General features: G+C 35.4%; 1 protein-coding gene across 3 annotated transcripts; it reads left to right on the forward strand.

The window, feature by feature from the left end:
* Positions 1-12,581: 12,581 nt before the first annotated feature.
* On the forward strand, positions 12,582-46,456 carry SLC6A15 (solute carrier family 6 member 15). Of its 3 annotated transcripts, none has more exons than XM_052668906.1 (12): positions 12,586-12,806; positions 22,439-22,915; positions 30,880-31,037; positions 31,572-31,698; positions 33,716-33,897; positions 35,476-35,586; positions 37,914-38,155; positions 38,257-38,449; positions 39,255-39,447; positions 39,745-39,904; positions 42,542-42,704; positions 43,803-46,456. In XM_052668906.1, exons 2-12 carry the CDS (start codon positions 22,627-22,629, stop codon positions 44,172-44,174), a joined length of 2,190 nt encoding a protein of 729 aa, XP_052524866.1. In that variant the 5' UTR covers positions 12,586-12,806; positions 22,439-22,626; the 3' UTR covers positions 44,175-46,456. The 3 variants fall into 3 exon arrangements, 2 of the variants coding, with proteins under 2 accessions (XP_052524866.1, XP_052524867.1); XM_052668907.1 differs by lacking the exon at positions 12,586-12,806 and adding an exon at positions 13,237-13,555; XR_008202850.1 differs by lacking the exons at positions 37,914-38,155; positions 39,745-39,904; positions 42,542-42,704; positions 43,803-46,456 and having other exon boundaries at positions 12,582-12,806; positions 39,255-39,365.
* Positions 46,457-72,089: the final 25,633 nt, after the last annotated feature.

The following is a 72,089-nucleotide window of genomic DNA, read 5'->3' on the forward strand; positions in this document are numbered from 1 at the left end:
TTAAGAGAAACTCCTTTTCTTCATCTTTATTCATATATGAAAATATTGTATTATGTAGATATGAAACTAATGTATTTTGCTTCTATTCCAGCAACAACTGTCTGGTAATAGAGTCAATTAGCCATCAGTCTGGTAATGACTTTGAGGTGCCAAATATATGAAATTTAAAGAGACAGAAGAAATTCTTATTTACCTGTGCTGTAATGAAACCACTTCCAAATTTGTCTACCCTTTACTATCACCCAACAATTGTTACAAGTCAATGGTAAGCAGACTTAGATGAGGATGACTGCATCCCTGGAAGCATTCAAAGCCAGCTGGATGTGGCTCTGGGCAGCATGGTCTGGTGGTTGGCAATGCTGCACATAGCAGGGGGATTGAAACTAGATGATCATTATGATCCTTTTCAACCCAGGCCATTCTATAATTCTATTATTCTACGACTTACTATCTTGACCCTAGGAATCTTATACTCTTTGGCATTATCTAATGAGTGTAAACTTCCAGAGCACAGGTTTAGAATCCTGAAACTGATATCTGAAAATAAAGTTCTAGGCCTCCTTTCTGATTATCTAATTTCTGAAGGAGGATATATCTAAACTGGTGGTACATATCTACATTCCAAAAAAGAAGACAACTGGGCTCTGGTTCACTGCAGAATAAATGTGGAATAGAAAGGGACACAACCTTCTTTTCCATATCTGTTCTTCCAAGATTGCCTTGTTCTGTGTTGTAGAGTTGTAGCCCTTGTGGTCCATCTTTCAGCATAGATATTAGTAGTTTTTCTACTTCGTAACTCAATACTCATTTTGCAGATGAGAAGGAAAAAAAGAATTAATTATGTATTAGAAAATATATTTTATTTAAGTGGCTATATGAAATTTGTCCTACTCCCTACATCCCAAACGATGAATTGGAATTTATCTTCATAATTAAAAACAAACAGGCAAACAAACAAACAAATACAGACGTTTCTGTGATCAAAAATTTGTGCCCTTTTCAAATAATGAATGCTCAGTCATTTAAATATGTGGTTGAGTAATAATTTTATTTTACTGTCATCACATCTTATTTCAGATGCCACAAGTATGCCTTCCTCTATGGGATACTCTCTATAATATCACCCTAAATTGATATACCATCTAAGAATTCTTTGTTTCTCAAATAATAAAGCAAGGTTATATGTAGTATAAAAAAAAACATGTACTTTCTCATGTAGAAATGGTTCAAAGATAAAAAGTAGTCTGTGTTCATGTATCGGAGAATGTGAGCATACTTGTACTGAAGTGAAAGGAAAGCACTTTTAAAGAATCTCCATAATTTAGAGGCACTGCTCCATTTGCAATTGATAAAAATCGTGCTTTGAAGTAACTTCTTTGCTTTTGGAAATCATAACCAGGAGCAAAAAGCTATTGTCAGGAGAATAGCATTATATCCTAAGGGAAAAGATTCTAATCTATATACCACAACATGCCAGGGTAATGTATAACTTTGCAGCTTGTTTCAGACAATTTTATTTCAGATTTCATTTTGCATAGATCTTCATCTCCTACAGCTTTCTTCTAATACACAAGAAAAGAAATACATGAATATTAAAATAATAAATGGTGAAGATCATACTTAGCCTAACAAAATGCAACAAATAAACAAAAAATGGCTCACAACAGTGAAGCTGGCAGAATATCATTCTTTCTGGTTACATACAACAGACATAATGTGTTCTAATATATGTCCTAGAAACTAGCATTATCTGCTCAATTAAGCCAGATAAATAAAAGCAAGCAAATATATCAGTTAAGTAGATTTTTCCTCATATCATTTTACCATCACACTACTGTGACCTATTTTTATGTCATGCAAGTCTTAGATAGACTGGTAGCATGCAGTAGTTCCACCATGCAAAATGAACAAAATATCACTTTATTCTGATACTTTCTTTAGGAGACATGGTAATTCTGAATATTTTTCCAGAGGAAAATGCTGGGCTCCAAACTGGACACCATCCTCTCTAATGACCATTAGTTCTGACTGCTCTCCTGGTCATGAAATATCATCAAGTGATTCCTGCAGTAAATCCATATTGTACTCAGGTGCATGTTGTCAAAACAGCCAGCCTTACTCCTCACAGCTGTGACATTCAAAGAGTTGTGAGAATTGGTGGATCTGACAGAAGGATACACATCTGTCTGTCCAACTCTTTCTCTCAGTGATGTACAATCTATTTTTAGGTGGCTATATGCCATCTACACATATATATACATTCACGCATACATAAATGTATGCATATAAGTGTACATATATATTTATTCATTTTTACATACATAGAATGTATACTAGCTTCCACTAAAAATTATTTTCTAAGTGTTAGCAGAAAGAAATATGTGCTAGTCCCTTAATTTAATTGCATTTAGCTTACAATTTTCAAATATATTACACTCTTTTCTAGAATGATAAAGCTTTATCTTGTATAGACTCTAACAATTTTTCCAGACCTCATATTATGAATTTACATCTACTATGTTTCTTCTTAATTTTTCCCTTTACTTGCTAATCTGTGTTAAAAAAAATAGAGCTAATTTTTTCATGTTCGGCATTCCACACATAATAGGTATAATTCTTTGGCTGGTGTCTGCTAGTAAGAGCTCTTTTTTTTCTTAGATTATCGACTGTTTTATAACAGTGCATCTAAATTCATTTAGGCAGTAGTACTAAGACTCTAATAGATTCTGCTTGCAGAAATTCTGTGGTTTGCAATCCTTCTACTTCTCACATCAAAGGAGATGACACAGAAAAGATTACAGCATTCTAGTTCAGGTGTGAGAGAAAATTCTAAAGAGACTAAACATAGAATCTTCTCAAGTACTGTAAAAGGAAAATAAAAACATATTTATTATCTACATCGGCTTTCTGAATAAACTAAATCCAAAACGGCTGAAACCCTATTTGTTTTTTCTCTGCCCACATTTTAGCTTTAATTTGAAAAGGCCTAACTAACTGTATGAATTAAGGAACTCACATATTGAACTAATAAAATAGATAACATGCACTTTTAAATACAAGGCTGAGATCTACTGGTACAGAAAGTAATTAGGTAAAAATAATGAGAAAAGATCAAACTATCTATGACTTCTGAAGATTTGTCTTGTGTATGTGTTGTTTTAACAATTTATTTTTTTATTGTTTTTAACAATTTATTAAAGTTTCTAACCTTATTACTTAAAGTCATATTACCATTATGGAAGTAGCTAGAGATAAGGGAAATAATTAAATTCCAGCGACTGGTAGTTTCACTGTTTGCAAAAATCCCCAAGTGAGCACTTAATACTGGTGAATAAAAACTGAAACACAAGACATTACACTTATATAAGAGCGTAAACATGTGCATGCATTTGTGTTTTAAGAACTGCACTTTCTGAACTAAATGTCCTCCTTCAACATAGTACATTCTTGTCTCTTTTGTTAAATGCTGAAACCTGTATGCTGCTGTTTCTCTGTCTGCACTATTCCAGTCAGTACTCTAGTTGTTGTGCATGTACATGTCTGCCAAAATGGCACAAAACTCAAGTTGTTACCATAACTCAGCAGAAACCCTACCTCCTGGCATTTTAATTAGCTTATTTTTATAGCAAGAAGCTCTGTTCTCTCTCCACGTTATTCCAGCTTTTGATAAAATTTGTAAAAAGCTTTCAGAAATACATAGTCCTCTGTAAAAGTCAGAAAAATATTCAGACTAACTTAGTAGCATTTCAATTCAATTTGATAAACATAGCTGTAATCATCTGACCCCAATCTGAATAAACATTTCCCTTAATTAAAAACTAAATATTTGATTGTGTGTAATTTGTTTACATTTATAGGTATAAGAACGATATATTTTTTATTTCTTTATAACAAAATCCATCTTTTTTAAGAATGGTATCAGCATTATGAAGTAGACAAGTCTTTGTTTGCAAGGTCTTATGGTCCCTATTTGTCATGTCCAGGTAAGACTAGTGCATTTTAAAGATAAGAGACCAGGAAAATCAGCTTTGTAACTGAAGCTTTCATGTGAATCCTGCATTAATTATCCCTTTGTAGATATTCACAATAAATTAATTACTTTTTACATGCTATTTCTGTGAACAAAACATATATTTGTAAATAAGCATTCTGTTTGTTAATTTGTATACCTCATCAGAACAAATATATTATGCTTTCCAAACTCTCCCAGCCTGTAACAGATGCTCAGTCCCACAGCTAGATATGTGGTTGTATTTGCATTACTTCCCTGGAGTCTGGAGGTACTTGTTGCTCAAAGCAACTCTGATGCATAAAGCTACAGAACTTCTAAGTACCACAAATGTCTGCCCCGAGGCACACATTCCTGCAGTGCACATTCCTGCCTACTTCTTCTACTCTGGGGAGCTAGCTCCTGCTAGTTTATACCTGCAGTAATTTAGAGATTTTGTTCTCATGTGCTTGCAGACTCATTGCCAAGGGTGGGGTGATTCTAATTGTTATTTACCATGGAAATGTTGCCATTGACTTCACTAAGCACAATATCAATCTCTACTTTCATAGTCTAGAACCCTGTAAGATGGGCAAGATTTTAAGGAAAGGATATTTACAGAGAACTAAAATCACAATCTACTCATTACTTAGTAATTTCATTTCTACAGTCCACACTGCTCTCAGTTTTATTGTAGCATTCAGGATAAATCAACAGCTCTAAGAAAACAAAAAATAACTAAAAACTCAAAACTTGCATATCACCACTTATAAACTGCATTACAACTTTTGAGACAAAAGCCCCGTGTAGATGAACATCTCTTACTTTGAAACTTTGTTCTTAAACCGTGCTGTTAGAAGAACTCTTCAAAGTCCATTTCACAGAAAAGCCTCACTGAAGTTCTATGAATTCTTTGATACATCATTTGTATATCAGTAACAGGAAACCAGAGAGCTCAATAAATAACACACTCTGCAGTAATACTAATGACTGTGTTGCACATTTTCTTTTACATAAAGTGCATAAAGTCAGTTTTAACTGTATTTTCAGGAAAAATACTAATTGCTGATTTCTCACATTTATAAACATTTTCAAAAAAAAAAATAATATGAGCAAGTTTTATGACCACATTGAATCTCCGTGATCATTGTATAATATTCATAAATACAATAAATATAAAGCAAAATAATATGTAGAATCCAGAATAGTTTACACAGCCAATCTTTCTATAGCCTGTTATTTTTAAATCTGCATTTTTACATTGTCTAGCAGTATAAGATGCCATTATTATCTTTTTTTAATCCATGCTCTTTATAAATTCTTTTAATATGGATTTACTCAATGTATACAGTTTATTTTTGATAAATGTACTGATGTTGACATTATTTGTCTCAGAACTAGTAATTCCTATGACATAAATCAGTACTTTATTACTGGGAGTTTCAGCACATACAGCGTGATTAACATTATTAGAATTACAGGCATACTGAAAGACAAGTTCAAGACATTTGTTCAAAAGATAGTTAGAAAAATGATTTAAAAATATAATATAAATGTGTAAATATAAATTTATACCTTATATGTATACTTATATATATATAGGAGGGCAGCTCATCTCAGTAATAAAATCTAAGAAAAGGACAGATAGTCCAGAAGCAGATGAAAAGACAGGATGACATGTTAAGAAACATGAGAATACCTACAAGGCAGAATGATCAGTAGACAGGAATAGACCAGATGGGAAAGAATCACTACATCAAGAGTCAGGTCTTTGTGGTTAGAAATTCCAAATGAAGACATATAAGGAGGCCAGCCCATCAAGTAGATTCAGACACAACAAAGATTTAAGATATCAACTGTAGACTGAAAAGGATTCAAAGAGGGAAATATCACTGTCTCTTCCTCACGTCTGGCCAAACAACTTCCTGAAAAACATGGATAAATAGCAGATTTGGGAAATATTTATGGAAGTGGAAAGTCAATAAACTCAAGAGTTCTGCCAGCCCAGCAGTTCTTAGCGCAGAAATGTGATCACAAGTGGAGTTTTAGCAGATTCTAGCTAGCCTTGCTTTTAGTATTTAAATCAGTATTTGGAGTTATAAAACCTGCAGATGCAGATTTTTGGAAATCCAGATCCAGATTATGAGGCCTGAACAGATTTAAAGGAGATGCCTTTAAATGAGAGGTATTTACAGGGAAAATACTCTTCCCAACAGATGGAGTCAATTCCAAGTCTGCAAGTAAGCCCAGGTATCCAAGAACAAAGCTGATTCCACAGAGAGTGGGGGTGGACGAGTCTCAGATACTTATTCTGCTTACAGATAGTAAAGAAGAGAAATTTTAATAAATGGAGTGTCAAAGGATATAGAAAATAAACAATAGTATTCTAGGAGAAAGAAAATATGAACAGAGATGACAGTAGAACAGTGGCAAGAGCAGAAGTCAGAAAGTTAAGTCAGTTAGAAGATTACTTAATTCAGCTAGGAAACTGGCTGAACATCAGAGAAAATAATATCTTTAAATTAATGCAAAGATCTTTGAAAGTTAAATGAGAGACTCAGAACTGCTGGTGTATGATATGGAGCAGAGACAAAGTTAAAGATGATATGCAGTATTCTAGAAGATGCTGCTGAAATCCTTAATTGAATGAAAAGTGAGCATAAATAAAATATATTTTTGGTTAAAACCACATCTAGGGAAGAATTCAGAAATGTTTAAGGGGCAGTGAAGAGCTTTTTGTGCTTGTTATAATGTCTAATAACTCTAAACATGGGATACGGATATGAAGAAATAAATATTACTGACAAAAAAAATATTACAGAAGCCTATTTTATGGAGACTGAAACTGCAGCTAGTTTAGGGAGCAAATATTACCAGCGATAACAATATTTCCTGAACAGGACACTTCTTTAATTACAGAATTAAAGTAGCAAAAATAATTGATGCTGTATTACCTTGCTCTGGGGAATAGTGAAGTCAAAAAGGAAAAAAATCAGGAAGAGTTACAGAAAATCGGGTTGAGTGATCATTACCTCATGATAATAAATAGAATGGTTAAGTAATTCTGTGACTAACATTCCTGGCTTCAGAGGAGTCAGTGGTAAATTAGGGAAAATTCTAGGAAAACTTGTGGACTTTTACTATGACAAAGTACAGAATCTATTTAAATAAAATATGCAAAAATTCTATATGCTCAGGCTTGCTTGAGCTTTCAAACAATGGATGGTGAAATTCTTGATTCAAAGAGAGCTTTGCGAATGAGCATAAATAAAATGGAGCAAAACTCAACAGTATTACTGTGCAGCTGGAAGAAGCTGAGGGAGGAAAAAGCCACATTATTTCTACCCCAGGCTACCAAAAGTAGTATACATGATTTTAAACAATGCTCACGCAGTGAAGAGTTTTAAGATTTTTCTTAGCAACTAATATAAATTAATATATTTAACTCAAGGGTTGCAAATATAAGGTCTGCATATAGTAGGATAAACAGAAGCCACTCATTTGACTTCAATCACATGCAGATTTATCTTCAAATTTTGGAGATTGTGAAAAGAAAAAAATTAAAAGCAGGAAGTTTCATATAAGTTTACCAAGGATAATTTACACAAATTATCTTCATTTCTTTCTTTGATAAACAAGTGTTTTCCTTTAACTACAGGAAATTTTGTCTGAAATATATTACATATTTGTTATTATATGGAAATCAAACATGTACTGTACTTACATCTTTTTTAAGCCTCTTTTTTAAGTTTTTTAACCTCTTTGATCTACCCATAGTGGACACAGACCCTAGGTTCAGGTGGACCTCTGTCTTGGTCCTGCATATAAGTAGGAACAACATACAGTACATCTGCGTTGTGTTGTGCATTAGATACTTATTACCTTTTAACAGAGATGGAATAAATTTGCTCATGAAGAACACTTTACAGCACTGTAATAAGCCATCATATGCCTGCTGCTTTTAAGACCCAAGATACCATCTCTTCACTCTGTGTATAACCATTGTGTGCATGTAATACATGAGTGCTGTTTCATAATATCTATCATTCCTTTAAAAGATCTCAGTTTCATGCACTCTGCCAGAAAGGGATAGCATTGCTCTCCATATACATTATTTTACATAAAATGCAGAGACTGAAAACTGTTTAAGGAAGTTTGGCACATGAACAAATAACAATGAATAGGCTGTGACTGGATGTTCAAAAAAGGCCTCCAATCAGCACAAGAAAGAAGTTCTGTATCAATTTTCAAGATGTGATGGTGAAACCTAAGTAGTTTTAAGGCTGAACATGATATATTTAGAGATGAGTAATTTCCATCGTTGGCCATAAATAAAAAAATATGAAATGGCATGAGAAAGGCATGAAGAAAATCTAACATGGATTTCCTATTCAGTCCCCAGTTGTTATGCTGCAGTAGAGAATGACAGATTCTGTGGGCAGTAATGACTGGTAGGATCGCTGAGATGAGTGAAGCCTTATGCTTGGCCTTGCCAACTCTAAGATTAAGAAATACATTGGAATTTCTCAGCACAGCAGCTTGTAACCTGAGGTCATATGTTAAAATTCATTTTCAAATTTATTTATCTTGAAGTCTCACTCAGACACCCGACACACAGACACAGACACTCTGTAGATTATTTTTAATCATACTTTTCTTCAAGCAGTGTCCAAATTAATATGGGTTTAGCCCATGCTGTCCTCGATTTTAGAATACACCTTCGTGAGGGTAAGATTTCATTCTGGCTTACCTCATTTTAAAATGAAAAAAACACAGTAAAGCATAGTGAAAGTATATCTTTTAACCAGTCTCAAATGTAAGGAACAATCCCTAGTATCAGGTACTTTTTCATTGCGTTGAGCAAAAATAACATTCAGAACTAAGTCTACAGTATAATATTTAAAATATGGAATATAGTGTGGTTCTACAAGGAAAAAAGAACAACCCTTTCTTTAAAGGGTTATTATGTAATAAACATAAAAAAATAATAAACAAACAAGCAGAAAGCATTCTACCATCTCATCACTTCATTCAAGACTTATCATATATTCATGAATAGAAAAAATGGCACCCGTAGACATAACTGAATGTTTATGGAGATGAAGCAGTGGATGTGAACACAGTGAGTCAATGAGCGGTGCATTTCAGCAGCAATGGCAGTGACAGTTGGCCATCTCTGCTGGTGCAGATTTCTATGAGCATGGCATGCAAGCTCTTCAACTCTGGTGAAAACACATAGCTAAGGGTGGTGACTATGTTGAACAATAGCGTTCTGTTGCTGAAAATGTTATCTATCAAACAGTGTTCAGGATCTATTTCAGTGTTTTGCTACCATGCCTAATGCTTAGTACTGCCTATTTTATTTTTTCACTTGCTGTGCATTTGCTGGGTGATTTATTAACTACTTAACCTAACTTTCAGCCCACTCAACCCCACTGTTTTTGTCTTGAAATTTCATTTGTATACTATGACATACATTCTTACAGCTATTATGTCTGTTGTTATATCTTCAAGAAAAGATGTGGATAAGTGGTTGCTAGCTTTTTACATTGCTACCATCAACTGAGATTTGATGATATATTTTCACATTATCAGAGGAATAGAGAATAGCCCAATTATTGGAATTACATCTTCATTTTCCACATTTTCACAAGTACCATAATCAGCTTTGTTAGATATAGCTGTTAAAATATGATTTTAAATGAGTCTTCTTAGTTTGGATTGTGTATTTTTTACCTGCAATGAATCTTGTGGTATTATGAGCATCTGTGATTTGCACATCTTTCCAGTGTTCTGTTTTATTACTTAATATGATGGTGTTATTTCAGATAATGTTGGGAATTATCTGTGACATTTTATTTCTCCAACAGGGGGCAGAAGGGCACATTTAATCCAGACAGATTTGTATGAGAGCTCACAACTTCTAGGACTTCATTTCTAATGCTATTCCCCACTAAAATGAGATAGGCGGGTGGACTGGGTTGCTTGGACACTGAAGTCACCATCAAATCCAGCTGCCTGTGTTGCATAAATTTATATGTGATACAGACTTCAAATTTAAATTTTATGATGTTCCTCTATCACGTTCCTCTCTCATTTTAAGAATGATAAGTCAAGTTAGGCAAAATACAAGAATCTTCTCTCCTTTGCAGCAGTTAGTTGCTGCAAATGATGCATTCAGAAATGTGCTCACCATCTGTTGGATATGTTTTAATAGGCTGAGAAATTATTCAGTTGTCCCAAACTGGTGTTGCAATACACCAGCCAGTTGAGAGTTACTGACAAACATTAAGAAACAATGCTGTCTAGACCTGACATTGGCATTGACAAAAGGTATTTAAAAACTATACCAACAAAGCTAAGCATATTTTGTTTGATTTCTATCAAAGTTTGAAAGTAGCATAGAATCAATATTCACATAGAACACAGTCCTCAGAACAATCAAGTAGATACGTACAGAACATTAGGATTGTGCATAGCATCTGCATTCCTATTCTGCATCAGGTTATAGTTTAAAATCTGTAAATATAAAGCACTGGTATAAAGCAGTCTGCCAGAGATTTAAGCCATCACAGTATAGCTGGAGCAGATTGGCACAGTGGATAATTACTTATGTATATCAGCTTACAATATGCAATATTCTGAGTGGAATAGCTGAAACTAAATTTCAATATTAACACAGAGATAGAGAGAACATTAAAAATATTGACAGCTTCAAAAGGTGTGAGATGCTGTGTGACTACAATATATCTCAACACTGTAAGGGTTAATCGCAATATTTTTGTCCATCAATGGCTTCTAGTGCTTAAAAGCATGGCCAAAAAATAAAAATTAAAAAAAAAAAATATCAGCAAGTCATATCTTTGTCACTTACACACATTCAACTTCTAGTTTTGAATCTGTAAATATCTGCTTTTCAAGATTAAATCAGTGTGAGATTTGAAGATGGTTGTTTTAAGTTTCAGTAAACTTAATAAGAAGATGACAAAGGTGATGGCAAGATCTGTAGTAAGAATATCCTATTTACAAGAGCTGCAGTAAAAGTGCCCCAGGCCATCTATTCAGAATGTAAGTTGCTGGATTGCAGAAGGTCTGCAGAGGAAAACATTGCTGAATGATTACTCTTGTGTTACTTTGTATTTGCTTATTAAAATGTTATTAGCAGAATTACAATTGCTGAAAGAAAAGCTAAGTAACTGACGATCTGTTTGATGGACATTAGAAATTGAATGATGCCTTTCTCACAGTAAAATTAGTCATCAAATAACTGACAATATGATTACAGATCTGAGCTCATCGTTAACTGTACACAGAATTCAAAAGGATCCAGGAATGACCTTTTTCTGTGGCAATCAGCTATGTGGTCATATGATAAATCATTAGTTAATATAACAAACAAACAAAACAAATGCCTAATTCATATTATGTGGCAGTAGAAAACGTAAATTCTTCTGCTTATTGGTACTTAGTATAAATAAGTGGTTGACATTTAGAACATCTGTAAGGTAAGTTGTTACTGAGTTCCAAGCAGTATCTGATCATAGAACGGTTTGAGTTGGAAGGGACTGTTAAAGATCATCTGGTCCAACTCCCTTGCAATGAACATGGATACCAACAGCTAGATCAGGTTGCTCAGAGCTCCATCCTTGAATTCTCTGTTTATGGGGCCTGTTTCTGCACATAACTGAAACACTGCTTCTGGAAATTCTTATTAAAATCCACTAATGATGAGGAATATGCCACACAGTGACAAACTACTTCTGAAAATATAGTAGAAATATGAACAGAACTTTGCATCACACCTTTCTCAGCAAAATTCAAGTCAGCTAGGGAGACTGTGTAACACTGAAGAAAAATCTCTCTTTGATTTGGGCAGTGTAAGGAAATTCTATTCAGTTTCAGCATGCAATTAATTGTTGCAATTAGTGTTGCCCTAATTTACAGTGAACACTGGGAAGGTTAATTCTCCATTCCATTGTGTCAATCTTCAGCAAAGCAAACCTGCCTTCCTGCTAACCAGAACTGATGAACGTTTTTAGAGAAAAAGCTTGCAAAGAAGCAAAACAGTACAAGGCCAGTGGACAGACAGCGATAGGAAGCTCACGGGAAAATTAAAGAGACATATCCCGATTTCACTCCCATATGGTTTGTGGTAGCGATGAAAGCTAAGGCTACAAGGCTTCTGCACCACCACCGCCAGCACTGGTTGATGCCTTCTGTGCTCCTCACACTGACCCCTTCTGACCCCTTCTGCAGCGTGCATCCCAGCCTCCAGCCCGGAGATGGACCCACCGCGGCTGTTCTGCCGCCGCCCTTTTTTCTGACCGCCCGCTCCTTCCTCAGGTCTGCACCGCTCACTCTTCTGCACAACCTCCCGGGAATCCCCTCCCGGTCCGCGCCCCTCTGCCCTTGCTCATGAATGAGGCACATGCGCTCCGAGCTGCTCGTAGGCCCCGGCGGCGCCGGCAAACGAGCGGGTAGGTGGGGGGCGTCTCCTTTCTCCTCCGCCCCTTCCCGCCGCTGTTTCTGCCCTCCTCCCCGCCCGCCTCCGGCTCACGAGATGCTGCTGCAGGCGGTGGAGGGGGGGCTCCTCCCTGCGTCAGGAGGTGCGGCTCCCCCGGCCCGCCACCACCCTTCCCCCTTCCTCTCCCCCCGCCGCTTTTATGTCTGTCTTTAAACGTCGCCGCCGCAGCCAGGGCTGGGCACGTGTGCGCGCCGTCGCCGTCTGCCCGCCGCTGAGCCCCTCGCTCGCGTAGTCCCTCTCGCTGCCCCGCGCGAGCACCCGGCTCCTTCCCACTGCCGGCGGCGGGCGGAGGAGGTAAGGCGACGGCGCCTGTCGGGCGTTAGGGGCCCCGCGGAGCCGCGCCCGCGGCCGGTGCGGCGGTGGGCGGCGGGATTGTCGGTCGCGCCCGTTCTGAGTCTGTGCCGCCGGGCGGGGAGCGGAGCGGGATGCCCTGCTCTCGAAGCCCGCTTTCCTGTGGCTCCGCGAGCAGAGAGCCGGCCCCTCGGGAGACAATAGCATGCGCCCGCATGTGTTTGAACTCGGCGGTGGGTTGCACGGATGTACGGTGCGCTTTCTCTTCCTTTTTTTTTTTTTTTTTTTTTTTTTTAATTCTTTTTTTCTTTACTCTGGCGGTGGATATACTTTCATTTCCTACCACGAGTGGCAAAAAAAAAGAAAAGAAATTCATTCATTCCTTCATCACCCGCACGTGACGTATACACCACCTCCAGCGCGAGTTTCAGTAGCAGAAGCGGGGCGAGGGTGGATGCATGGCAGGGTCTGTGTTCTGCGAGCGGCTGCCGCCGGGCTCCGACAGATGCGGGGCAGAGATGTGCAGGTCGCATCCATCCCCATCCCCTCCGCAGCCTCTTACGCTGCAGGAGCCGGGCGGAGAGGGCTCGGGCCTGGCTGCGCAGCGCTGTTGTCGCTGAGCATCGGGCGTCGCCCTCAGAGAGCGGCGCGGAACCTCCCAGCGCTACCCGCATCCCGCATCCCTCGGTCGGGGTGGCCAGAGCAGCACGGCAGGCTCAGGACCGGCGCGCCCCGGTGTCAGCCATGTTTGGGTGGGTATGGTAATGAGGACCTTTTTTCAACCTCCATGCGTCTGGCAGGTATATTGTGTTGGGGCTTGTAATGACTGCAGCCCTCTGTAATATCCACAGCGTGACAGATTGATGTCTGCACTTCTCATCCAAGTTTTAAAATCTCGTCTCTTTTCTTATTAAACCTTTCAATTTCCCGTGCCCACATTTGCATTAGGGTAAACTGGAATTTCATTGCAATGCTTTGCTTTTGTTGTGGAAGTAAATGCGATGCCCGTGCTGATTAGCCAGTTGAGAGCTTGCAATGGAATTTACTCCATTTCAGTAATTTGCACTTTGTTTTATTTTTAAAAGATACTGTAGTCAAGACCTCATCCTTATCAGCCATTTTATTTTGTCTGTGTGATATTGCTGTGCGTCAAGCTTGCTGCCGTAGTATTGATTTCTAAGAGAAGCTTAATTATTTTTAAACAGTAAGGCACTGTGAATATGGCACTGTTTCATGCTATAGGATGGAGATCCAAATCTCTGCTCCCCACTCAAAAGAAGAGTATAAATGAAGAAAATAAAATTTTCATGAGTTATCTGATGTAATGTTCATATGCACTGGGTATATTATCTGTCTATTATCCTGCTTTCTCCACTTAATAGAAAATGATAACAATATTCCCTTTTTTTTTTCCAATTTAGCATTGTGTTTCTCAGATATGCATTATCAATATCTTATTAAAAAGGAAGCTTTACCAAATACGTAGGTAGATTATTTTTTTCTTGGATAATAAGATTGTGATTTACACAGAGAACTTATTAAGACAACGTTAGAACTACAGCATGAGTCTGCATTTGCTGCACATAAAAAATTTCATTTGGGTTCAATTAGGCACTTCAGATTCAAGAGGAAAGAATTCAATCGGTTTTTGATCTATGGATGAAAAACCAATCCATTTAATTGCTGTTTGGGTGCTCCACCAATTCAGAAATTGAAGAAGTAAAACTGCTAAAGCACGTTGAAAATGCTTTTGCAGGCTAAGCTGATTCCTGTTGACCTCTAGTGTCTTGTCATTCTTACAGGCTTTTTTTTTTTTCTTTCAGGTGAGCAAGCAAAAAAGTAGTAGTGCAGAGGATCATATAGTCTGAACGATCTGTCAACTCTTTTCTCTGCTGTACATTGCAAAAGCCTGTATGCACAAAATTTTTAAGAAGTTGAATATATCAGTAGAGGAAAAAGAAATCATGGGTTATTCAGAAATATATTTGGGGGATAATAGCAAGAAAACATGCAATCTACTATTAAAGCTAATCCTTTTGGTATAAATTACTTTGCTAATGTGCATTGGGGTATTTGCTCTGGGGGGTGGTATGGAATTAAAACTCTGGGGAAGTGTTTGTGGTGGGAATCTTCTCAGGAAGACAGAATCTCTTCTGCAAACCTCTAGTGCACAACCAAGAGCATCCACAGATTTATGTGTGCACACCTATGTCCCCACTATTTTCCACTGTGCTTTTCCATTTACATCAAGGAATAATGTTCTTGTTCCAAAATATAGGATATCTGCTGATTTTTTTTTTTTTTTTTTTTGGAAGAACAACTTACTGGTAAACTATATATATACAGAAGGTTGTAAAAGAAAACGATGATAATATTAGAAGCAGGTATTCTATGTGACCTTTGAATTTTCCATTGGTTTGCAAAAGAACCCCAAAAAGTCAGAAGGATCATGAGGCCCCGCTTTCACGGTCTGTATTCGTACTGAAAGTCATCACTGACATATCAGCAGGTGGCATCCCAAAACTTTAGCAAATCTCTTTTGCTTGGAGTAGCCATGCCATTATTACTCAGGAAGTGTTCTAGGAGAACATATCAGTGAATAATAATAACTGAACATTATTCTTTCAAACAGCTGGATATTCAAAATCTGGCAAGTCCATACAAAATAGGATGAAGTAACAATAGTGACTGTTAGAAGAGTTTTTAGGGAATGAGAATATTTGGGCTGAGCTTCCCAGAACCCTGAATAGAAACAGAGCTCCTTGTTCTTATTCTTCATTCCATGAAGAATATGGAAAAAAGAAAAGAGCAAGGCTGTATAGTGCTGTGTACAGCAAGGCATTGAATCTAGTTCATGGTGCCAGTGGTCTTTTTTCCCACTTTGGGAAAACTGACTTTTGCTGCTGGCAGATGATATTACTATTTCAAGTGCCAGAAACGTATACTGCAATGCTAATGATTCAGCATACTCATATGCTAAAATGAATAAGGGATGAGAAATTGGAATAGGGACTTTATAGTTTTGGATTTTCTATAATGGAATTGAGATTAAATATTTTATTTTTTAAATTCAGGGATTTACTCTAACTTAATTTGAATGATTTATGTCATTAAATAAAACATTCTGCTTTGAGGACAAGCAGCATTTCTGATAACAGACAGTTTACATGTATATATATATATACATTGCTTATGTATAGAAAGCAGGCAAAGAAGTAAACACAGTTTTTGTTTGTTTTTTTTTTTTTCCCCCAAGGATAGTTTGCTTTACTTATTGATCCATTAGATGCGCAGGAGGCAAAATGTCTAACTTTCAGTATTTGATTTTTGTAACTTAAATAACTTCAGTTATTGAGTTATTTAAGATATTTTCATTTCCTCTCCCATCTCAGAAGTGTGTAAGAAGATTTTATAAAAATCATGGTTGTGTTGTGGCTTATATGGTTAATTTAGAAAATAGAGATTTTGTTTCACATTGCCAACAGTTATGACTATCATACTTTACCAGTCAACAGTTGGTACCTTCAGAATTGCTAGCGCAACTTAAGCTGGAAGAGTGGTAGCTACTACATTTGGTATTTGAATAAACCTATCAGGATAAATGATAGTTTTCTCCATCTGAATAGGAAATTACAGAGAGCGTCCCCTACAATTCTGTTAAGTATTGCAGTGGGGTTGATTTGTGAGAAGAAAATACAGAGAAACCTATGAAAGCTGGTGATAAACTACTGTAGGACCAATAAAGTTCAGAGATTGCAAGCAGTGTAAAGAAAAAAATGATGTTCAAAGATCTAGGTTGTAACGTTCTCTCTCAGATATTTCTCTTCACCCAGTGATGCTGATGAAATTGAACAGTTCTAAGAAGGAAATCTTACTTTTCCTGTTAAGATATTGTATTTTTCTTCAGACTGTAGAAAACATTTTCCAGTAACTGGACGAGACTAGTCTGGAAAAGAAATTGTTGGTGAATTCTCGGTATACAACAGGAAGAACATTTTGTAGGAACTGAGAACAGATTTCCAATGATACTAAGCAGACCCAGTGTCATTGAAGTCTGTAACTACCCATACTTACATCAGGTCTGAATTTAATCTTGTATATTTAAATACTTCTGCTGTAGTCTAAACGATTTAACTTTATGGACACCAGAAACAAACAAAAAAAAAAGTGAAATGTACATTAGCATGCCCCAGAATTACTAAAGAATCCACAGAATATAGTTATCTTTCATTGTGATTGAGTTAGACAGCCTTTGGTTCTGTATCTACTGCTAACGAGCTGCATTAAACCAGCTAGGGCGAAGTGTTAGATCATGTAATTCATACTGAAGAGCAGAATAATGACTCCTGGAGTGGATAGATCAAATGGACTTGACTAGGCAAAAAAGACTGTAGTGCAGAAGTCACAATGCTGCATTGCAACACTGATTCGCTTTGCTAAGTGTGTACTGTAAGCTGGTGTAACTCTGGCTGAAATAATTATCTGTTCACAGATTCTCCAGCAATAACCATTCTTCACGAGTTCAGTACTCCCACAAAACCTGCTTTGTTCTTGCAGTATTCTTTTTCTCTTACTTAAATATTATCCCATCCTGTTGGCACCAGTTACCCGATTCGTTATTGCGGAGTCTTTGGCTCCTAGAATGTAGTTTTTCATTTTCTGTATTGGTTGTAGACTTCATATTTAAGGTGCATTTTATGTGTTTCATCTTCATCGCTTTTGCATGTAGTTCTCATCCGTTAAATTTGATGTGTGTTTCAGTCAAGATCTTTCTGAATTTCTGCTGTGGTGAGAATCCTGACTTTTTGTTCTGTGTCTTCTGCTGAATCATGATGGTCAGGGTGGAGATCTAGTCAAAACAGGCAGTTTTGCTAAGCTTTTGGGACTTAGCTGGTGCACTGTGCTCTCATAATCTACGCTCAAGTCAGAGATTAAAATAACTTCAACTTGTTGCAGCTCTATATTGCATTTTGCTACCCCTAGGGTAGCATGTTAGTACCTTGATTGCTTCATCAGAGAAGATCAACGAGCTTTGAAGAAATGAGCATTAATATTTTTCTCCCTGCCTTTAATGGCAAGCGCTGAACTTAAAAAGGTATCCATTATTTCCCTTTCTCAATTTATGATGTTACAACAGCATATTATAACTTCTAAAAGTTAGTTTGTATGAACTTTCTTGATATCCTTTTGTGAAGTACAGACACTTTTTTTCCTTCTTCTAGCTTAGACAAAGATCGAAACCATTTTTTATCAAAGAAGATTTGAGGATTATTTTGTTATTTGTTAAAATCTGAGTGTAGAAAAATCTACTGAATTGCTATATTTTGATTACAGCTAACCCTAGTACAGTTCCTTTACTAGAGAATACATTTAAGGAAGATTAGGAGAAAATGTTATGAAGCAAAATGTTTCTGAATGGGTGTTTTTGTGCTTTAGCTGACAAACTTGTCTCAAGTCCTAATGGAAATGCGTGCAATTTGGTCAGCTGAGACTGCCTTTCTTATCTCCCTGAGCCAGCATAACAAAATTTGGATTTGAACCTGAATTAAAAGTTGTATAGAGAGCTCAGATCTGCTAAGCAGCTAATTTGGATCTGAATTTTGTATTGCAAGGGATCATTGTTGCTTAATCTGCTAATAATATGGCATTCTAATTAGGTTTCTTTCCCTCTGCATGCTGGTGTGTTAGGACTTGATTCTTCCATGAAGGAAAATAACAAAATTCCCACTGTCTTAGAAGGAAAGCCTGATTCTGCAGTTTTCTTGATGTAGCAGAGAAGTCCTTTTATCTTTCAGTACCAGAAAGAAGTATAAATTTTAACATATCAAGGCTAATATTAATAAGACATCTTAAATATCTAGTTAGGTTGATTTGGCAACTTATTTCCAAAAAATCAGATTTTTGAACCCTGGTAATCTGCAGCGATTTCTGTTCTGTTAAATTTCCTCAAACAGTAGAGGTGATTGTCAGGTCAATTTAAGATTAACTTTAGGTTTTTGAAGTGGTATTTTACATGAGAAAAAGGATAGCATCTTTCTTTGCTGCTTTAAATTGTGGATAAGTCCAGAGAAAATTGATGGTCTCCAATACATATGATAAGAAGTTTCCTTTAGTGTTTTCATTTGATGCATGACATCAGTTAAATTATAAAAAGGATGAGTTATACTGCTCAGAAGCAAGAATGAAATCAGCTATCTAATTCTATGAAGTAGATCTCAAATAGGAAACAAAACAAAACAAAAAACACAAAAAATCCACAAGAAATAGCTTTAATAGCTACTAATTTAATTTAAATAGTTAAGTTGTGTTGTGTTTTTGACATTTTACTTTTAAATGCACTGTGCTAGTAATGGTGTTATATAGTGATATTTTACCATACATGACAAGATTTAAGACTTAGTGCTTAAAATGATGACAGTAATGCCTGAGTCTGATACCAGATTCTGTAATTGGTAAATGTGGTGGTTTTATTTATCTTGGGAGAGTACTTTGGACATACTTAGGGGAAACAGGCTGTAATGCTTTATTACTTATACAAGTCTATATAGAAGATAGCTAGAAGTGGAATTCAAAGAGCAGTTTAACAGAATTTGGCTTTATGTTTCTTAATTATGTCTTGATCATAATCAAGAACTCCATCTCTGTACTTGACAAGAGCCAAGTTACTTGGGAACCTAAAACAGTATTTTATAGGTAGGAATTTTACTGTACAAAATAAAGTTTATTCAGTGATTCTTGATTATCCAGCTCTGCCAGTGGGTGATTTTTACCAGTTGTCTTCTCATTCAGAGTCATATCTGTACTCTGCTTGGGCTGAGTAGTTTGGAGTTTACTTTCTGTGCAGAGGGTGCACAGGGTGATCAGAGAAAGGGTTTTGTGCAAGTCTCTTGGAGTGTGTTCTGAGAGGGCCCAGCACAACATCAGAGCCCTTGAACAAATCGACTGAGACCACATTTTAACAAAGGGAACCTGATGGTAGAGTCTGCTGAGGTAGGACTGTGTTTTGTTTACTGTAAACCTTTAGTACAGAAAACAAGTTGTAAACTCTGAATTCACCTGTGGATTTGTGATGTATCCTGAAGGACGTGAGCAGTGTACTCTCTGATGCAGTCTAGATGGTGATACATATTCAATTAGCAAATCAGTGCTGTTGAAAACGAACATTGTCCCATCAGCCTGCCGAGCATGCCTCCAGCATTTTCTCAGATATTGCAAACCTGTACTATGATATTACTATTGATAACAGCCTGCTTAATGGAAAGTTAATGAAAAGAAACTTAATATGATATCGTGCTAGGAATAGCAATATCAGGCCCAGTGTATTTTGAAGTGTAGCAATGCAGTGTTTAATGCATGAGAGGACAGGCAGAATGATGCAATTTCTGTTGGCATTGACTCACCTGGGGACAGCAGCAGATAAATCATACTGCTACCCTGCAAGTTATTGCATCTGAAGTACCTGTATAGATGTGTCCTTCTAAAATATTTTAATAAATACTGATAAATGGCTGTTTCTTACAATTGAAAAAGGATTTTGGACATACAGACAAATTTTGATGTAGATTTACTTCTGCAACTTTTACATAAAGAACAGAGGTAAAATTGTTTCATTTTAACTTCTTACTGCTCAGTGTTGTTACTAATGAACGGAACTGAGAAGCTGCATTAATTTTCATCAATGATAAGAAAGAAAAAGTTGGAAAGTGAATAGAAGTAGCAGTTGAAGTAACAGATGCTGTGGTTTGAAATCCCAAAGCTCAATTAGGATAAATGCTTCAATTGATGTATTATTGGTGTTTGCATCCTGTGTCTACCTAAACATCAGTCGCAGCTACAGCTGCTGAAGATTGACTAGAATCTTCACACAGTTCTTTGAAGAGTTTGCAACCTAAAAGGTGAAATAGATAAAGTTGCTTTCCCTGTTACACTGTTCTGTATCCTCTTACTCTTACACTTACTTATTTTGAAGAGCTAGTTTCAGAGAGAAAACAAAGCCTGCTATTAGGTCCACCACATGTTCGAAGGAACATTTATAGGACCTTGAACCCTTTCAGCATCAGTGGTGAGCTGTGAATCAGATCACAAACCAGCTCTACTGTGCTTTAGAAATGTGGGATGTATGCCCATAGGTGAAGTTGGTGAGAAGAGGTAGTGACAGAGGGATGGGGAAGGTGAGAAGTCAGTGACAAGAATCTAGGGAATGAATGGAAAGAGATTACAGTGTAGTTCAGTAGGCAACTGGAGTGAAGTTCAGCTTCAGAATCCTAGGAAACTATCAAAAAGTTAATTATCCTATCAAACCCAAGGCTGATAATAGCACTTGTGCTCACAGAGGTTTTAGTGCTGTTTTTGTGAGTGTCTACTGGATAAGCTGTGGGCTGCATTCCAGTGGCTTAACTTCTTTCTTTGTGACCTGTCACTAGGCACTGAAGCACTCTTGAGGTCTCAATTATTGTGCTGTCGGTCCAGTAATAGTATGAACAGTTCTCAGCTCTATGTGAGTTCCACACAGTATAGTACAATCTTCATCTTATGGACCAGATATTGTAACAAGTTCATATGCAAAATCAGAAAGTTTGCATGTATCCTCTAGTAATTTCTGATTCTCATCAGTCAGGAGTTTTGATTAGACTCTGTGTGGAAATCTAGTCCTGCTTTAGGGTTTTCAAGAAGCTTAACACATAATCTAAATCCCTTTTAAGACTCTTAATTGTGCAGATGGTTTTGTACGTATCAGTTTTGTCCCATGTGAATAGAAGAGAATTTCTGAATTTCTTGAAAAAAAAAAACCTCCTACCCAAATTCCTGCCTTCAGCATGGCAGCTGCAAGGAAGTCCTTCAGTCCTTATAAATGATTCACTGTGTTAAAGAAAAGCATGTAAGTATAATGCAGTTTTTTTTGTTTTTTATTATTCTCTGTACATGCACTTTTGAAACAGTAGGCTTTTCCAATGGGTTTGGTAACAGCTTCTCAAATGTTTTATGTATGTTTAGTTACTTCCTTTTTTCCAAGAAAGCATTACAGCTCAGAAGAGAGGAAGCTATCTCCTTTGAAAATATGATTGTGGTTATGTATTCCTAGATGAAGAATAAATAAGTCTCCCTTGCTTTTGAAGTGCTGAGTTTGTCCTATACATCAGCATCTTAATTGCTGTGTGACTTAATTGCTGTATGACTTTCAGAAATGGTCCCCAAACATTAATCTACTTTGCTTGAATTGTTTTTTAAATAAACTCAGCAGTTCCATAGGGCTTCTAAGTCAGGAAAGAATGGAGCTGGTCTCCTAAATTGTATGCAGAGTGTACGCCCTGTTATGTCTAGTAAGGAGAACCTGATTATGCTTCCAGAGTGAAATACGAGCAATTGGCCTATCAGTCTTTAGGAAACAAATGAAAAAACAATAATAATAATAAAAACAACAAACCCTCAGCAAGTGAATGAAATGCATTTTATATGGAAACTTAGGACCAAAACATGAATTTATGACCAGCGATGTGAAAGCAATTTAATATCTCTTCTTTTTCTCTTCTCAGACCTTGCAGATAAGGGAAATTGGATAAACCAGAACATACAATTACTAAATTAAGTTCTGCATTGTATAATAATATTCTTTTTTTTTTTTTTTCTTCCCATAGATACTTTCAGTAGAACAAACATTCAGAAACAAAGAAGTCCGTATTTTTGATTCACTGCTATCAAGGACTTAGGCAGCATCTTTATTCTATTTCTGCAAAATTTTTTGCCCAGCAGAGCGAGAGCTTTCTTCAGCACTTCTCCATCTGTCCCAGTTGAACTTGACTTCTGTATTTTTCTCATATTACAAATGCCTAAAAACAGCAAGGTAGTGAAGAGAGACCTAGATGACGAGGTCATTGAGTCAGTTAAGGACCTCCTCTCTAACGAAGACTCTTCAGATGATGCCTTTAAGAAGAGTGAGCTGATGGTTGGTGATCAGGAAGAAAAAGATGTGGATGTTGAAGAAGGCTCAGATGTGGAAGATGAAAGACCTGCTTGGAATAGCAAACTCCAGTATATTCTGGCACAAGTTGGATTTTCGGTAGGATTAGGGAATGTGTGGCGATTCCCATATCTGTGTCAGAAAAATGGTGGAGGTAAGTTTTGTGATAGCTGTAGCTAAATGATGAAGCTAATCATTATTATTTAACAAGATTATTGTTAGCACACATACAGTAACACCTACTGCAGCATGTTAGATTTTTCTTTTAATTTCTACCACACCTTTTGAGGAAAAATCCACGTTCTCTTTATTTAGTGAGACAAATCTGCTACAGTAAGTAGGAGATAATTATAAGATTCCATTTTCTTGTTTTGAGGCAGAAAGTGTCTTAACAGCTCTTGGGACTTTCCTATTGGTTAACCAAAACCCTGCTAGGTCTTTCTGGAGGTGATGCATTATTTAGAACCTGGTTATCATAGTGCTAAAGTGTTCTTAGTAGTACTTGGGGAATAAATCAAAGCATTAAATCTACTTCCACTTTAAATACCAAAGCACTATTCGGTCTTTACTATTTAGCTTCAGAGCTTTTCTTTTTGATTACCTTTAGCTCGTAGTTCTTTATTTACTTCCTGTAGATTAGCAAGTGAATTTTTTTTTAACTGATAATGATTAATTTGCATCATAAAATTTACATTAATGGAGTGTATCTGTTTTATGCTGTTACATAGTTCTGTTTTCCTAAATATTTTACCTTTTGCTTAAAACATTATTTATTAGCTGTTCATTTATAGTCTTGAGCATAGAAGAAAGTAAGTAGCTAGAGGCCTTCCTCTGGGATTAGTATTTTATCCTTTCTGTACTGTACTCTGCTATACTACATTAATGTTCATTCTATCATAGCTAGTTAGCTGAATTTGAAACAAAACGTAGTTTTTATGATACAAAAACTGAATCCATGATATAGAACATAAAATGAAAAATAACATATAATTCATACTGGATTCTAAAGGTTGAATGGCAAGATTGATGCAAATGAGAAGTAGAGAATTTAGTGTAGAGTATAATCAGCATATATTTCTCCATTTTCTCTTATTCAGTTTAAAAGCTAAAATGGGAGATTTCTACTTTCACATTTTCCATCTCCATGATAAAGTGTAAATTCTTTTACATTTGCTTAGTGCAATAATTTTTTTTCACACTTGTTTTCAACTTTCTTTTCTTTATTCTGGAGAGAAAGTCATATGGTCTGTATGGAAGATAAAATTTTCTTGATCTGTAACTGTGAAACTGTGTAACTGTAAAACTGAGAAAACAGAAGTTGTATGTAGTTTCTCAAAAAAAAAAAAAAAAAAAAAACCAACCCAGATTTTCAATGAAACACAGTGTCATCTAGCTTACTAGATAACTTAGAATCAGTCATGAATCACTATTAGTTGAAAAATTAATACTTCTATTAAATAATTCTAGAGCAAACTGATGCTAGTTGAAGTTGTAGCTATTAAAATGTTTATATTCTAGATAACTTCATTGTAATGATCAGTCAAGATGTAGCTCAAGACTAATGCATTGCAACAGTTTGAAACTATGAATTTAACTTGGTTGCTAATTTTACAAGACAGAGGAAAGCAAGTGATGATTAGAGCTAAGGCTTCCTTGGCTTTCACTCTTTGGTCTCTCCCAGAGAATGTTTATTGTAAGAGGGGATCAAAGAAGCTAGTGTGCAGCTGTAAGGGACTTCAACATAACAAGGGATGTAGCTGTAACACAGCAAGTATTAAGAGAATTTGAGGCTTCAGTAGAGTGCATTTACTTGGCTTAGAATGAGGAAGCACTCAAAGGAGTTTTAGGATCAGTGAGTAAGGGTGTGAAAGTGTTCAGAAGACCTGATTATAGATCTTTGACTCCTTCACTATCCTCACTAGAGATCCACCTTCTCCCTGGTAGGCAAAACCCAATCTCCTCTGTTGCAACCTATGGATTAAAAAGCTGATTATTCCTCAATGACTCACAAAGGTTGTTTGCATCAGAAATGAGTATACTTAAACTAAATTAAAAAGTTTTTTTATATTAACCATTTTTACACTATACAATTTATTTATTGCTATATGAGAACAAAGATGTGTGGTTTTTCGGATACACACTTTCTGTATAAAAACTTAATAACAATTTCAGGAATAGATGTCAAGTTAGAAAGTGAAACAAATTGATATAGCAGTTTAGCTGTGCATCTGTCTTTTAATTCGTGTTGCACTTGGAGCAAAAGACAATAAGTAACAAAACAAGTTTCTGATAGAAAATATAACTACTCAGGGTAGACTGTATCACATGTTAGTGAAAACTAGCAAAATTTCAAGGAATTCACAATGTTTTCAGTCAGCTGGGGATATAGCCAATGTGAATAAAAGAAAAATAACAGCATGATAACAACTCATAGTTTTTTTAGACAGTGGCATGGGTCTTTGTCTTTCAATATTTAATTATAGTCACAGTGAAGTTATATAAGATAGGAGAGCTGATATGTAACAGCTGATACCACCACATGGGAGGGTTCTCTCTCATACTCCACTCAGTTTGCCCTTGCACCTGGCTTCAGTTCTGCTGCCTTCTTTCCTTGTTTTTGGTATCTATCAGATTCTGTGGATTCAGTTGGAACCTGAAGCTCTTCAACCCATTTCTCTGAGAATATGTCCTAATCACAACATCTGGACTGTTTGAATGAGAAAGGAGTTTCTGAAGTTCAGGTTGTTCAGAAAAGGGCAAATTGTTTAGAATAAACTGGAAGAGAGGATCTGGAAGACCTTAACCCAGATCATTAGCACACTCACTTTTTTTTGATCCATATTTTGCTGTCTGCTAGTGCACTTTATTCCTTAGTTGATGACGTTTTAATACGTTGATTTATTTCAAAACTGGGATGATTCTTTCCTGCCTGTGAAGTCATGCTATCTTTTGTGCCCTGTTGTGGACAAGTGACCCCGGTCTTCGTATTTATTCAAAGATAATGCCTTCTATTTGCTTCAAAGGGAGCCACAACAGAGACAAAGAACACAATAACACTACTTGATAGACCAAGTTCTCAGTTACTAAACACTGTTTTCAACATAGTCACCACCCTTAGAGATGCATTTTTACCAGTGATGAACAAGAGCCTGCATGCCACACTCTTAAAAATCTGTATGGTGATCCAGAACATGGATGTTCTTCACATCCACGTTTTTCACATCTCTGTCACCAAAGCTGAAACACGCCACCCACATACCACTGTGCTCACGTACACTATTTGGTCTCTCTAAACTCTTAGCAAGCATCAAAGAGTGTCAGTGGGTGTCATTTTTTTAATGTGGCAGAATTCAGTGACACACCTTTGCTTCATATGCAATAAAAACAAGTAAACAAAAGATAAACAGATAAAAGATGTGACTAGCATGAGAAAATCTATAGCAGATTAATTACCAGTACATTTTGAAAAGAGTGATGTGAGTGAAATCATATCAGGAGGTTTCATAGTTAAGGAGTCTGGATTTTGTATTGAAATATCAGCAGATTGAACAGTTTTATTCTGTGAGCTTATGAAAAACAAAGCAACTCTTTCTAAGAACTACTGTAAATAGAGGAAATAACATGTAAACTCTTAAAGACTCGGCAGTGACTGGACAATTTAGTCTCATTGTCAAATTTTAGAGGAATGGGAACAAAGCAAGTACTCTCTTGTATTTCCAGCACTGATAATATATTCAGCAGCTATGTTACTTAGCTTTTTATCAATAATGTGTAATCAATGGTTTGTGAATTCTTAATTTACACTATAGCGTCAGGCTCATGAAATTTAGTTTTATCTTATTCAGTGCACTGAAAATGCCTGATTTTTAATTTGCAAGTTTAATTCTTCATTAGAGCTGATTGGCTAAGGGGATTTAAATGCAATTTTGTAAATAGGCACACATGCTAAATCTGTGTAAGACTACTGACAAGAACACCATCCAGTCAGTAAAATAGGCTGTAAACCTAGTGATAAAATATAAAACCTTTGTTAGTAGGGTTTTCTTGATAAAAGCAGTTTGTATTTTGTAATGGTGAATAAATTCAATTAAAGTAGTTCAGTGGACTGTGAACCTTTTATGTTTTGTTGTTCACTTTAATAAATTTGAAGATTTTAACATTTGATATTCAAAATAAGTTAATTTTCATATTGGTAAGATCTTCTTGCAAACTTTCTATTAGTAAGTATGCTGTAAGTTACAAGAACGCTGATGTCTTATCAAGGCATGGTAAAACTCACCTTCACTGAGTAAGAACTGAATCATGGAATCATAGAATCATAGAATCCTCAGAGTTGGAGGGGATCTTTGGAGGTCATCTAGTTTAACTCTCCTGCAGTGAACAGAAATGAAACAGTAAATGAAAAACTACCGCAGCAGCAAGTGAAACAAATCTTTAAAGATTTTAGATTTTTCAAGTGACTTCAAGGAAAAGAAAAGTTCTGTGCTATCCGGATGATAATTGTTATGTTATATTCTTCTGAAACTGTTTTCTGACACTTCACTCACTAAAACCCATGCCATTTTCTTTTCTTTCTTTCCCTCTTCTTTTCTTTCTTAATTTTTTTTTTTTTTTTGGACATTTATAAAAACTTAAATAAAAAGCAATGGTAACATTCCATCTCTATCAATAATTGCTCAATAATCAATAATTGCTAAGCTTAGTATTTATTATAGTATAAAGAGAAATTATTAGGTATCTGATTATGGTACTTGGCTAAATAAAAAAATTAAGATTAAATCTGTGTTCTGCACAATATAAATATTCACTAGGTCTGAAAATCAAGAAATCATTTTTATTTCTGCTATTAATTCTATTTATTTTATTAACTCTAATGAAAAAGAATGTCATATATTTTGAATGCACATTTTTTCCTTATGAAGTTGAGATGAAAAATGTACAGTAGTGGGTTTTTTAATAGAAAAGCCAATGTTTAAGACCAAAATATGCAAACAAAGTGATTTTAGAATTGAGAGGTTTTTGAACTATAGAAAGGAGACCTGGGGATACTGAACCACAAAACTGTAACCACCAAAAAGTTGTTCAGTTGGCAGATGTGTCAGACAATATGAATGTAACTAATTTTAGGATGCTGTTCAAGGCTGGCATGTATAGTTCATTGTTTTAATTCAAATAAAAATGATCCTTATTCAATATTGCTATCCAAGTACACATGTTTTCATGGACTGGCAAATAAAAGACATTCTGAACTGTTTCCATAGTGATTCTGTTTTATGATGAAGTGAAGGTGACTTACAGATTATTGAAGTATGTCTTGCTTCAGGGAAGGATCCAACAAAATACTTACGATGAGATACTGTGGAGTATGTGAGCTATAGGACAGAGATGCATTTTGCAGCTTTGATACAACAAGATCATACAACTGTGTATCTAAAACTCATTGTATTTAAACCCAGATGTGCACCGTTGACTGTTGTGTCCTTACAGGGATGATCAGAAGGACCTCAGCAGGTCCTGTGCACAAGCCCTGAAGTAAAGAGATGATATCCACTGGCCATCCATATTGAATTACAGGGTTGTGTAACATATAATGTAATGTGGATTTAGCACCACATTCATTTAACTCATTTAGTAGAATCTGACTGATAAATCTTGCTACTTACATTGATACTGCACCATAAAGCAACCACATCAGCCCAGTCTTTAAACATGTGCTTAACTTTGCAGCCTTGTGATTAAGGTTGTGGACTGGGACACAGAAGAGCTGGGTTCAGTTCCTGCTCTAGTGCAGTCATCCAGAGGGATACAGGGTAAGTCACTTAGGCCCCAATTTTTTTGAGATGTTTAGGCTTTTCTCTGCCTAGCCGTGCAATACCTACCTAATTAAGGTATTAGGTATAATTTGCAGTAGTGTTATAGTATCAAAAAAAAACTATGTACAATTGGTTTCAATGAATTGTACAACCACATTTTTAAAGCTTGTGAAGCCTAAGCTTCCATGTCCTGTTTACAATGTGAATTATCAGTGTAGTCCTGTCTCACAGAAACTTTGGGAGAATGATGGTGATAAAACAAGAGTACTTAATACTATTATATGTCTTGTACATTCTTTGACAGGCCCCCTCATTTTGGAATGTTGTTGTTACTCTATTTCTCAGTTTTCATCAGATCTATTTCCTTCTATCCTGTTCTTTTTTGTTTGTTTGTTTTTATTTTTTTATTTTTATTTATTTATTTATTTATTTTCAGTAGGAAGTAAGTCCTTTGTGTCTGTAACATTATGTGCATATACAATGCAAACCACAAGAGATGCCAGAGTACAAACTGGGAATGTAGCTGTTTCTGCAGGACAAAGAATATTTCTATCACATGCTTAAGCAGACAGTATATGAAATAGGCAGTTATACCATGATATTTATCTCTGTGAGGTAGCACGCAGAATATTCTCTAAACTAGTAGTTTATTCAGAGCCTGGTGTAGTTTTTGATCAAATGCTGCTCTATTGCTTTCACTGCATTATCATATTGTCATGAAAATAAAACTCCAAAAGCCGTTTCATTGCTGACAGTAGCCTAGAGACTGTAGGGTAGATAGGTTCAATAGATTCTTTGTCTGGTCCATCAGTAGTTGTCTTTTTATTTATTTATTTAATTTTTCCTCTGTATTTTTTTCTTATTTTTCTTAGACTCAAAACTTCAAGTTACTTTATTCTTAGGATCTTCATAAATTCTTTATAACCAAAGGTGATGATGATGTTCTGATGTCCTCGTTGTGTGTGTTTCATGAATAGTAAAATAGGAAATAGACCTAAACAGGAGCAAGTGGTACCATAAAATCTGATGCTTCCTGCACTCCTTATGAAAGTTTAACTTTTCTAAAATAAAGCCTATTCCCTGAGATGAGCCACCTACTAAGGATATGTAAATGATAATGTGTTTTGATAGACTCTTGAAAAAGCCCTAGAAGGTTGTCATGGGGTATGGAAACCACTTAGCTAGAGCTGAGGATAAATCCAAAATTGACTTTTGAACTGTGCTCAGCTTCTCTCTCATCACATAAGTGATTAGATACTGTACTAGCTCCATCTTCGACCTGTTGTTGTGTAGACTGCTTTGACAAAATCTCAGGTGAATTTCTTTAGCCTTACAGTGTTGCGATTAAAAGACTTAGTTTGGGTGTCCAGCACAGTACTCTATATTGCAGCACATGAGTCACACATTTGAAAATTAGGTACTGTCTTTCTAATTGCTGCTACCTAGATTTTGTTTCAGCTGTAGTCCTATATATTCCTCATCAGCAAAGGTGAAATTTGACTCCAAACTGTCAGTGCACTTAACATGTGAATTTTGCTTGCAAGTAGTTTTGCTGGTGGAAATAGATGGAGATACACCTTGAAGTTAAAACTGTATGTGACCACTTCCTGGGAATACAACCTTGAAAAGAGGAAATGTTTTACATACTTATAAAAGTTGAAGTAACAGTTGCATTCTCAGAAGTCTTTAGCAGGAGCTTGTGAATAGTCCAGGTGGGCTATCTGGTTCTCTGATAACCCTATCTCACTTCTACCTCATGCCTAGAGTCTGGTAGAAATGGGGCAAGGTGGTTGTTTGCTTAGCTGAATAGGATCACTGTTCTGCCCTTCCCAAGCATCTGAAGTGTATGTGGGGAAAAAAAAAAGTCTTTTGAAACTGCACTGAAGATTGGATGAAATTCAGTGTTGTAATAGCGCAGCACACTCTGTATTTCCTTTATAAATTGAAGCTTGCTACTCTGTTACAAGTCCAAATTCAGAGATTTTTTTTAGGAAATGATGATTGTACGAAAGAAGTTTGTTCATGTGCCCAGATTTTCACATAAGCAAAAGTAATGACTCGAACAACCAAGATTAGGTAATGATTCACTTTTAGTAAAGTTTGCCTCGAAACATTTCAGTGCTTTAGGAATAAGCTATCTCATGGCTTTTCTGATCTTACAAGATTTATGATCAACATCCAAGTAAAATCACTCTTTATATGCAATAGAAAAAGCTTTGCAATGAATAATGCAAACTTGAAGGTATATGAGTTATGTCAGACGGTGGCTTTATTCACTCAGATTTCTACTTTGTTCCTTTTGTAGGTGCCTATCTTGTGCCATACTTAATCTTGCTACTGATCATAGGGATTCCGCTCTTTTTCTTGGAGCTTTCTGTGGGGCAGAGAATCCGCCGAGGGAGTATCGGCGTATGGAATTATATCAGCCCTAAACTTGGAGGAATTGGATTTGCAAGCTGTGTAGTAAGTTTGTTTGTTTTTTTTTTTTAACCTTAATTCACTTCCAATTTGTATGATTTAGACTTTCTGTTTTCCTACAAGGAAAAAGCACTGACCTGTAGCTAGGCTATAAGTTCAATTTACACTGTTTAGGAAGTTCTTAAGTTAGTACAGTAAAAATGCTTATATGGATGTACTTGTTAAACCAGTTAACTTGTTTTTTATGATTCATTGGAGATTAGGAACTTGGGAACAGATTAGGCTTCTGGGGGGGAAAAATAAGCCTGTGAAAATATAGATGTCATATGATAAATACAGAGAAAAATGAAAGTGAGAAAGTCGTCATTAAACAAGGTTTAAGAGAACAACCCAGTCAGTTCTTATTCTGACTTATTTTAGTGAAAATTAAGTTGTATGTCTGACCTTCAGAAATCTGCAAAATTGTAATGTTAATGGGTGTTTTTTTTAATTTTTGAATTAAAAAATGTAGTTCATAAATTTTACTTTTTTTGGTATGTCTTTTTTTTTTTTTTTTTTTCTTTTTTGTCCTTTTAATAGGTATGCTTCTTTGTGGCTCTGTACTACAATGTCATTATTGGATGGAGTCTGTTTTACTTTTCCCAGTCTTTTCAGCATCCGTTGCCATGGGACCAATGTCCTCTAGTAAAAAATGCATCCCATACATGTAAGTCTGTTAACATTCTTTTGTATCATGCAAACACAAGTCCGCACACTAAGTAAAACCAAGTCTTTCTGCTGAATTTCACTGGATTTTCATCAAGGCTTATTGGGAAAAAAGTATGAATTAAAGGCTGCTTTTAAAACTATCTCTTTTTATTGCTGGTTATTGTTGACATAACTGAAGAGAACGGAAAAGAGATTTTATTGTCTCTTTTTTTTTCTGAAATGCTGAATAGTGTTTCCTTCTTAATACTCTATTGTCATTTTGTCAGTCACATCAAGTTTGAGATTTTCAAACTAAAAAGATTAAAAAATGTGCTTTAAACAGATGTTTGTGGGAAAAAGTGTTACACACAAAGCTGGTATTGCATTTTAATAAGAAAAAATACAACAACTAATCTAAGACAATTGCAAAGATTTTGAAAAAGAACATTGCAGTCAACAGCATTTGTAATAAGTAAGTATGTTGCAGAAAAAAAAATGTAAAATACAATTTCTCGTAACTTCTTTCTGATTTTGATACTGCTTTTCATGGTGAAAAACAAAGGCAGAAAAGTTGTTTCTCCATTTCTTTTAGTATGAAAGACATCCTGGAGATAAAGTAAGAGGGGTTGCACTACTAACAAAGCAGAAAGTGGAAAACTGTAAACATCAATGAAATTTGTATGGCTAAAGCACTTTTTGCTTTGTACACCAATAACAATTAGATCATTGGTCTTCTTTTTTGTTGTTGTAATATGTCTTATATGGAAGTGTTATGCAATAGCATGAAAAGTTTCCTATACTTTGATTTCAGTTGTGATAATTGCACACGTGGGATTTGTCTCACTATTGAAATATGAAATATTTGTTTTAATGTATTTTTAAATCAGATCTTAAATTTTTATTTATTATCTTTTGTATTCCTCTCCCCCTCCTTTAACGAATACCATAACTACGGATATTTGAAAAGCTGTATGATGTTTTTAAATGGTCTTTGCAAGAGTTGCTTGCTTCAGTTGTTTGAAATAAATAATCAGTATTTGCGAATGTTGGCACTCATTAAAATCAGCTGTATTCCACAAGCATTGGACTACAGGACCACGGTTGAGCCACAGTTTTTGTCTGTTTACGTGTTCTTATCCTCCTCAAATGGTAAGACAGAGTTTTTCAGCCTAACTTCAGGAGAGGTCGTTTAAACCAAGCTAAAACACAGAAAAGCGTTACATTTGATATCATCCTGACACTTTTGACAGTTTATTTTGGTGAAGATCTGATGCCTGCTGTATTTTTCCCTTGTTTTGTTTAATCGCCTTCACTCAGGACCTAGCTTAAAAATATGATTGATTGTCAAGAATAATTTATAAAAATGTCAAGTAATTTTTTTTTCTTTCAAGAATTATTTCTGTTTCTTTGTGTTATATACCTAGATGCACAAAATTTCTTAAACTGTTTGATAATATGAATAAGGCAGAATTATAGTACAGTAAAAGTAACTGTTGGAATGTGTAGCACCTTTCCTAAGAACGTAGGCATGAAGGAGCCTTTTTTTCATTTTCTCATCACTTTAATATTGCTGTGTTATTAACATTTGTAATTAAGTCTGTTGATTTGATTTCTGTGTCAAAGCAGACACAATTGATAATGATCTTCGTATTTTTTTCAAAATTATTGGAACTCAGCTTTCAAATTCAGAGGGAGAATTTTCACAGAGAATAACTTGCGGTTTTATGTATAGAAAATCTAAAGGGTTAAAAATGAAGTGTAAGTCTTTATCTACTTAACTAAATAATTATTTCTGCTGAGGACTTGTATTGACGATATGGAGAGGAGTATGTAATACCAAAAGAGTCTTTTAAAAAGTTACATCCAGAACTTTCAATTGATAGCAGTTCCATTTTCTTTTACTCTCTGAATTCAATTTCTCTGTCAGCATTGAAGGCATGATTGAAATTATTGGAAATTGATACAAGTTTACAGTGAAGTGTTGGGAAAATACTTCTGTCCTAAACCAATCTTTACTTGCTAACGTGTCTTGACAGTTGTGGAGCCAGAGTGTGAAAAGAGTTCTGCAACAACCTATTACTGGTACAGGGAAGCACTGAATATTTCCAGCTCTCTGTCAGAGAGTGGGGGTTTAAACTGGAAGATGACTATCTGCCTGCTGGCTGCCTGGGTCATGGTATGCCTAGCCATGATCAAAGGCATTCAGTCTTCTGGCAAAGTGAGTATGCTGTTTACCTAAATGACAAGTATTTTACTTTGAAGCATTTAAGGGTTATTTCACTACATTTTTTTTTCACCACGCCCTCTGTTCTTTCATTAAATATGTAGGAGTAAGCTGGATGCTGTGACTCACCCCACTGTTTGTACAATCCCAACTCTTAGTTAAGCATTAAAACTAGTATTTTTCCTTGGGAACTGTAATTTAGCAGGGATTGAGATCTGAAGAAAAATGATTTTGGTTCTTATCAACATAACTGTTGCAAATAACTGGAACTTGGCCTTGTTGAACTGTTAATGCAGCATGAGCTTGTGTGCTTCTGAATGTCTAGGAAATTAAGTTTCTGAGTATATCTGTAATGCTTAGAATGATTGCAATTTACCTAGGCCCTCAAAATTCCTTGCATTTGCTTTTTATTGCTACTGTCATCATTATCCATGCTTCTGTCATTATCACAGTCAGGATTCTGGGTTGTTTCTTTGATTAATGACCAAACATCCCTTTGGATCTGAGTACATCACTTTGACTTCTTTCCCATCCAGCCACATAGACTGACCAGTGAATGGTTTTCTGAGATCTGTTCCTCAGATGAGATCTATTGTTAATTCCTGTCACCTATTAATTATTTGCTATTAGGAGTTTTTTTTTGTTGAGCAGGAATTGTCTTTGATCTCTTCAGTGTACTTTAATGTATTTCAGCTACAGAAATGACTTTCAAGTTTAGCAATAGAATTGATTTACTAAACTTTAAAGCAGAGAGGAAATTTGCTTTTCAGTATGGAGAGTAAAAGATCATATTTGATTACGAATTTTTTATTTCCTGCTGTTAGATAATGTCAGTCATTGTGCCACAAATATATTCTGTTTGATGATACAGAAGCCCAGAATTGTTGATCTTCACATTAAACAGTAAAAAAAAACCAAACAAATCAAAACCTTAATCTGTTAGAAATTGTGTAGTGTTACGCTTCTGGATTCTCAAGGCCCTGTGACATTTTTTCATCCAGTAGTCAAAGCAATATTGGTTTCTTGCTTTTATGGGTCAAACTAATGAGATCTTGAATGATTCTGTAGCTCAGAGAATATCCCCAGTTTTCCTTTTTTTCTTTTTTTTCTTTTTTTTTTTCCTGCAGTAAGCACTCCTTAGTGGTTTGACTCCATTTGTTGAATACTTTCCAGACTGCTGCTTCTCTCCTTTTGAACTCAGACTTTCTGTTCATACTCCATCTTTATCGTATCATGTACTTGAGTTAAAGTGCGTTTGCAAAGGGAAACATTTCTGAAACTGTTTCTGTCTTTCTCCTCATCTTCTCCTTGTCTACTCTCACAGTTTCCCTAGAAGGCTTACAGCTTGTTGTTAGTTAACTTACTGGCAATGGTATTGTTTTAGTACAGTATGGAATTGATATGAGTACAGTCTTGTGATTTTTCTCTATTCTGCAGGGAGCATGTTTTGTATATTTCTTTGTGAACAAATAGTTTTAAATTCAGCCATATGTACAAAAGATACTGAGTGTGAAACTTTTGAAAATAGTGTCAACTGATGTCATGTTAAATTTCTTTCTAATGTTTTTTTAGATCATGTACTTTAGTTCCCTTTTTCCTTATGTGGTGCTCTTGTGCTTTCTGGTCAGAGGACTGCTCCTTAATGGATCATTGGATGGAATTCGTCATATGTTCACACCTAAGGTATGTTCTAATGTAATATATATATTTTTTTTCCAGTGTATTTAAAGATTCAGGGGCAATTTGACTATTTATGAGTGCTATCAGATAAACACATTGCCTTCATAGAAGATGGATTGTTTTCCTGTTTGATCGTTTCCTTTTTCTGTTGCTGTTGACCTCGGTGCCAAAGTATCTAGCCCTAAGGTCCATAAGGTTCCAAGTGTTCTGAATGTATGTGTGAAGTTACCTCCCTTACATGATAGTTCCCTGAGTTACCTGCTTTTACAAAGCAACTGAAAGTGTTGTTCATAGGAATGAGAACGTTTAGAAAACTTGATGAGTTCAGTAATGAAAAGAGGTGTGCATTTTTAATCTTGTGATTCTCTAGGATTTAAATGCTTCGTTCTGGAGTGTCATAGTGTTGACTCCTGTCATAGATTTAAATAATTAATTTGTCATTTTTGAAAGGATCTATTTCTTTTAGAAATAAACTTCACTTGCATTACAGAGTTGTGGTTCTGCAGGAACTTGCAGGCTGCTTAGGCAAATTTGGGGAAATCTGAGGAACAGAGAAAAGTAATGCTTATTGACTAATCTGTAGCAGAGATGGAATGCAGACCTCTTGAATTTTAATCTGGTTTCTCAGTGTCAGTATTCTTTCTTTAACTAGAAAAGTACCAGTGCATCCTGAGAAGGAATCAATACTGAAACTCCTCTTTAATATACACCCTGTACCCTTTATTATTTCATCTTTCATGCAAGAAAAGCTGCAGTTGATCCTCACTTTATAGTTAATTTCATCATTTAATTATATATTTTTTTCAAATGTTCAGATAAACAATCCTTGAAGACAGTCTGCCAATTTATCATTGTTATTATCAAAACATAAGTTATAGTTTAAATCTGAGATTAGGAATCATGTCAAGTCAGATGGAGAACATGTAGACATAAACCTTCAGAAGTATCTTTATAAAAATCTCAGAATGTTTCTGTACTTAAGCTTAACGTGGGTTGTAGGTTCCCAGGAAACGACCTAGGTATTCAGACTCCCCTACATTTTGTTGTTTCCATGTAGTCTGTGAAAACAAAGAAGTGTTTTATTAAGTAAACCAGTTAGAGTTAGTAAAATGAAGACTAGTCCTGTAGCACCCTCTTGTGGAATATCTCTAGCATGACTCTGATACAAGCAAGTTGAGCTACTCAAGCACTGAAATTATTTAAAAATCTATACATTTGACAGGAAAATTTAGTGTAATAAAGCCCTTTTTTTTCAAATGTGTTTTATTTTTGGGTGTTTACTTAGAAGACTGTGTTTATTATCTCTACATAACAACTGCAGACTTTTTTTACTTAGAATAAGATAGTGTTCTGTTGCTTGCTTCAGCCTTTCAGTCTTACTGTTTTTATTAAGTTTTGAATTTAGAAAAAAAATGTTTGAAAAAGCAAGGTTATAATATTTGAAGAAGTAAGGTTTGTCATTGTTAAGTGGACAGAGCTGGATCAACTCAAGAGGATGAAATACTGAAGTATGAACTTTTTTTTGATTCAGAGTTGAGAAGGATTTTAGATACACAATGACTAATAACTTTAAACAAAGCTGTTTATTGAAGTCTGATCATCTGAAGAGCAAATTTTTATGGAGTTAATATTTGAGTTGAGATGCAAAGATTAGTTGTTCCTAAAATACATCACTCATTTAACTTTGATCTGGATGCTTTGAACTTGTCATAAGGGAGATTCTACTTGTGCACTATACAAATTCCGGTGACTGAGTGTTTGTTTTACATGCTATATTTTTGCTTTACATATTTGCATGTAATAGAACTCCATATAAGAATGTGTATTTCGTATTCAACTTGTTGCTTTTTAAATTAAAAACAAAATAAAAAAAATGCAATGTACTTACTACATTTATAAATTGGTTTATATTTCCAAAAGAAATCTTAATTCTAGTGCCAGTCTGTCCAAGTATTATAAAAATAAGGTGGGCAAGTAGTACGAATTAAAAATGACAGATGTTTTCTCTGATTTCACAATGTAACTAGCTGCTATTTCAGTTGTCACATAACTTCAGTAGTATCTCATTCTATTGTATAGAATATTTCTCTTTAAGATTTATATTGTATAAATTAAATGGAAATTCTGGTCTGTAAGTACACACAACTTGAAGTGTTACATTCAGCTTTATCATAATGAAAATATGTTTGTAGTGGGGTACAGTGGGCTATTAGTGTTTTATGATGTAGGTTGTCTTCATGTGTTGGTTTTTTTTGTTTGTTTGTTTTGTTTTATGTGTGTAACAGAAGTGCATGTTATAGCTGACATATATTGTATCTAATTTCAAACAGCTTGAAATTATGCTGGAGCCCAAGGTCTGGAGAGAAGCTGCTACTCAGGTGTTCTTTGCCTTAGGGCTTGGATTTGGTGGAGTCATTGCCTTTTCAAGCTACAACAAGAGAGACAACAACTGCCATTTTGATGCTGTACTGGTGTCCTTCATCAATTTTTTCACTTCTGTGCTGGCAACCTTGGTGGTGTTTGCAGTTCTGGGCTTCAAAGCCAATATCATAAATGAGAAATGTGTTATCCAGTATGAATATCAATTTTTAATTATTATTCTTATGGTAAATTTCATTTATGAATGCACATAGATCATCAAGTTTGATTTCTCTGTTTTATTGTGTTTTACAGAAATTCAGAGAAGATTTTAAAACTTCTGAAAACAGGAAATCTGAGCCAAGATATGATCCCACATCATATCAATTTCTCAAGCATTACAGCAGAAGATTACAATTTAGTTTATGACATTATTCAGAAAGTTAAAGAAGAGGAGTTTGATTCACTAGGCTTGAAATCTTGTAAAATTGAAGATGAGCTTGACAAGGTGAGGGAAATAAATACACCTTAAATAAAAATATTTAGGATATTTAGGAAGAGGGAATATTTGTAATCCTGAAATAAACTGAAGTGTACCTATCATAATCAGTACTATTCCCTATAGCAGTCTGTATGAAAATATGATTATGTTGTGGATCTTATTCTTGCTCAGGTGAGCACTTTTGAGTTTGACATCTCCACTAATTTCTATCATACTGTAACCATAACATTAGTCCTCAAGAGATGATAAAGTTTTGAAGCCCTGTTTGACCGCAGGCATTTTTCCAAATTGTAAGTAGAGATTTATCTATTCAACATCTCAATTATGTCTTTTATTGTCAATATTATTGAATATTACTTTATATAGATATCACTTCAGTGGAAATGAAAATAGTTAATTAGTTATTAGACATTTGTTTAATTGACATCATCCTGTTTTGAAATCTTTGTGATAAACCATACAAGTACAGAACGTTTTTCTAATCTTTTTACAAAGAAACTTCGAGTTTGAAACACTGAACTCTCTGCAATTCTACCAACATTTGAAGCTGAAATATAAATTAGTGACTTAGACATTAAAAAGTTTTGTAATATTCCAACCTTTTAAATCTGAAACACGGATACAGAAATGAAGTCTTTTATATACTAAAGTATCTCCTAATCTGATATAATAGCTCTATGCAAAATTATCTGTAAAAGAGCAAAAAATTACATTGTTAATAGAGCATGAAGATAAAATGTCACTCTACTATTACTGCTAAGACTAATGCTACTATCCATGAATTATAATGTGGATTTTTTTTTTCTGACAGGCTGTTCAAGGAACTGGTTTAGCTTTTATTGCCTTTACAGAAGCAATGACCCACTTTCCTGCTTCTCCCTTCTGGTCGGTCATGTTCTTCCTTATGTTGGTAAATTTGGGACTTGGAAGTATGTTTGGAACCATTGAAGGCATCATCACACCCATTGTTGATACTTTCAAAATTAGGAAAGAAATTCTTACTGGTGAGTTTCAAAACCTTTCTTTTCGTGTCAGAGCAGTAAGCCAAAAGTAGTAAGTCTTGATTTTCTGACTTCAAACATTTCAGTAATTGCATTTAACAGATGAGAAAATCACTGTTCCAGACTGTACATCCACACATGTGCATGTTAATATTTACAATTAGATACTTACTCTGGATGCAACAAGAGCTGGAACAGTGAACTTCAATTTAATAGAGAACTTCTGTTCAAAATTACTTTACGTTAAGTTCTTCTGAAAATTGTTGTTGTTACAACTCGTATTTCTGTCCTTCATTCCAGTCATCTGCTGCTTAGTAGCATTTTTTATTGGCCTGATCTTTGTGCAGCGCTCTGGAAATTATTTTGTCACGATGTTTGATGACTACTCAGCTACTCTGCCCCTGCTTATTGTGGTCATTTTGGAGAACATTGCAGTTACCCGAATTTATGGAATAGAAAAGTAAGTTAGAGGAAATATGTTCCCCTGTTCATATCAAGAGTATTCATTACAATACTTATTACTGTTATAATTCTAAACCACCAACTATTTGCTATGAACACATAAATTCAAGTCAGTTGAAAGATATCCTTCTTCGTAAACTAACTGTAAGACAAAGAAAAGCAAAACAAAATGAGTGCAGTAGGAATTAAGGATGAAAACAGTAATTTATTTTTGCGATTATTTCTTGCTGGTCTGTATGATTATAAAGCTGTTATTCTTGGTGCAGTAAAGGAGTCAGAGTGGGTCATTCTGGACTTGACTCCAGTCTTAAAAGAACAAGTTTGGAACAAAGCATAGTGTGTCAGGTGAAACCCATAGAACAAATAAAGAATGCAATAAAAGAGTCAAAATTAGAGGTGGAAAGAAGGATGGATGGGCAAATATCGGGAATTTGTATATGTAAAGTAAGGAAAGTAAGGAAAGGATTTGAAGAAGTCATAGAAGTGGTCTAAGCTGCAGATGAGGAGTATTTTGAACAAATCTGCAATATTTTGGGTAGTCTGAGAGAAACAAAGCAAATTCTAGTGGCTGTAACAGTAAGAAGGGTTTCGTTTATTATTTATTATTATGGGGTGTTCTCGCACTTAAATGTTCTTTGCATTAGTTGTGAGGGAAAAAGTAGGAAATTATAGCAAAGAATAGGATGAAAACTTAAACGGAGGAAGCATGTTTGGTAAAAAAAAAAAAAAGGTTAGTCTTCTATCAGTGATGACTGAGGAGAGCAATGAAGACCACTGTATCTCTAATGTTTCTACATAACTTGACAGAAACTGTAAGAATGTGAGATTGGTGGCTTATAAGAAATATTAATAGAGTGAAGAAGGTGATGAAAGACTTTGAAAATGAAGAGAATGGATTTACGTTTCATTAGTTGTAGATCTGGGGAATGCAGAAAGAAAAGGCAGTCTTTAGAGGGCACAAACCATTTGCAAATTCAGCTTCTTTTTAAGGGTGTGTTTCACTATGGTGTAAACAAAGAATAGAATAGCCCAAACTATGTGGTTCAAAATTTCTTTCAGTGTTTATGTGACAGTAACTTCACATGTGTGACTGCTCTCAAAATGTATTTATTGCTATAAGAACTTTTTTCATGCACACATTTCAATAGGGAATAGGACCACAAGGGAATTAAAAGAGAATCAAGGCTTGAGCACACTCCAAAAGAATTAGCTCTAAAAATATTCTCTTTTTCTACTGGCTCTGGAACAATGTACTCCATCAAGAATACAAAAATAGTTTTGTTCAGATCATAACTTGCAATTTTGAGGCATAAGAAGGCAGATTTAAAACTTCACAAACTTATTTCAGCAGCTTATATGATGCAAACCATAACTTATGCATAAAGATATTCTTTTACACTGCAGTACACATATGGATTCTAAATTATTTTTGCAAAGTTTGTAAGATGTGTTGTTTTCACATGTGCTCAGAAGTGATGGCACATGTCTCAGCAAGCATTAGGCAAGCATTAAAAAAATTTTTGTAAACTTCTGTAAATTAAAGGTAAGTTTAAACATATTTCCAGAATGGTTTAACAAGCTGCTCACATGCTAAATTTAGCCTACTACATTCTCCCTTAAGGCCCTCTTCTGAGGAGGGAAGGAGGGCTAATATCTTATCTGGCCTGGCAGTTGCTCAGTCCAGCTGCTTTCTAATGCTCAGATTGACAATGGGCCAGGGAGGTGTAGGTGAATAGTAGCTACGGCTAGGTTTGGTCTGCTTTGGAAGCAGCGTCCACTTTTGCTTCTACCTTCATAAAAACTGGAAAAGGTCATAGGCTACGTCCATGACGTGGTTTCATCTACAGTGGTAGGTGGTCTGGTCTGCCTCTAAAATCTCACCCTTTCCACTGCCTACAGTACCTAAACTGCTCATGTAGTTTACTACTCATTGCAGGATAAGGCCGTCTATATGAGGCAGAAACAGAATTTCAAGTTTGTCAGCCTCCATGAAACTGACAGAAACAGAAAGGGTATTTCCTGTAACACTCAACCTTGTTAATAGAAGCTGATAGAAAATAGCTTGGTCTTCCAATTCTGCTTTGATGTTTACTTCTACACGAAAGATTATTCTTCAGAAAATACTTGGTAACACACAGTATCGTTTGAACTCACAAACTAACTGAGCCTGTGTTTCAAGGGAGTAGTTGTAAATGTAAACTAATTGGATAGTAAAATTACAGGTATTTCACTGCTCACCAAAAATTATTTATTTAATGCACTTTAAGATGCCACTAGTCCCAGTTTTCAACAATCCAACATTATAACTTGGATGAGGCATTAAACTTGGAACCTAAACTTTATTGACTAGAAGGGCATCACACTATTTTACTGTATTAGTTACAGTGTATTATGTCTGAATCTTCAGTGTTCAAAAACTAGTTTACTGAGTCATTACACTGTGGAGTAATTTTTTGCTCGACTCTTCAGAACTGTAATAAAGTTTTATTTTTCACGCCTTCCAGTCAGCTACAGTGCAGGCATTTCTATATATACATTTTGCCAGCTTGTCTATGCTTTCGGATTAGATACTATCAACTACAACATTTGAAATCTCAGTGGCCAGGGTAATGATAACCTTTTATTTCCTTCACAGATTCATGGAGGATCTGAAAGATATGCTTGGATTTTCTCCAAGCCAGTATTATTACTACATGTGGAAGTACATTTCACCTTTAGTATTGTTATGTTTGCTGGTAGCTAGTATTGTCCAAATGGGATTAAGTCCTCCTGGCTACAATGCATGGATTGAAGATACGGTATGTATATACTAGATGTCATTGCAATCATAGTAATCAGATATGAAGTATTTCAGAAGTATGTGAAAAAAAAAAACCAAAAGTTTTCAATTACAAATTCAATATATCAGTATAAATACTTATATAGTGATTAAAAATCTTTTAAATTTTGAAGGTTTTTTTTGCATTAAAATATAACTACTTGACATGAATATATGTGTTTTTTAGTAAGTTTTAGTTTGTTGGTGTATGTTGGATATGTTCTAAGGGCAAGAGAAGTTGTTCACTTTCACTAAATTTTATCTTACTACAGAAAATTGTTGATATTTCAGATACCACATCAACTTTTTACTTGGAACTAAATATTGAGATTAGCAATGTGATATCTTTTCCTTTTTGGGGACAGGTAGTACCTGCTTGTGGTGGTACCTGCAGGTAGTGCCTTATGTGGAACTTGAATTTTAATCCATACCACGATCATCTTAAGCAAGTCCAATGGTCTGACTTTTGAATTCAGTATGCCTCCAAATTGCAGGCTTTCCCTTTATAAAATTGAATACTAATTGAGCTGTTAGACAAACTGAGAGTGTTGTCCAGTGATTCATGCTTGGAGTAGAGAGGCATGCTTGTGGGGTAGAGTTGCTGGCCCAGTAATTGAGTTACAGTTTATGTGAAGTTTAGACAGAGCAGAACAATTCCACAAGATGATCTGAAACAGTCCCTGTCTGCTTCAGCTGTTAGCCTACCAAACAGAGGTCTATTTTCCAGGCATGGTTACAGATGCCACTGCATGCTGCTCTGCTGTTTTAAAGGATCAGGGAATTACAAGCAAATTTAGCAGAAGATTGAATATGAAAATCCTGATTTGGGCTCTGCTTCAGTGCTCTGAGAATGTGGGAAACTTTGGGATGGCAGTTTGGTCCTGCTCCCTGGCAGGAAAATACCGATCATACATTCCACGATTGTTCAACTTCAAAACCTTCAGTGATGCCCACATTGTGGATGCAAGATGACAAGCAGATTAGCATATATTTGAAAACTTCAGGCCTTAGTGAGAACTGCAGATTTGCTCTTTTTAAAGTAAAGATTTATTTAATCTTTTTCTCTTTGCATTCACAGGCTACAGAAGAGTTCCACAGCTATCCAACATGGGGAATGATTGTCTGTATATCTCTGATGGTATTAGCCATACTGCCAGTCCCAATAGTCTTAATAGTGCGCCGCTGCAACCTTATTGATGACAGCTCTGGAAGCTTGGCATCTGTATCCTACAAAAGAGGCCGAATAATAAAGGAGCCTGTTAATCTGGAGGGAGATAATACAAGTCTAATTCATGGGAAGAGTCCAAGTGAAGTGCCATCTCCGAACTTCGGGAAAAACATATATCGAAAACAGTCTGGATCACCAACTCTGGACACTGCTCCAAATGGACGCTATGGTATCGGATACTTAATGGCAGATATGCCTGATATGCCAGAATCTGACTTGTAATTGCAAAAAAAAAAAAAAGAGTTTTCTGTTTGTTTCTCCTCTTGCTGATCATGGCTCCCCTAAGAGAGGTGGTCGTATTCACATACTAAGGTGCAATCTCAGGTGCTCCATAGTGGCAGTCTTCAAGATGTTGTGACTGTCTGTACAGGTTGAGAAAACTCCCTTTGGATTAATTCTCTGAGTTTCATTTGCACTGAAGAGAATAAATGGAAAATCAATCGCAGCCTACATCTGCCAGTGTAGCTGAAAATTTGTTCTTTTAAAATTAATTTCTAATTTTAAAGCCTTCTATCACTGAAGCCCAGTGATAAAATTCCCCACTTAAATGATATAATATTTCTGAGGTAATATCACTGACTTTTTTTTTTTTTCTGCTTCCAGATTAACTCCCCAGTATTAAAAGTGAGCTCTGAAGAAGTTCACCAAATCCTTTTGTGCACACATTTGTATATACCTTATGTAGATATGCTGTACTTATTTTGTTAGCAATGATTATTACCTAGGCTATTAGCTGAGTAAAAAAAACCTGCAAACTATTTTCTTATGTAATATCTGTATAGAGCAATAGTATTAGAAAAATCGAGGAGTAGACTTATGGGAAGGCAAGAAAAGATTCCCTGTTCACTGGGGACTACATAAACTGTATTTGTATACGAGGGCTGTTAAGAAAGTAATGCCTCCTATTTTATTATATTGGCCAATGGCATCAGAAGTGGATGTTGGTGGTGTGGCAGCAGAGGTTGAACCTTGCCACCAGTAATCAGTTACATTTTGGTGTCATGTGACAGCTGCTAAGGGGCATTCTAACAAATGGCATCTGACTTGGAAGAGCATATGAAGTGAAGATGTGTCATTGAAGTCCTCTATGGGGAAAAAAATGGTACACATTCACCTTCAGCAAAGCTTGCTGAACGTTTATGGAGACCAAACAATGGATATGAGGATATGAGCACACTGAGGCTGTAGGTAGTGTTTCAGGAATGGTGATAGCAATGTTAGAAGTAAGCCATGTTCTGGATGGCCATGCACAAATGTCATACCAAAAAAAGTAGAGAATCTTGTTCAGTGCATCTGTGCAAATAGATTACAACTAGGGAACTGTGTATGGAGCTGAATATTAGATTTAATGCACTGGAAACGATGGCGGCAATATTGAAATATCACAAAGTTTTCACCAGATAAGTTCCACAAATGGTCACAGCAGAAAAAAAGAACACTGTGCTCAGATCTATAAGGAGGAAGGCTGAAGGCGACAGTGTCTTGGACAACATCACTAGTGGAGATGAGATGTGGAATCACTAGTATGAGCTGGAATCAAAGCAGCAGTCTATGGAACAGTGACATGTAGATTCCCCATCAAAGAAAAAGTTTAAGACACAGCCTTCAGCAGGTTAAGTGGTGTGCACTGTCTTTTGGGATGGTAAAAGGTGATCCTTGCTGTAACCCAGACAAATTAGCAGCACTGACCACTACATAATGACTCTGACTAAGGTGAAGGCTAAAACTTCCAAGGTCAGGCCAGAGAAAAAGTTAACCTTTCCCTTAGGACATGATAACGCCAGGCCCCATAACAGTTCGAATACCATGGAGTACATTGCAAGTGGATTATCTACCATATCCATTGTGTAGTCCAGAATTGGTGCCTTCTGACTTCCATCTTTTCAGGCTGATGGAAGATGGACTGCATGGGCAACAGTTTCCTAGAAATGATGCAGCTGTGAAACAATGTGCCATCTTCACCCGTACAGATTGTAACAAGTGTGGCATGCAGGCTCTCGTTCATCATTGGTGAAAATGCATAGCTAACAGTAATGACTGTGTTCAAAAACAGTGTTTTGTAGCTCAGAATTCACTCTATCAGATAGTGCTATTCTATTTGCATCTGTTGTTTCTGTAGAAATAAATAGGAGGCATTACTTCCAAAGCAACCTACGTATTTTGTGTAAAATATTTGTTTTTTCAGTGTGAAAACAATGTAAGAGTGAGTCACTCCAAGAATCTTGAGGATTGTGCAGATTCTGCATTTTTTTCTATGCTGTGTGCCTAAAAGAGACCTTCTTGATATTTATTGTGGTTATGAGATTACATATATATTATATTTATATAATATACTTGTAAATATGTATATTAATCTGTATGTAATCAAAAGTTGAAGCAAGATGGCTTTTTTAATTAGTCTTCTTCTGTTCTTGCTTGTTCTATGCCAATAATTTTTTCAGTCAGTAATTGCTAAGAACTGTATGCCATTACATTTTAACCTATGAATAAAGAGATTGACAAGGCATTTGTCTGTAATTTCCTTTGCCATTTATTAGAACATAGAACTGCTGAGACAATACCAGGCTATTTGAAAGAATAACACCAAATGGATGTTCCTGAAGAACCTGAAAACAAAAATAGTAAATGAGCTTGCTCTCTCGTTACTAAACTAATGGGCAAGGACTTTAACTATGAATACAGCAGTTTGATGTGTCAAAGTAAACTGACATGATACTCTGAAAGATAATGGATAATTTATTCCTTATCTCAGAAATCTTTGAAATTAGGTGTAAATTCTAACTTCACTATCTATAACAAGCAGAGGACAGAACTTAGTTGCATTTTTTTCAGCATCAAATCCATAAATAAATTACTTTATTTGAGACAAACACACATCTCAGAATCATAACCAGATAAGCATTTCTTACTGCCTTACTTTCCATCATTCCAGCCTACCTGTTTCAGAGAGCAAAAACTGAAACAGATTTTATACATAGCTCTGTGTATTCTCTATCATGTATTGCCTACCTCTTGACCTTTGGCAGGGGAAAAAAAAGTTGTGCAAGAGAGCTCTCTTCACTGTTGGTGGCCCTGGTGGTGCCTTTTGCTTGTCCACATGTGGAATAATTGCTTTGAAACACATACTATAGCTGAGCAAATCAAAATACTTTAGCTACTTGGTTAAATTCTTTAAGGACAATTTTTTTTTTTTTTTTTTTTTTTTTTTTTTCTTTAGCATGATAAATGTGGATAATATTCTGTCTCTAAGCTGTCATGTTGTTTTGAAGAAGATTCCAATAATTAAAATAGTAAGACCATTAGACTTAGTTGAGAGACTTTTAATTAGTAATAATTAAAGGTACCTTTAATTATTAGGCTTTTTTGTTTGTTTGTTTGTTTGTTTGTTTTTTAAACACTTGTCAAAAACTGCACATAAAGTAGTTTTCAATTTAGTCCTCTCAAATGCATGTATTAGAGTGTTTGGGAGAGCTGGCATAATTTAACTGCTTTTTCATAACTGATCAGTTGGCAATATTCATAGTTGTATAATGGATCTTTGTTAGAGATGCAAAGGAAGCATCCACTGGCCAGTCTACAAAGAGCAGAAGTTCATTACTATGGAGTACTTGGCTGTAGAGATGCATGCTTTTAGTTATGCAGATCTTAGTTTTAGAAGTGAGATGTCTGGTGTTACAGATAACTCATCAGAAAGAATATGGTCTCACTATCAAAGCAAAATAAGCACTTCTGTTAAAAATGTCACAAAAAGGACTAATGCAACATAAATAGTATTAGTGCTGAAAGTTAATACTGTTGGGGAATATATACCTTGTTTCTGCCCTTTTACTTGTTTCCTTGAAAACTTTTAGTGACTATTTAGATTTTCCACTCAAACCATTTTAAACCACTATCAATCACTTGTTTTCTTTCATCTCCAATTAGCAGATTTCACCTCAGCTTCATTGTCTTTTGCAGGCTTGAAGAATATATGTCCCGTCTACCAGTAGGTGTTTGTTTCATGGTTTAATCTTAACCTTGATTGAAGTGCAGAAGCTCCTTGGAACTTCATTTATTCCGTTGGGTTAAAAATATATTCAGTCCCCTCTCCCTAAAGAAGTAGAAATTGGCAGGAATAGGCCAAAAAACAACTAGATTTGTTTAAAAACATTGTATCTGTAAAGTGTAATATTCAAGCACTTGGATATGAAACAGTTGTTGAAACAAGGTATGAAACTTTGTATACAATTGCTTCTAAAACCAAGGGAATTCACTTTGGGTACAGGTTGCTACTTGCTTGCCATAGGGATAAAAGGAAAGTAGCAGGAAAAAATATTCAGATATTTATTAACTGGAAAGGCAGAATATCTACGTGTCATGTCAGTTACAGCCATAATTAATTTGCCTTTTGTTAAGGAGAAGATCATTGCAAAAGGCAGCCTTGCTTAAAAGTAAATAGAATTTGAATCTTACACAATGAGAAATAACCTAAGAACCAAACTGTACATATGGAAAATAATATATCACCAATATCATTTACTGCAACAAGTATAAGGTTTCTGAAACCAATATATTTTAAGAAATCTGGTGTCCTCAATGAAAGCTAATAGATCCTTTCAGAATAAGTATGACACAAATGAAGGCCCTGCCACTGTACCTCCATAGTCTTCAAGAAACTCAATTGCAGTAAACTGCAAAATGGAGATTATAGTCCTATTGCTTGAATTTTGTTTTTCCTGATGTTCCAGAAGTTCACTGGTACCTTACAGAAAGTCATGCAAAGAAGAAAAAAAGAAGAAGAAAAGAGAATGAACAAAACAGAAAAGTCAAATAATCATAATCCTGATACTAGAGAACAACTGATACAAGTCATTTGATGACAGCAAACTGATATTAGCAGATGTCTTCATTCTGATGTAATCTTGTCATAGTGGGGAAGAGTCACTTATAATTATGATAGCAGTGGATGGTTAAAAAACGAACTGTGTGCAGAAAACTTCTAGATATTTGTCAAATACCTGCCTCTACTGAACACCAAGAAAGACTAACATGCATTGTGCAGCTGAAATTGTGCTTAAAAACAAAACAAAACAAAACAACAACAACAACAAAAAAAAAAACCAAAAACATATGCACACACATAAAGCAACAACAACAACAAAAAACTACCTTTCTACTGCTACAGCATATTTGACGATTTCATATAAATGTAGACATGCTAGTTTTGAGAAATGCAGGAAAACTTAATGAAAACTTTTAAATGTTTAGTTAGATTTTGTGGGCTGGGGGGATGGCATGAGGAAATAAAACTCTTCAGCTGTGATTTACTTCCATTGCCACTGGATGGTGCTCGCATTTCATATGGATTGAAAAACATGGCGTGTTCAAGAGTTTTTAAAAGGGGAGAATGTCATTCTTTTATTCTCTACCTTTGAGAATTGCCATGGTCTCTTTCTAAAAAGTTGGTGCTCCACAAATCTTCTGTACTTTGAAATGGTTTCATGGTTATTTCAGTTTCTTTGTTTGTTTGTATTTTGTTTTTATTTTTTAATAGCCAGGAATTAAAGATACAACAAATCTTTAATGCAAATGAAAACAGCAACATACTGTCAGTATCCCAGTGCCTAGTCTGGTCTTGGAAGCAGGCAATTCAGTGCTCCATCACTAAGTGCTGAAAGTAAAGGGGTAGTAAGGAACACCTAGAAGGGAGAGCAGCTGATGGAGTGACTGTAAATTTCTCAAGAACGCTAGTACTGTGATATCTAGTAATGTTGTCTTTTAATAACAGCAATATTTTTTATGTCTTGGGCAGTTGTTAAAACCTTTTGGCAGTGAGGGTGTAAAGAATACCTCACACTATGATAGAAATGCTGCGCCTTTCATCTCTGCTCTTTCTTCATTAGCACTGTGTCAACAAAAGTAGTATCTAAGACTTAAGACTTACAATTAGTTTCAGTAGATATCTTTGCTGTTTATTTTTTCTCACGTACATAGAACGGCAATGAGTGTTCCCATGCCATGAAATTTGATTTATGTTGTTAATACAAACAAGGCATTCAGTGAAAAAACATGTGTCTTTTGATTTACTTCCTTATATAAATACATACATATATCCTTGCTTGTGTATACACATATGTACGTATATATATTCTTATATATATGTGTATACACATACGTACACATATACATATATATACACGTGTGTGTATGCATATAAATGTATGAGAAACCCTCTGGATGTCTCATACCCAATCCAAATTGAACAGGTTGAAAATAAAATTGTTTTTTAGTTGCTAGGATCAGTTAGCAAACAATTGTATAGGAAGAAAAAAAATTCTTTAAAGCAAGTCTAGTTGGTTTTCAGATTTTTGATTCAAGCAAAAAGGAATACATGCAAATGAAGAGTCAGGTTTGCAGTTCAAAGAACAAGAGTTAAAAAGTGAAAAAGGAGTAATGGAATGATGAGAAACTGAGTTTATTTAAAGAAAAATGAATACAAGAAAAATGGAAAAGATACTGCTGAAATAAGGATAATTCAATGACCATACAAGTGTAAATTGAACAGGCAGTAAGAAAACCAGAAAGATAGAGGTATGGAAAGGAAAAATAAAAGAACAAAATCTTCAGAAAGAAAACTGGATTTGATGGTTATGTGAATAAGGATGCAATCGGGTCTTTGGTAGATACAGCCTACAGTTAGATGCAGTTGTTGAAAAGATATATGAATCAAAGTTGTTTGCAGGTGTGTTAACATACAAGAGGAGAGAGATGAGAAGTGAATCAGGACAGGAGAAGAAAGACTTGGAATGTGTAAGAATCCATTTCCCTTTAAGTACAGAAGTGTCTTTGACATAGTTACTTTTCATAAAGCATTTTGAGACGGTCTGGGGAAAGAGACTGAAGAAATGCAGCTGTAAGGATAGGAGACAGCAGATGTAGCTTCTTTAAACCAGTTTCACATCACTCAAGAAAGATAGCAGTCAGAATCTGGTAATAAAGAAGGAATTGTTTATCCCTTTCCAAGGATCAGGGTTTGCTGAATACTCCAAAGGAGATGTTCTCCAATTAGAGATACTTCCTTTGCTGCTGCTGGCCCTCAAATGAGGTTAGGGAGGGGCAGATCCTGGGTCCACCCCTTCCAGTCACACAGGTGAATTGCTTCCACCTGCGCTCCGAGGGCTGACTGTACCCTTTCACCAGGTTCTCAATCACTGGATCAGCCCATGACCTAACAGCTCCCATATAGGAGCCTTCCACAATTATTTTACCTTAGCTATCTGAATTGAAGACACAGCTGTCAGGGTACAATAGCAAGTAAACTGTATGATAAAGTTTGCAGAGAAAAACAATAACTTAAAAGCACGTAAAAGTCATTGTATAAGGATATGAGGAGGCAAAGTGAAGAAATGTGAGTCTGTGACAAAAATCTCTGATTTGGAGGTTGCAGTGTTACTGTGACATAACATTATAATAAATCTCCTGAGTATTTTCCTACTGTCAAGGATATGAATAGTCCCAGTCATTACTCATAGACTTGAAATCAGCCAAAACTTATAACACCTAAATGATATGTATTTTACTGCATAGCCCCTGGAATGGAAACCAGATACCTAGTCTCCAGATGCAATGTGTCTGGTCAGTAAAGTGTTCCAGAATTATAGATTTATAAATGAGCAGCATTTCCTGCGGGGACTTGACTGTGACAGAAACCCTTGTTCTGTCTAGAAACTAGAAACTAAGTCAAGCTAGAGAAACTGCCAGAACTGACAGGTGAGAGACATTTATGTCTGTTGCTCTTAGTGGAAACTGAGTATTCGGCTAAAAAGTGTATTTTAAATTGTAAATAGGATACATCTTATCCTTAATAACATCTTAATCAAGATGTCATGAATGGTATCCTTTTCTTTAGACAGCAAAAACATAATATCATGCTTACATGACTAGTATATACATACTAGTACACGCATACATGTGAACATGTCCATATGCATACAAATTTAGCTACAATTCAGCTGCTTTCCTGGGAGAAAAGCAAAAGAGGAATAGAACAATAGGTACTTAAGAATCTTTACTCATCAAGAAGATTAATATTCAAGTAAGTTTAGGATTATTCCATAAAGAGTCTTACAAATCGCAAACAGCTTAGAGGTAGTGGCACTAGATAAAGAGTGGGCTTCTGAATTCCAGAAATAAGAGGATTCTTGAGATGCATTTTGAAGCTTAATGAGAAAATGTAAAATCTTCTCTAGACATCAGATTCTCTATGGTCAGTTTTAAAAAGCCTCCTTATACACTGTAGAAACCCCAGCATGAGGTTAGCCTCCCACACAACTTAATCCTCACATTGTTAGAAGCTTCCTTCTGATTTTCTTGATTCCTCTCTGCTGATCCGGGATTTATCAGATTGTTCCCATATTCACCACAAAAGTTGCACAAAATGTTGTGTTGGTGTAAGAGATTATTCTTTTACATCATTGTCTCAAAGCTTGCTGGGCACACAGATGAACAAGTTCAAGCAAGTCCTGGGCAAGGGTTGAGAAATCCTTTGTCTGGAGAACAGTGATGGACAAGTCCTTGGGCAAGGATTGCAAAGTCACCTGAGGGATGCAGATGGACAAGGCCAGGGAAAAAGAGAGAGAGAGCTAAGCTGCAGTTTAATGGCCAGGAAGCAGTGTTTTGTGTGGGGTTATCTCAAGGAAGATGGCCATCTCAGGAGGTGCTGCACGTGACTCTGACCCAAGAGCCCAGGAATGCCATGATGGCAGAAGAAGGATAAAAAGAGGACCTACAACCATGAGGTTTAGGTTTTCTGGCAACAGATTCCCCATGAAGAAGAGGAGGGTTTTCTGATATGAGAAGCCTCACATCCTGCCCCTCTCCCTCCTGGACTTTCTCTGTTGCTGCACCTTCTTGCTGCCTAAGGCCAGCCGTGCTGCTGCTGCTCTCCCCCGAAAGGTTTCTGACAACAGATTCCCCACAACATGATGCCTGCATGCTGAAGAAAAAGAAGAAAGGTGTCTGCCATCAGATCCCTCACTATGGAATGCCTGCATGCTGACGGACTCTCCTGAGCCTGCTACCTGAGTCCTGCTGCTTCCTCCCAGACTTACCCTGCAGCTTTTTCCTTCTACCTCCTTGTTGCCCAAGGCCGTCCAAGCTGTTGCTTCTCTCCTTCTGCACTTTTGTCTCGGATCGTTGGGACAGCATGCAATGGGGCCGCTGCTGGATCCTGGTGGTGATTATCCCCACCTTACGCAATTTTTGCTTTTTTCCTATCTTCTCTATCACTCTCCTTCCCTTCCCCATCACCCTAATTCTTAATAGTTGCCATCCTTCCCTTCCATATCTTCCTGCTTGGGATTTATAATAAACTGGTCGGAACAACATTTGAACCATTGCTTCTTAATCTCACGCTGGGTATACAGATATCGAAGAACTTCCTCTACCTCCTATAAATTGGAGTGAGACAGTTGGCACAATGGATTTGGTAGTATGGAGACAGAAAAGAAGGGCTGCGAGCAGAAATTGTTAAACCTGCACTGCCACTAAAGAAAGAAACATGAAATTTCAATTTCAACCTTTAAAATATGCCATTCTATTTATGAAAACTTTGATGTGAAAAAGAAAAAAACAATAGCAAAAATATCCACAGCTTTGTATGAGCTTTATGTAATTTATTATAGTCAGATAGCTGAAAATTATGAAACATGACATGCAGGTACATATGGTTCTATATCTGTATCAAACAGCTGGTTACACTGACTTTTTCACAGTTATCGAAAAACACAGTGGACTGCCATTGCTTTCTACTATTTGTTAAAATTTTTCCTGCCGTTCTTTCTTTTCCCTATTGTACAGTCACCAAACTTCAGAAGACACTAACATTTGGGGAAGTACCTGGAATTTGCAGAGCCACATTAAAGAATGCATCACACACGTGTAAATTACATTGTGTCTATATGCATTGAATTTCTTAATTTTCTTTGCAGTCTGAATGCAGATAATCTGAACCTATGTTGCTATGCTAGACTAGGAATGCTTATGCTAGTACTGCACAGATTAAAATGAATCTAGTCTGGATCACACATGGCCTGTGTAAACTTACTGCATCTCTCTGGGATTACTTCTCATTCTCTGAAATGCATCAATTTCAAGCATTTTGTCTGAGGGTTCTGTGATATCAAAGAGTAAAATGGCATGATACTGAATAAATCTAGCTCTGATGATGATGATGAGGAGGTAGTTTCATCTTCCCACTGTCATTCTTCTCCACTTTTCCATTGATCAGACCTTCACAGAAGAGATCCAATTCATTATCTCAACAGAACTCTTCAATTTTTATTTCACTTCATTTTCTTTGGGTAGTGAATTGAATTTATTCAGCATGGGATGAAATGAGTGAAAGCAAGAGGAAGTAGTAGACAGCTGGAGTGGAATAGGAGATGGAGCTCTTTCTTCTGTGAATAGCTAAATTACTGTAGCAGCTCAGTTATGTGACATTTGTCCAAAACAGGCGTATGAGTTGATAATCTAGATTTTGCCCTAGCAAAAACAGTACCCAGATCCACTGTATTGTTAATAAAACCATATTCTTTGTACATTCTGTGAACTGTCAATGCATGTATTATTAAATGAGTTTAAAAGCACATTGTTTTTGAAGAAGGTTAACAATCTAGAATAAATTGTGAGGAAAGTGTTAATGCCTTATTGAACTTTGTATTTAATGAGAAAAAAATAATATCAGTCATTTACATTTCAACTTGCCTGCTTGCTGCTGAATTGACTCAGCATATTTCCTTGTATTAACATGTGCTTGATTGTGCTGCTGACCTCTCATCGTCACTGTCTTAATACTGAATGGTGAATTTTATTTCACAGAATATTATTATCTAACTACTGGAATTCATTCCTTCAGTTTCAATGCAAATATATCTAATTCTTGTATCATATCTTAGATTTGACTCCTAACACAATTGCAAATTTTTAGAAAGTTTTGACTGCTATCCAGGGAAAGTACTTCAGAAACTCAGCACATAGTGTAACAAATTTTCAGAGTGCATGTCTGAAAATGAAGAAAAATGTATAATGAAAACATAACAGTTCAGTGTACTTACTGGATCTTTGCATAGTTACTTATATACTATAAAAAGTGAAGAAGATGTTACTTGAAGACATAACATCAGGAATAAGAAGGGCTTGTGGCTATTGACTCATCAGTTTCTTCAGATGTAAGATTTTAAGAAAAATGGAAAGTATCACAATATTCTTATGGGCATAAGTATATCCCATCTTAGCATCTTCAGAAGTATTTAATATGCAGAAGATTTCTCTGTTATCTTTATAGATTGAATCAGCTTCTCAAGAATATGTTTTCTGTGGAAAGTACACAAATAGAAACTCACTGAGATTGAGATATAGTGATCATTTTAGGCAATGAGACATCCTACACTAGTGATGATTAAAACAGTCGGCAGAAACATGATGAGCCCATTATATTTATGTCATGTAAAATAAAGCAATATCTTGACTCATACTCAAAATATATTTGAACTCCCTGATAGAAAACATCAAACATAAAAGGTGAACTGTGGGGTAAAAGTATGGAAATCAAAATGCAGAGGAGAAATTGGGATCAAATCTGAATATCTCAGTAACATAAACATGAAAATAATCTGCTTTATTTCAGTTGCTAAAGAGGAAAACATCAGAAGTTTTTAACCTGTGTGCATATCAGGAATGCAGGTCATTTTGTAAGGACAGCTTCCCTGGAACAAGAAAACAGATGACAAGACAGAGGGGAAAAGTTTTCTATTTGGCCTACTTTTGTACAGGCTTTCACATACAACATGCATGAAGCACACAACTTTGGATCTTCCTTCATCAAATGCAGCCTCACAGGGGACCAACAGACCTATAGAATTATTTAATCATAATGCTGGCATGTCCTAGCACCTGGCTTGAGTGCAAAATCCATTGTGGAATGCAGTACAAAGCCAGAAATACTCCCCACCACACACATGCATGAAGACCTTGCTCTGCAACATCCTGATCTAATGAAGGATTATAATTTACCATTCACAGTGCTCTACCAGATAGCGCTCTAGGTAAGCAGATAGAAGGAGTTACATATTGTTCTTTCCAGATAGCAAGGAGAAATGCTCAGCTTGAGACTTCAGTGCTCCTCTTACATGTGAATGGAACAAAAGCCAGTTACTTTGTCATATCTCAAATAGTTTGAATACTGCTACAGCTTTTATGAGAGAAATAACTATCACAGAGTTACATCACTCTCATCCCCAACTTGCACCTTCCTAACCTCTGATGATTTACAATGATTGTAGAAAAAGGGAGAGAAATGTAAAAGAAACAACATGAAATTTCAGTCCTATTCCTCTACGCTTTCTTTTTATTTTTTTTATTTTTTATTTTTTTAACAGACAAAACACAGCAAGAAACCCCTTCAAGACTGAGAAAATAACTAATTATTAATTCAGTTTTTGTTCATCTGATGTTAAGGAGGTGAGTCAGGTGGTATTCAATAAACCAAGCAAAAGAACACCTTATTTTGTTAATGGCAAGTCTCAGAGGGAAAATGTAATGTTCTTACATACACGTCTACCATGAAGAAAGTACTGAAAGTGGGAGAGTTAAGCCTCAAATCTCTGTTTATTCAGTGGGTGTCATACAATTTAACCCTGGAAAATGCGTCCCTTTGCAACCATTAAGGATGAATATTTTAGTTTTTGAATCTTTCATCTAGTATGCACACTGGCTTGCATATCACATACTTGAGCCAAAATGTACAGCATTTGCCAGTATCTTTTTCATTTTCAGAGCTCTGGTCCCTAATTTAAGTTGACAGTCTAGTCTTGAACTAATGCAGCTGTATCATCAACAGTCTTACAAAGAATTCATCTGTTATTGGCAAGTGCTTCCTTTCTGTTTGGAGGAGCCTGTTCAACTCATTGGTAGATGCAATTAAGACAAAATTATTCTAGTTGTGAAAACAAAGAAGAAAACAAAAAAACATTGGCCAAGGCTACGTTATATGGAAGAGAAAAAGACTATGATTTATAGATGTTTGCATTTAACTTTTCATCTCTATCACCTATAACAAGGAATAAGAAGAGGCAGGAGAATTAAGTCCAAAGAGCCCAGACTTTTTTTTTTATCAAAGTTGTGATATTTCCATATTCTAATAGGACCTCCATGCTTTGTATTGATGTAAAAGCCTCCAGATCAGCATGGACAAGGATTCCTCTGGTATAGATAGTATTGCCGAGTTTCCACAAGATACCTTTCCTTTCGAACAAATACACAAGCCCAAGAAAGGGCCAGATACTAGCTTACAGAAGGTTGCATATCATGGTTGGCCATGTTACAATGAGTGTTATAAACACTGATGAAAACTACAGTGCAGTGCAAAGGAGTTTGCACAGCTACACATAGTTTACTGGATTCTGGGTTTATAGATAAGACACTGACAATTTAAGACTAGATTATGCAACAATAGTTCATAAATGTCCAGCCTGCTAGTTTTATGTTTTTGTTCTCTTCTTTTTTTTTTTATGTTTTAATAAAAAATGTATAAAAATAAAAAATTTGTTACTTATATACATTAACCATATTATATATTTTATACTATGCCCAAGACAATTCCTCTTAATGCAGTCCAGACAAGCCAAAAAGTTGGACAACCAGGATAGATAATTTTAGGATGCAGGACTGATTTAGATTATAAGGTCAGATCACACTCTTCTGAAAGGAGAGGAAGGAGTTGATATTTTCCTTCTGAGGCCCAGGAAAAAAATGTGTCCTTACTTTAAAACATGGTTGGCAGTGTTTAGGGGACACTAAATACACTGGTACAATTTCACATGGCTAGTGTGGAGCTGGCTAGTGCTACAGCCTTTGGTCTGCGTGTTTCCCCTAGGTTTTACTATGTACTTTCTCTTATAGCTTTTTTGAACTAAAAGTAAGAGAAGACAAATACCTTGTTTCATTGCAAATATTAACTATCTTAACTCAGGTGATTGCTGAACCACTCTGTATCGTCTTTGAAAGGTCTTAGTGAACAGGAGATGTGCCGGACGACTGGAGCATAGCCCATGTCACTCCAGACTTCAAAAATGACAAGAGAGGGGATCTGAATAATGTTTATAAATATCTAAAAGGTGATGAGAAGCAAATGGATGAGGCCAGGCTCTTCTTGGTGGTGCATAGCTATAGGATAAGGAATACTGGCTTAAAAATTGAACACAGGAAGTTCAATACTAACATGTGGATGAACTTCTTTATAGAAAAGGTGACAGAGCACTGGAACAGGCCGCACAGAGAGGTTGTGAACTCTCCTTCTATGGAGATATTCAACACCCATCTGGATGCCTACCAGTGTGACTATTGTTGGGTACCTGCCTTAGCAGGGAGGTTGGACTTGATGACTTGATGATCTCTTGAGGTCCCTTCCAACCCCTGTGATTCTGTGATTCTGTGATCTTAACCAATCTTTTTCTTCATTGCATTTGCTCTCCTGGTGGAAAAAAATCAACTGAGGCTTTTCGCTTTAAAAGTACAACATTTGAATGCATGTTTCCTGGTGTCGCATAGTCATGTACAGCACCGACTTCCTTTGAGAAAACGAGATACTGTATTGAAGATGTACATGCAGAGCTGTGATGTAAGATGAATGATATTCCAAAAAGCTGAGTGCAAAAAATGCCCTGAATCCTTGTTCATGTATTTGGAAAGCATATACAAACAATTTGTAGAAATAACAGAAAGGAAATTTCTCTTTGCAATATGAAAAATAACTTCTTAAGCTTCAAGAACTGAATTAGGCAGTTCTAAATGTAACTTCAGCACAGTTTTCATCTGTGAAATGTTTTGATTCATTTCTTTTCATATATCTATTTTCTCCTTTAAATTTGAACAATAACCTACATTTTAACATTGCATGAAGTTTTTCACTGACACGTTAAAAACAGTTGGAATAAAATAATGAGTATTCTTACTCTATTTATTATTTTTTTTTCTATTTTTGTCATTAAAAGTTTTTTTCTCAGGAAATTATGAATAAGGGACACCAACTGCATTTGAGTGGACAAAAGTAATCATATTATCAATGGCGATAAAGGGCTAAATCTTTTACAGCTATTATCAGGCTTTGGGGGCTCCACAACGAGGATTCTTTTGACTTTTCCTTTCCCCTGGCAATATTCATCACTCTCTTATTTAGCTTAAATGCAGGCTGGGACCTCAGATAATGTTCAGGTTTCTTACATCTTAAACCATGCATGCAAGGGGGACAGATTGGAAAGTTGAAAATATGATCTCTCTCACTAAAGAAACCTGCTTTGTTTATCTGTACATATTTCATTTCACATTCTTTTTTAATTAGGCTGTAACTAGTTAGGATAGAAATCCTCTTTGTAAGGGCAGGTGTCATTGATGTACTGTTCCAACTTTCTACCACTATTGCCAACCAAGAGACCGGGTGGAAAATGGCTTCAGAGAAGTCGTGAGAAGAAGGATTATATTGTGAGAGTGGAGAGACATCAGAAAAGGTTGTTCAGAAAGGTTATGGATGACACCTCTGTGGAGGCATTCAAGGACTGGCTGGATAGGACTTTGAGCAACCTGGTCTAGTGGGAGTTGTCCCTGTCTATAACAGGAGGGCTGGAACCAGATGACCTTAAAAGTCCTTTCCAACCCAAACCATTCTCTGATTCTATGATTCTACAAGAGTGGACTAGCAAAACCATGAAACAAGTCATTACAATAAAAATAATGATTTGATTTGCAGAATAATAATGCTATGCTTCTTCACAGGCTGAAAGAAACAGGTAAATTTTAAGATTTCAGTCCAAAACTGAACTGAACAATAAAAACTGAGATTAACAGATTTGTAAACAGATTTGTAAAACTGTTACTGTTATTTGTAAAACTGTTGTTGTCTCAAGTTTTTTTTTTGTCCCAAGCACCAATTCCAATCTGTTCAATACATGGCAGCACCACACAGCTCTTGGGAAACAGAGGAGAAAAAAATATAGGTATTGATAGAGATAGCCAGTATGGACAGTATGGAACATTATATTCTGGAATGTGTCTACCCATTCTTTTTTCAAGTGTAGTCATAAGTGTGCATCCAGCCCAGTCAATACAGTATGGTGCATAATACTTCAGCTTTATGGAAAATAGGCTTGAGATAATAAGTATGAAATGGATTGGACGTAACAGTGTGTTGTGGTACTGAGTACAGAATGAGAACCTGAAAAGCATCCATCAGGAGGATTAGTTGGAGTTCTCAAGCATCATTTAGGCACTGTAACTTCAGACCCGATTCCGTCAACATCACATAGAGTGAGGGGAAAATCAGAGAAAGCTTCTTTTTCTCTAAGGACCATAGGAAAAAAAAAAAAAAAAAAAAAAAAAAAAGAGGACGGATGTGTAGATTTCAAGGAGTGTTTGATGGGATTTGGTAATCATTTTGCAAGATAAGCCAAAATTAGTTGTTTGGAAATTCCCTGTGGATGAAAGATGCTCATTTCGTACTGAATTTTCCATGAAAATATTCAGTTTTTTTCCCAAACTGATAAAAATATTTCCAGGAATCAGGGTGAGAACATTATGCCTTGTAACCTCATATTAAGGTCTGATTTTATTTGTAATTGGATGATATATTTATCTTTTCAGAAAAATTTTACCACATGTAGTAATGCCAACATAATACTTTAGTATTCATTAAAGTAGCATTCTCATATCTATTGTACTTGCAGATGCTGGGGTGTTGGTTTGAGTAGCCCTTCTCAGACAACCACGGGCCATGTTAGGCCTGACTTTCTTATTAGGACTATTTATTATATCATGGGGAATTGTGAGTACTCAGCTCTTCACCAAATCAAAGCAGTTTTTTTTCTCCATACTGTTGTGGTTAATAGTCATACTTAGACTCTGGCAGGTTTTACACAGTCGTAAAAATGAGGTTATTTTTGGCAGCTAGATTCTTTGATGCTCATGGGAATGAGGTGTTTTGTTGATAGTTTTCTTCAACCCACTGCAGAAACTGTCGGTGATGGGAAGGTCAGCCAATCCAAGACACTTGCCAGAGCTGTGGATTTCATGAGACTAAATTTCATTTGAAAGTAAGTTTTTTCTGTCTTCATAAAATGTGTTTGTTCTTCAGAATGATTTCATCCTAACTGATAGTCTTGGACTTCAAATAAAAGTGTATTAGTAATATCCCTGCAGATAACTTGTCAAATGACCACCCACACAAAATAAGAAGATATAGAAGTCATGGCTCAAATTCACCATGAACCATAGAAGATATTGCAGCCTGGCATTTCTTCTGCCTGTACATTTAAACAGTTTCTTTGAATCAGATTTCTGGGCTTTGGAAATGTCGTACTCATGGACTCAAAGAAATAAGAGTAGAGCACAGTCGTGTAGCTATTTACAGTCGTGTAGAAAATTTACAGTATTGCTGAATAACTAAGTTAAAGAGGAAAAAATTACAAGTAGTGCTGTAGTTTGTCACTCTGTCAAGTAAGAATGGACTAGAGGAACTTCCCAAAATGCAGAAAAAGCCAGTTATCAATAGATCATCAATAGATTTTACTCCATAAAAAGAAAATTGATTTTAAGATATGAAAGGAGACATATTTCTACAGGTGAAGAAGAACCATGAAAACTCGTAGCCATTTATCACAACTGTTGAGCGTGAAGTGCAAAGAGATTTCATCCTCTTTATTGCTTCAAAGAAATGTGTACTTACCATCTGGGCACACTTTACTATGAGGAAAATTCAATTTTCCAAAATTGACTACAGACTTTGTTTTGCAACTTTTCTAGGGATGCAGAAAAGCTTTTTGTTGTGGAGGGAGATGAATGATTTGATATAAAAATGATTTGTTTTCATACTCGGAAAGAATTTTTTATCCTCATCTATAACAAAGTAAAATGCTAGTTAATTCGAAGTAAACTGGTTCACTGTTCCATATATTTAAAAAAACATCCAATGGAAACAGTAGTGTCTCTTTACATTTCAAAAGTAGTGGTATACTTTCCTGCAGTGTCTCCTTCATTATTGAACCCAGTAATTACCAAGTAATCAGGGTAAACATGTAAGTAAGTGATATCTTATATTTCTGATTGGAAAAGGATATTGGAAATCTGCTGATATATGAGTACTAAAAGATGACTCCAAGCTCAGAACAGCCGTGAAGAGGAAAAAACTCCCACTTCTGTTGTTGATGGACCGGTTAAACTCATTTTTTGAAGACAAAGAACTGCATAGTAGGACGTTGCAGGAAAGATCCAGTAAAAGATCAGACACTGACTCTTCCATGAGACACAGTGTCATAGAATCATAGAATGGCGTGGGTTGGAAGGGACCTCAAGGATCATCAAGTTCCAACCCCCCTGCCTCAGACAGGGATACCAAAAGAAATCCTTAAAAGAAGTAGCACTTGAAGTAGCACAGTGATCAACTTGGTCATCTCTCTGCCAGACCTGTAGAGTGCAGCATTTGGATGCACAGGTGTTTGTGAAAAGTTTGGCCTTACTCTGGCAGTTATTCTTATTGAGCAAATGCAAGCTTTGAGGGAAGCGAAACAAAGCTGTTGTCTATAAAGCCTGCATTTAAATCAAAGCACATTAGGAACCACATGGTAACATATGGAACAATGGCTAATCATTAATCAGCCTTATTTTCTAGAGCTCAGCATTACTGTTGATATAAAAATAGCATTTGATTACTTTCACGGAAGATGAAAGAAAAAGAAGAAAAGAAAGTTAGAAAGCATTTGCGTGGTCCCAGCCATTGCAGTTTATTAGAGTTATTTGCTTAATTTAAATTTGCTTCAGGTTTTATGGCAGGCTTTTTTTTCCTTTGTTTTGTTTTGTTTTGTTTTTTTGTTTGCTTGTTTGCTTGTTTTGCAGACTTCTGTTGTTAACTATTACATAAAAGTCATCTTCTTATTGCCTGACAGGTCAAGGGAAAATATTGTGCTAGTTATTCAGAGATGGATGTGTTCATGATCAATTTTTTCCATAGCTATTTGAAGTGTTTTGTAAACATCTCCAAAAATCATGAATGCTTCCAGCCTAAATGTAGGTACATGGCTATCTACACTGTAACAAATGTTCTGAGACTGTATATGCAGTATGGATAGTAATGAGCACGTGTCTTCCCCTTTATTTTTCTTTGTAAATCTCATTTGAATGACGAAAATTGAAGATATTAGTAATCTATCAGATGCAGTGCTGGACATGCTAAACTTGTAAGTGACTCATTTTTAAAGCAAGTTTGTATAGAGATAACAATACAGAAAGAGTGGGTTGATGAGTACCCTGAAATTTGTAGTATTCATTTTCCTTGTAATTTGTAACCATTTACTAAAATGTTTCTTTACAGTTACTATTCATATGTGCAACACACATAAGCAGATGATGTAACCAAAAAATAAACAAAACAAAAACACAAAAGGATTCCTGCCCTTTAAATTTGTTGATTCTCTACAAAAACTGTCTAGTTTGTCTTAGAATATATCAGTTAGATGCATAAGGACATCACTAGTCATGCACAGAATCAGCACAATTTGGCTGCAGATCTTTGTGCTTATAAAAAAATAAAAAAATAAAAAAAATCAGTGTTTTTCATCTCTGCAAGCACCTCACTGCAAATTTGTGCTTACCTCTCCTCAGTGTTGCTTTTCCAACCAATCAGTTCCATTTAAAATCCTTCTCAAGAATTAGCACAAATTTTGAGTCTGGAAAGAATCACTGTAGCTTTATCTGCTTGTAGAAGGTGTAGGCATTAGACTACAAAGTGATGTATCCAGTATCCAAGCTAGAACATTTTGTAGAAAATGATCTAAATTTTATTTAAAGAGTGCAGATGATGCAGACTTCATTGCATCACCAGGAAACCTATTTCAGTAGTAGGCTACTCTGTGCTAAAAATGTATTCTTAAATATTTGTCTGAATTTCTTACATTAACCTCCATTCATTTCATGCTGTGAAACTTCCATCTTCTACATTAAAGACTCTTCTACTTTAAGAAATTTATTTCCCATTTACTTACAGAATGTAATAAAATCCTTCTAATTTTTCCCTTGAATAAACACCAGATGTGGACATCATCTTCAAATAATGATGTCACAAATGCAATACAGAAAAAAGTAGTAGGAATACATGGAACCTATATTTATACCTTCCAGTACTTACATTTTTCTTACACATACAAGATTCATGCTGACATTCCCAGAAATTGTATTTGCCAGAAAGTAATTTCAATTGATTACTCTTCAGCTGATTACCTTAATGCCTTTTTCTTAATCACTGTTTCTTAAACATGGTCCTCCACATTGTGTAGGCTATTGTCATTGCTTTTATCTGCACAGACTAGATGTGTATCAGCATGGATATCAGTGAAAACAATTGCTCATTTTTGTTCAGAAAAATCTCTCTTTTCATGTCATCTACAAATTTAGTGAAGAAAAATGTCATATTTTCTCTCATTACACTGATAAATATATAAAAATCATTAGTCACAAACATCTGGAAGCTAGCTGTCCTTTATTCTCATTCTTGATTTTTAGTAGTCCTCAGTTTAATGACAACTGCATGTCATATTCATATTTGCTACTTTGTCCTAGATAACTAAGAAGAGTATTTAAAGCTTCCAAATCACAAGGTTATGTGACAAGCAGCAGTTAATGATTTTTCTAGAACTTCACTACTACTTTCAATAAATTTTATTCTTCCATACAGTTTTCATTCAGTATAATAACATTTGATAGAGATGATTTAACGTCCCGTGGATAAGAAAACACAGAAACAAAAGCTAAACTGAAGTGTTTTAACTGGCAGGCTTTTTAAGAATTTGAAATGTGCAATACCTCTCTCTGGTCCATGGGCAGAAGAGGTAAGAATATGGTTTTTTTTTCATCCTGTTCTTAGGAAATATTAATTTTCATAAAGGATTTTCATACACTAGGATCGAGGCAGTGGAAGATGCAAACTGTCCACAGTAAACACTCCCTTCCACCCATAGTGAAGGATCTGCTTTAGGGAAAAAAAAGTCTTTGTGCCTCCAAGGATGCAACAACCCAGTAGCACTGGCACTGTTAAAATAGTAAGCGTATGGCAAAAAATTTAGACGAAGCTGAATGTTACTTGCATCTAATCTGACATCTCGTGGAGAATATTCTGTAGGATTTTGTCCCATAATTTCCATTTATGTTGGGTAATATTAGCTTTGGATACACCGATAGTTGTCCATCTTTCCTTCCTTTCCCCCATTCTGAAACTCTTCTTTTATCCTGCTATACAAATACTTTTATAGGTGTGATTACTATACAGTAATACACAGCCATATATTGTAGTCCTATGATTCATGGTAGATTTGCAGTCCCAGTGTAAGGTATTCTTGAAATGTTTTCAATAAAATGAAAGAAATTCTCCATTATGCGTCTCTTTTTGTTTTGTTTTATTTTGCCAACTGAGTCACAGAGAATAGGAAAGAAGCTGTCTGTCAATGTGCAAATGTTAGTCAAATCATCAGGCAGTGTTGCTTTCCCCAGTTCTGTTGCTCAGTGCCAGCTTGGACTGTGATACTACAAATTTGAAGATACTGTCATAAAGGATAATGTCCTTTATTTTCTATTTCTACAAAATTACAAAATGTTTCCATAGTATGGAGAGCAGCTATCACTTATTCCATGTCAGATTAGGCAATCTTTCCTATTTAATTATATCTACTACAGTAATAACTTTTTCCATACATTTCAGAGTTTTCAGAACAAACACATTCACTGTTATGGTTGGTCATCAGAATGACTTTAAAAGAGTCTTTAAAAATGTGGGGTTTCTTCTACAGTCATAACCCAAGTTAATACTGTTTGCAATAAAATACTTGATTTAAAGAGAATTGTATATTATTGTTCCAATTCAACTTATTTAATACGATTTTTGTATTGAAAATCTCTCTCTCTTTCTAACACATATGTGTACTGTAAATGTGAATCAGAATAAGTTCCTATTGTGTTTTTGAATATATTTTAGGAAAATGAAAGTTAAATGGTATTTTAATACTGGAGGTGTTACTTTCCCTTAGTTCTGATCTGTATGATATAATGTGAAAATGACATTGAAACAAGAATTGAATCTATTTATTGTGGAGATAATACAGACAGCACATTCAGAGAAATACTGTGAATAAGAACTACCATCAATCAATTTAAAGCTTTAAGAACAGAAACTAAAAATAACTGAAATACACTACTCTACCAGACTCATGCTGCATGATTTCTTATTTTTCATGCATTCAATTTTGAAGTTAACAGAGAGTTAAAATGAAAAGGCATTTAAACCCAGAATCATATCTCCATGTCTTTGTTTTTGAGCTAAATGTCTAATCTTCCCTCAAAAGAGTCTACAGAAAGATGCAAAGTCTTCAGAGCTCTTCATCACTTACTAAGTGATAAAAAATGAATGGATTCCTTACCTCTAATAGTTTATTTTATCACATCAGTTAAAGGTGAGCAAGACTCTACCCATTTGGTTGGTTAGGAAACAGTCTAATTCAAATTCCAGCTTTCATGAGATTTCACAGAAGCTACCAAAACTCACTTTTTCGTCTACTTAATGAACAGAATAATAGTTTTGCCTTTTCATACACAAGGAAATGCCAATGAAACATCAGGTTCTATGTGAACAAACTCCTATGTTTAGTGGTTCAACGGATAGGTCCAGAAATGTACAGAAGGCTGGAATTTACAGGAATTAAATTAAAGGGCCTCATATTTCAAGCAATTGTTCAAGAATATACTCTCTAAACAAAAAAAAAAAATAAAATTAAGCATGAAAGAATAGTATCTTGGTCTGTTTCAGGATAAAATAAAATAAAATAAAGAAATTTCTGTGTTTTTTTTTTAATTAGATTTCTTCAATTTATTCATTTGGAAAATGAAAAGGAAAGCTCCTTATTGCAAATGAAAAAAAATAAAATAAAATGACAGCTTTGCTTTTTACCTACAAAAAAGAGTTTTCCCATTTTGATTTGTGTATTTATAATGAAGGTCAGAAGTCTTCCACTGGGGCTGGTTTCAGAAATGAACACAAGGCAGTTCTTCATGCTTTATTATTTTTGTACTCTGAATCAAATTCTAATTTTATTTACTGGAGGTTTTATATTTCAGTCATCAAAAATAGTTTTTATTCTTCAGTTCATTTTTTTGATTTTTCAGATTCTTTTTCCTCGTAATATTTCGTCTCTTTATTTTTAATTATGTTTCCAGGTTTAACTACACATCATTTAACTTAGGTCAACTTTCTCCTACATTTCAGATTCCTTTGAAGGGCCTTTAGTTCCGAAGTAAATCTGCCTCTTTTTATTTCCTCTTTCTCTTGTAAATTCTGCTCAATTTATTCTAGCCAGTCTGGTTCTGATTTATGTGTCAGTTATTTACATTTCATTATTTTCACCTTTTAAACTTTTTCACCCTGACATTTCTCATTTTCCAATTCTTTTCAACAGCTTGGAAGTACTTCTCTTACACATATTAAAATATATATATATATATATATATATATATATATACACATATTATTTTTTTATTGTATTCGTTTTCCCTGGTGCTGGAAGAAAGCTTCCTCCAAAGTTTTGGTTTTTTTTTTTTTCTTGTTCTTGAAAATACTTTGTTTTCTTTACAGCATCTTTGACTGGAACTTTTGTAAAAGTTGATGAACTTTATAACATTCATGGTGAATTTCCTATTATGCTTAACACTTAAGATAGCTTGCTTTTCTACAAAGAAAACTTGGAAATAGCTTGGGATTTTGTTAACTTCTCATTTTTTAAAAAGAAAAAAAAAAGGTGGGAACATATCAGTCTCAATCTGGCATGTTTCTTCTCACCATTTTGATTGTATTAAAAAAAAGTGAAACGTGGATCTGTTTTGCTTTGTATTTAAGATTGGCCTCAGCATGGAAAAAGAAAAAAGGACTTCTTACTGAGGGAGAAGCCTGATAAAAATCATGATGGAATATTGAAAATAACATTAAAGACAACATTTTGGCTGTAGTACTCTTTTTTTTTCTTTTTTTTTCCAGGTCGTTAGAAAGGAGAGAGAACTAGAACTCATCCTATTGTCTGCTATATTTCACACTTTTTAGTGAAGTCTTCCTGACTGTGACAACTGATTCATTTTATATTTCTGTTTTCTAATTACTTTTTTATAACTTATTTTGTGTCTGCATCTTTATTCAACATTTCTAAATCTAATAAGCTTTTAATGTACACATACTGACAGTACTATTTTTCTTTTTGGATTTCTTCTTCACATTATTTGAAAAGGGAGTAGTCATTAAATTTTAAGTTGGCAAAATAATGATGGCTGCACACTGTACAGCACAGTATAGCGGACAAAATTCAAAGGAAATATTCCTAGTCATTTTGCAAGACATAAAATTGATCTTTATTTTTCTTAGACTATAATTCTGGAGCATTCTATGACTTCCATGGAAAATTCCTGAAGTCCTCTATATTCTGTTTATTTCAGCTTGTTTCTTAGTGTCAGAATCTCTGATGAGAACCAGGTGAATTATTTAAGTATTAGATCCTTAATCTTTATTGGCCAGATAAGGCTGGTGTGCTGGCGATCCCAGAGTTACTACATAAAGTTATGTTGGCTGAGTGTGGCAAACACTGTGATGGTTTACCCAACCTTTGTGCTGTGAGGCAGAATGGATGAGTGCTTCTAATTAGTAATTCACCATTTTTATTTAGATCTTTTTACAACTTCCTATAGTACTGTTTCACAGAGGACAAAAACTCCCTGTTTGAATTGCTTTGCTTTCTGAAGTCATAGTATGTATTTGAGAACAAATGGAACATCAAACTGAAGTTTGTGTGCAATCGAAAATATTAGAAGAGCATGCTTTTTTTTTTTTTTTTTTTTTTTTTTTTTAAGACAAGTTTTCCCTGAAATTTTTCAGCTACAGAGTAATAAGCTCAAAGGTTCCAAGGCTTTTTAATAATTCAGAATAGAGTCGTAGAAAATGAGAAATTATTGCCCTGGCTAGCACTGTCATTAAATACCAGCAGAAAGATATTTGATGACTGAAAAATTATAACATAATTTTATTATAATATGCTATATATTATAACTATAATATAAATGATTTCTCCAACATAAATCAATGTAACAACATGAATCAGGTGATATTTAGCTTATTAAATATTTTCTACTAGCCTTTTCTCAATAACAAAATTAGTTTTCAATTAAATGAATAAAACATGTATTTTCCTCAAACACTTTTGACCAACGCTGAGAAGTTTGGCAAGAATGCTAGCTTTCTTGCCAACACATACACAAGTTCTGGAAAGTTATGAAAAACAGTGTCCAGGTTTCAGCTTTCTGAAGTAGAAAAAGTATTTGTTTTTTTTTAGGTTTGATGAAGTCTAAATTTCCAATTAAAAAAAAGATAGAGGGAAGGAGTAAAGAATCTTTTACATATTTACTTTGTGATTAATTCTACTGTTTCACAAGAGTTTGAGTTAATAAAATCCTGTATGAAATGCAACTCTACACTGTAGGCTCTGCCATTTGAACTTGCTCATTTTCTCATCTATTTTAACTGAAATTCTGAGACTTATAAAATTTTTTTTTAACTAATTCAGATTATTAGGGTTAACAATCATTGAGATATTATTGTTCTGCCAAAATAGGATTCTAAATATATATTATTGTTGTAAATGCACATAGCAGGGGGGTTGAAACTAGATGACTATTGTGGTCCTTGTCAACCCAGCACATTCTATGATTCTATGATTATTACAAAAATTCAAATTATTCTGCTTACAAACTTGAGGTCTGTATTAAGAGAATAAATCATCATATGGGCAATTCCCTTTCTTTAGGAGTCTCAGACTTGAAGTAGTTTTATAAATCCAAATCTACCTCAAAAAGAGACAGGAATAACTTTGAGCTCTTATACCTATGTAGCTCCTAAAAAAAGTAAAAACAACAACAACAACAAAAAACACAACAAAACAACAAATTTGTTTTTGGTCTAAGAAATACAGTTGAAAAAGCATTCCTAGTAAATCATACAATATAAGAAAAAATACCAGTTAATCAGTTTGACCCCATATTTCTTCTGCCTTAATGTAAGCAGTTAAGTGGATAACTGAGGATAAAAAAGGAATGATTTTTTTTTTTTACATCTGTGGGTATGTCAAGTTAGGGTGTTCAGTAGTACCAAACTCATATTTCTATGGATATTCTTAATTTCATTCACATAATATTCATAACTACTTGCGTACTATGTGGGTCATTCTGAAAGTAATGCCTCATATTTATTTATATGGAAACTAAAACAGATATAAAGAGTGCAATAGCATAGATCAAATTCTCATCAAGCAACAACTATTTTTTTTTCACCATAAATTCCACCATGCTTTTCATGATTTTCATTTTGTGGTATGATATCTGTACGTGGTCACCTAGAATGTTGCATGTTTTTCACGTTACTGTTGCCATTGGTGAAGTGCACTACCCACTGCCTCACTGTGCTCACACCCCGTTTGGTCTCTGTAAATGTACAGCAAGTGTCAATTAATGTCAATGGGTGCTGTTTTTTTTTTCCACATGAAGGAATTCAACGACATAGCTTTGCTTTATACGCATTTCCATGTCAAGCAACATTCTGTCACTGCTGCTCTCTGTACAGCAACAAAACGTAACAGAATGTTGCCAGGTAGATTCAGCCTTCTGCCATACCACCAGCATATACCTCTGACACTGCAGGCCAAAATAAATAAAGTAGGAATAATTACTTTTGTAGCAGCCTTTGTATATGGAAAAAAAAAATCAACATTGTTATGTGAATGGCTACCTTCACTGTCAGCATCTTCACATACAAAGGCATCCCCAAAATTTGTTCAAGATGAAGGCAGCGCAAATGACACACGAAAAAAATGGGAAATGAAGTGACAGTAGATAATCAGACTAAAATTTCTATCTGTAAATATTCAGTTCCTCCATAATAATGCAATAAACTCCATGTAATATAACATAATGTCTGAAATCAAAATATTATGAAAGAAAGCCCCTTCTTTTATAGTTCTGTGTATTACATATCCATGTATATACTGAGTTAGATGGATGGATAGTTAAACAGAAACCTAAGACACAGGCATTCAGTGAGGGGGTAATGCACCATCACAGCAAGGGAGACATCAAGAGGAACAAGATTGTAAAAATAAAGGGGAAAAAAAAAACCAACAACTGGTTAATGCAAAATCTTGTGGTTGTATTTTAGTAAGGAGTTCCAGGAGGGGTGGGGAAACTGGCTATAACATATTACAGCCAATATTGCCTTTTCCTTTTGCTGCGGGCTCTGGATTTAATTTGTATAAAAACTTTGAAAAATCAGCATTTTTTGAGTGTATATTCTTGAGGGACAAAGTGATACAGGAAGTACTGTTAATTTGCTGCTTTGAACAACATCCAATGTTGCCAGAAATGCAGTATTAGTTCCCTATAAAAAAGGAAAAAAAAAAAGAAATAAACTTTGTTTTTCAGGGATTCTTTCATTTTTTCTGCTGCTCACTGGTGATGTAACATTTACTAGAGAAGGTATAAATATCTGTGCTGTTCTGAGGAAAGCATAGCTATATTGTAAGTATACTTACTAGATGAGTATCCTATTTAAAGAGGTAAATTCTTAAACCTTTCAAGATGCTAGTAAGTCACCAGGAAGAAATTCACAAGTGTTCCATCTTCTTTGATTTCAAGGGAGAAAAGTACTAATGCTAAGAGTACATCATCTATGATCATCTCTTTAAAAGCTGCCTTTCAGTGTACCTGACGGTGTTCTACACAGGTACACAAGAAAGCCCCATCTCTTCACCAGTTGCTAGCTTGTGTCAGGACTATACCAGCTTCATTTACCTGCTTTTCTTACTTGGTACCCCCAGGCATGATTGAGCTACATCACTTCATTCAGGTTTGACAAGTCCTTTCATACTGGGGGAATAGCATCAAACAAAACCCAGCAATTTATGCTGCTTCAAGATTCATACACAAGGAAGTGCCTCTGCAAGTCAGTAACAAGTTGGCTTCTTTTATTACACTTCTCAGCAGCTATGC

The sequence above is a fragment of the Tympanuchus pallidicinctus genome, unplaced genomic scaffold (assembly GCF_026119805.1).
Source record: "Tympanuchus pallidicinctus isolate F22 unplaced genomic scaffold, pur_lepc_1.0 scaffold8, whole genome shotgun sequence".
NCBI classification, from domain to species: Eukaryota; Metazoa; Chordata; class Aves; order Galliformes; family Phasianidae; genus Tympanuchus; species Tympanuchus pallidicinctus.

What these genes read in the sequence shown, in the direction of transcription:
- SLC6A15 (XM_052668906.1), top strand. Translation starts at nt 22,627, where the DNA reads ATGCCTAAAAACAGCAAGGTAGTGAAGAGAGACCTAGATGACGAGGTC. An exon ending in GTGTCAGAAAAATGGTGGAG is followed by an intron (nt 22,916 to 30,879) that starts GTAAGTTTTGTG and finishes TTCCTTTTGTAG; the next exon opens with GTGCCTATCTTGTGCCATAC. An exon ending in TAGGAAAGAAATTCTTACTG is followed by an intron (nt 39,448 to 39,744) that starts GTGAGTTTCAAA and finishes CCTTCATTCCAG; the next exon opens with TCATCTGCTGCTTAGTAGCA.